The sequence below is a fragment of the Lissotriton helveticus genome, chromosome 1_1 (assembly GCF_964261635.1).
Source record: "Lissotriton helveticus chromosome 1_1, aLisHel1.1, whole genome shotgun sequence".
NCBI classification, from domain to species: domain Eukaryota; kingdom Metazoa; phylum Chordata; class Amphibia; order Caudata; family Salamandridae; genus Lissotriton; species Lissotriton helveticus.
In genome coordinates this window covers 1693955313-1694027401 of record NC_136057.1, presented here as the reverse complement: position 1 = coordinate 1694027401, position 72089 = coordinate 1693955313, and the positions used below count along the sequence as shown (strand labels likewise).

The 72089-nt window shown below is 43.4% G+C and overlaps 2 long non-coding RNA genes across 2 annotated transcripts; one reads left to right on the top strand and one right to left on the bottom strand.

The window, feature by feature from the left end:
* Positions 1 to 28569: 28569 nt before the first annotated feature.
* On the bottom strand, positions 28570 to 30607 carry LOC144773977 (uncharacterized). Its single transcript, XR_013600084.1, has 6 exons — positions 30487 to 30607; positions 30280 to 30392; positions 29979 to 30060; positions 29727 to 29815; positions 29150 to 29250; positions 28570 to 28756 (listed from the first exon to the last, which is right to left on the bottom strand). It is a non-coding gene; the product is annotated as an uncharacterized LOC144773977 (long non-coding RNA).
* An 8177-nt stretch (positions 30608 to 38784) lies between these two features.
* On the top strand, positions 38785 to 40952 carry LOC144773970 (uncharacterized). The gene is made up of 6 exons (XR_013600083.1): positions 38785 to 38905; positions 39000 to 39112; positions 39332 to 39413; positions 39577 to 39665; positions 40143 to 40243; positions 40637 to 40952. It is a non-coding gene; the product is annotated as an uncharacterized LOC144773970 (long non-coding RNA).
* The last annotated feature ends 31137 nt before the right edge of the window (positions 40953 to 72089 follow it).

Below are 72089 nucleotides of genomic sequence, written 5' to 3'. Positions count from 1 at the left end.
ATTTCATTCGGGAAGGGTCCCCCACCCTTTGTGCAATAATTCCTCACTATAAACCAAGATTCTACACAATGTTAAATTTACAAGGTTACTGAATTACAAAAAGTTTTCGTCAATTCAAATATCGGATACAATACCTATCTAAATTTCCAAATTATTTACAAAATCAAAACTTCTCAGAGCCAATGATTTCATCATTACCACGTTACTATTAAACAATGTTGTAATACAGTCTTATATTCCAGTTTTCTTGTGTCTCAGTTATTTGTCGCTAGAAGGTTTCTATTAGTCTTTAGGCATAGTTGGGAATCATCTTAAAATCCAATATGAGATGCCAATTCCTCTCCCGCATTAAGTCCCCTAGCATGTTTGGTCATTAAATCTATTATGTAACGGAACTCAAGTCTTCTTAGCCTGTGAAGCCTATCACCCCCTCTGGGGTTATCGGGTATGTGGTCCAGACCAAAATATTGCAATTGATGTCTATTGCTGGAGTGTTTTTCTTGGAAATGTCGGGCGACAGGGTATGATTGATCATTTTTATCAATCGCCCTTAAATGTTCCAAGATTCTGAGCTTTAAAGGCTTGATAGTACTCCCGATATACGATAGTCCACAAGGGCATTTGAGACAATATACTGCATACGGGGTACTGCAGGTAAGATATTTATTAATTGTTTTTTTTATTCCTGTGTCCGGTATCCCATAACTCTTAACCCTTTTGCTATGCGCACAAGCTTTGCAATGATGACATGGATGAAATCCCTTCAGATCTGCAAGCATGTTAGGTTTCTTTTCAACTTTCCTAAGGTGACTCTGCATCAACATGTCTTTTAAAGATCTGGATTTCTTAAAGGTCACCAACGGAAAAGCAGGAATATCATCTTTTATGCAACTGTCGGTCTTCAGAATATGCCAGTTTTTTCTGAGCATGTGTTTCAAATAATTGGCCTCCGCCGAGTATGGGGTTACCAACCGGAATTTTCCCATTTCGGTTCCATTATCGGCATTCGATCGCTTATTGTCTGTTAGTAGGCTGTGTCTTGGCACCAGGTTGACTTTATGCAATGCATTTTCTAAGGTGGCCATGGCATAACCTCTCAGCTTGAATCTGCCGATACATTCTGATGCTGCAATTTTGAAATCTGAGTCTCTGGTGCTGTTACGTTTGAGTCTGAGCAGCTCCCCATAGGGGATACTCTGTATCAATGCGGTAGGATGATGGATCGGCGTGGTCCCCCGTCTATGCACATCCGGGGTTGGTGTTTGGTACTCAAAATAAGTCCCAAAATAAAGTTTCCAGAGTCCATCCTACCATGCATTGGTAAATCTCATGTTCAATTAAATCTCCGGTGCCCAATATATACAGTGTCCCCAACAAAATGCCAAACCAAAACCCAGAACCCCCGATGTGCATAGACGGGGGACCACGCCGATCCACGGCGAGATATAAGTTGTTTCCATGAAAGGGCAAATAGCACCTAATGTTGAACTGTATCTAACATGTTCCAAGATGGCGCGCCCGTTACTTTGAGTGAGTCCATCTTCTATGTCAATGTCAATGATTGTTTTTTGCTATATCCATGGCGCGTCCTCACAGAGTAGTTGACACTGAGGAAGGCGTAAGCTGAAACGCGTCTGTTAACAACAATTTGTGATTAAAATTTGGCGTGAGCACTGCTAAGCTGTTTGGTTCCACGAGTGCAGTTCTTTGGAGTTGGATTACTTTTGAGGCTGAGCTTGATGTGAATGCGGGTACCCATTACCGCATACTGCACCCGCCCGCGAGTGCCCCGACTTTTCCAGTGGGACAGGGAGCGCCATATATATATATATATACATGTCTTGAGCTTATCCACAGTGAGAGGGCACACTACTAGGTTTTTCCTTGCCCTAGTATTGGGGGTCTTTACCCCAAATATTTCTCTCTCTTTATCTTTCTCTCTTATGGGAGAAAACTTTCTGTGTCTCCCCGGTTTTTCCTTTGCCGTGGGTACCTCTGGGTATGGTTGGCAACTTGACAACCTGGTGCTGCGCCCATTTTTCATTGCCGCAGCATAGGTGTGGCTGATGCTTCAATTCTTGGGCTTTTGCATAGGTGTGGTGTAGTTCTGGTAGTCATGGTTCTGTATATCTCGGCATGGTGATGTTGTTTCCTCACCTTTCTTTCTTGGCATCCACTGTGATGTATGCTTAGTTTGTATGCTCTGGCGCTGTCATACTGTCTTGTCCCTTCTCTGGGAGTGTGTCTTTTGCGGATCCATGGGATCTGGTGCTCAGTTGAACCTCTTTTTGCAGAAGTTTGTACACTTTCTTCCATTATGCACTGACCTTTTTGGCTCCGTGTCTTCCTTTCATTCCGGCCTGGAAGAGGGGGGTCTCGTTAGTACTCTGAAGGGTTGAGGTGCCTTTGCCTCCCCTTTTTATAGCTCCCTGGTAGAGCTTCATAGGTCTGGTGTCAGTCACGCTGGCATTTCCTGTTCTCACCATGTTTTAGTCACTGTTATTGACAGCTTAGTTCTCTTTAGAACTTGGTGGGTTTTCAGTCGCAGACCCTCCTCCAATGGGGTATGGCTTTGGTATCTATTCTAAGTTAAGAAGTCTGCGGCTAGATGTCTCTATCAGATGAACAAGTTACTTACCTTCTGTAACAACGTATCTGGTAGAGACGCAGTGTCCTTAACGCCCGCCCATTCTCCCTGTTCTGCGAGGGCCTTCCAGGTAGGGATCTGCCCACTTGCCTCCTTAGAGGTGGCCTTGGTCTGCTTGAGGGGTACTGTAGTTCACCTGCGTCTGGGGCAGGGCGTGTCATTCTGTTCTGGCACATTGGCTTTCAACCCATTCTCATTTTGGGTAGCTAGATTACGTGCTTTCCAATGCTCCTCCACCCTGGTCTTCCGGCGTGGAGATTCTTATGTTCTTTCACCCTCCCTCCTCATGTTGTCTGTTTCTCCCATTACCTTGGGGTCTCCTTGTCTTTGCTGCAGTTGATTGGGTTGAGGTTCTATTTGACTATGCTACAGTTCATTGGTCATTGTGGGGGGTGTGGTGAACATTCTCTGTTGTTGCTCACTTTTGGTCACTCGCCATGAGAAGTTCCAAAAGGTTTAACAATTGTTATTGTGATTAGGAAAACAAATCTGAGATTTAAGAAAAATGGTTTTACATTTTTTAAAATATGCACAATTAACTGTGTTTTGTGACTCGTCCTGCCAAGGAGAAAAGTATTTATTTCTTAAAAACAGTTTTTGGAAATGTCCGCCAGCCGCCAGCACAACTGCACTTTACTCATTGCTGCGAAATAATAAAAAATAATAAAAAGCCCTGCACAATTGTACTTTAAAATATTGATTGGCACAGGCACTTTTAATCATTGCTGCTAACTTCTTAGTATAAAGCTCTACATATGTTTTGTCGGTAAAATGTATTGTTCTTAACCTTTTGTGTTTTATTCTTGGTTGTAATGATTTTTATTAATCAACAAATAAAGTATAACTACTATCACTTGTGCAACCCATCAATTGCGGATTTTCAAGTCATCTTTTGGACATTATGAAACAAAACTTTCCATCCTTCAACCTATCCAGACATAACTTAGGATATACTCCTGTATCCTTCAACTGTTATCCTTCCTTTTCCCGATCCATAACCTCACCTTTTGATGAGGCCTTTGCAATCTGTTCCTTTCTTGTCTCTAATTCTTACATAACATCCTTGTTTTCTCTGCTTATCTTACAAGTAAGATTTCCCTTCTTATAGGTCAGTAAATTATCACCAGCTATAAAGTATCCCCATGCGTTTACCCATGCAATGGCATCATATGGGATCAATGCTCTAAACATAGACACCTTATACATCGGTTTGTCAACATTTGAAAAATTATATCCGAAAACACCTTGTCTATTTTACAAACTTGCGTTTGTGCTACAAGTTATAGGTAGGTTAGTGAAATCTGATGGTAACTCATACCATCAGCAAAAGACAATAGCATATAACTGCATCTTTAGCATCCTTTAGCATCCAACATCTGCAAATAACCACGTGACAACTTAAAGAACACATTTTTGGAATAATTTCCTTCAGGTACTGTACATAGCAAAGGCTCTAAATTAAACTCTTGTTGCTCTTCTATATCATGTAAATTACGTTGCTCTTCTACAGTGGCAGGGCTAGGTGTACTTTCGATGATAGTTGGTTCTGCGGGGGAGCTCAAACCAATTAATAAGCCTATCTTTAAAATAAGGGAAAGAACTGATACTATGACCACTATTGCTCTACATTGATTGAGTAACGACCAACACCAGCTCCAGGGGAGAGGACTCCAACTCCCAGCTGCCAGCCAGCCAGGAAGGAAATGCGCCACACGCGCTCTTAAGCGCGACTTGGTCCCGCGGTCTGTGCAACCGCCAATGCCATCTCCATGAGAGAGGACTCTAACTCCCAGCAGCCAGCCAGCCAGTAAGTATATGTCCCCTGTGGTAAATAAATAATTAATTATCGGTACTATTTTTGAATACATTGAATAAAACAGATAGCTCAATAAATAAGAGACAGGATTCGAGGTATCTGAGTCTAACAGGCTTTAATCAGGCATAAGGGAAGGGACAGGAACGGGATAGCCTGCACGGAAATGGAATGGATGGCAGCTGCAATGCCTCATCGACAGTGCAGCATATATATAGTATATTACATTACATTACATTGCATACAATAGGCGTAGCAGTAGGCGTAACTCGTAGCAGTCGCGAAAGATAAGGACAAAATGGGTGTAACAAGAAGGCGTGTACAGGGCGTATACATAGACATGTAGTATGAAACGTCACAGAAATGTCATAAATGGGGCGGAAACATGGAGGGGGCTACCTGAGCAGCTGGGACCCTTAACCTAGTGGTGCGCGCAAACGGGCAATGACGTGTGACTAGGGAGAACTGGGGGCTATGACTTCTGCACTAGAAGAGGAGACTAAAGTCTGCAGGGTCAAGACGACATGTACCTATGGCATATCTGGTATCTTGTGTTTGGAGTACATGTTGATAGAAACTAAAAGCTATCAGGGCAGAGGCTACTTGACTCTAAGGCTGGTGCATGCATATATTCTTCGTGTAATGCATGTGCTATGAATCTTCTATGAATATTAATACAGTAATTCTCTTGCATGGAGACATAAAGACTAGATCATAGCTGAAACTGTTGATGCGATTCAGTAGCTTAGGAATGCAGAGAAGGAGGGCTGGACTGATAACTAAAAGCATAACATACTCTTGGCAGACAGGCAGGCAGAGCCAGGCCGGGCCGGGCACCGTGCGGCAGGAAGTAAGTGAAGGGTAGGGGATGCAGGTGGGGGCTGTATCGCTCCTCGGAGCGGGTTCAGGAGACTGGAGCTTGAATCTGGCGTCCAGGCCCTTTTGAGGCCTAGAAACAGGGACAATTCAATGAATTAACGTATACACTGTAAAACATGGCAACATAGGCCTAATACTCGTTGCTTTCACGAGAACTGGATACTGGCATACTAGAGTTGGACACAACTGTAATTGCGTCTTTAATCGATCATAGGGGGATACATGCATATCGATCATGTACATATAACATAGGATGGGGAACACGTAGGGACATAGAACAAGGCAAAATTTACTTTTCCTCATTCCCTCCTTGACCCTACGTTTCCATCAGGAAACATCAATATTCATGATACCATCTATCTGTTCATATAGCATCATTTGCTCGTCTCGAATTGTCCTGGAACGGGACTTAGGACTAGGAATACAAGAGGTAGCACACAAGCCGCAAATCGCAGGGCCACATTGTAAACAGAGGCAGCAACTGAATATGATCATTACTGCTATACCTAGGAATGACAATACTTTCCATCCCCAGGCAGATATGATACTCCAGAGCCAACCGGACCATGTCCAGGTGCCTGGATCTTGGTGTAACTGATGGGCAATTTTATGAAGTCTGGTTATAGCTGAATATACAGACGGTGCGTTATTAGGAATGAAAATGCAGCAACTAGATCCGATGACTCTACAAGCTCCTCCTCTATCGGCCAGTATGACGTCAAGGACGAGACGATTTTGGAGCACGACAAATCTAATGGCAGATTGCTCTTCGGTTAAATTACCTAGAGCGGAAGTAGTCTCATTCACTACTGCTTCAAGGGTTCTGGTTAACCTACGTATTAACTTACTATTCTGGACAGGACCTATGAAGAAAAAGAATCCTTTATTGAAGTCTTGATATTGTTCTAAAGTAGTTTCAGTTTGATCGACAATTGGGGACTCAGTCTCCCTTCTATGTCTAACGTGTACTAGATGTGTGTTTCTGTGATAATCGGATGGGGCTAGAAAAACTGGTGGCAGTAGGAAGGCAATGTAACATGTTCCATCCCAATCGAGGGGCAGACGTATATATGCGGTCTGACCACAAACAAAATAAGAATGACGTGAGGCTTTGAAAATAGATTTCCCACTGTCACTATACTCGACAATAGTAGTACAATCACTATGTCCTACATGTACGGAACCATTCTTTCTGACACATAATTCGCCTTTAACTGGTAGTACTGAAATAGCAGGCAAATCTGGAGTAGTATCGGACTGGACATTCAAAACCATGAAATTCGAGGAATAATTACCTAAATCATATACTTCGTTTTCTAGATCTAATCCTGTTCTGTGGGGAAAACCTTCCTTGTCTGGGAAACATGTTCGATTCAGAAGGGACATATCAGTTGAGGATGACGTTAACGTGGACCATGCTCCACACGAACCATTGTGTGAAAACGGATAAGGAAAAAGTGGTAGAACTCCCTTCGGTGTCTGGAAAGGGGGAAGTCGACCACACACCCAACAATTAGTGGCATTGCTGGTCTGGTGTGAATAGTGTAACATTCTGATAAATGTGTTATTACGCATAGCAAGACGATAGGATAACTCGTGAGGAGGCAGGTCACTAAATGTGTGCTCTACGGTAACATTAGGAAACATATGTACATGTGAAATAGGAAAACATAAATGAAAAGCATAACTTATGCAGGTAACCATAAGACTCAAGAATAATAAAAAGAATAGGACGATAATACATCTCTTAGAGTTTTGACTAACTCTCTCACTGTGTGGGTCTATCTCATACATGTCAGGAACCTGTCTAACCGCTTCACCCGAGAGGGACTTAAACAATTAAACTGGCTGACTTATTTTACTAGACCGGAGTTTGGCTTTATACTCCTGCTGCGGAGTTTTCTCTAACAGGGGAAGTTTAGAGTCTGTGTCTGGACAGTCCTTAAGAACGGGGCAGTCTTTGATAAATGTCTTTGGCCGTAATCCATGGAATTTCTTGATGTGGCTGGTATGCACCCAGCCTTTGCGTCCTTCTAGCTTGACTGCGGTCCTTGTTGTTAATAACACCAGCTGGGGCTCCTTCCAACGGGGCTCCAGCGGGCTTGAACGATCGAAGTTTCTCACGAGGACGAAGTCGCCTGGTATGACTTCGTGCGGTTTCACTTCGGTGTTGTCTGGAAAAGCAGCGGCGACCTGTGAACGACAAGAGTGTAGGGCAGACATCAAGGAAGCTAGGTAATCTGTCAGCATATTACTGGAAACGTCTGTAATCTTTCGGGGCATAGGTGTACCCCACATATTTGGAGGCAGTATTTGAAGTAACTGACGGTAACAGTGTAGCTGGATTTAAAACGTTGCAGCGTCTGATTTCTATGTGTGGCTGAAACAGTGTCAGTTCATAACCTGTTAAACGTGCAATTGTCAAGTGCTGAGTCTGTGTTCGGTTTAAAAGAACTTCCACGGAGTGTGGGACTTGTACTGTCAGGGAATGTCCTAACACTATGGAATCACTCTGTCTGATAGCTAGAGCTGTGGCTGCAACTGACTTGAGGCACGCAGGCAGAGCCTGGGCTACTGGATCTAATGTGCTAGAAAAATAAGCACAGGGCTTGTATTGTCCTGCTTGATCTTGTGTGAGAACAGATAATGCAGTACCATCACGTTCAGTAACAAAAAGTGTAAAAGGCTTACTGTAGTTTGGTGATGCTAGAACAGGTGCTTTACATAAAGCTTTCTTTAACTTATTAAAAACAAGTGTATGTTCCTGGGTCCAAGGGAGGACAGTCGATACGGCTGCCTCCTGTGTCGTTAACTGTATCAGTGGTTTGGCTAGAAATGCATACTGAGGAATCCATTGTCTGCAGTAAGAAGTGAGGCCGATAAAAGCTCGTACCTCCTTCTGAGTCTTGGGCTGTGGAAGATGCGCTATTAACTGGATACGGTCAGGTGTCAACTGCCTACCCCTCTTGGACAGTAAGTGTCCCAAGTATACCACTTGCTGGACACAGAATTGTAATTTGGAAGGGGACACCTTGTGCCCCATCTCGGCCAGAAAATACAGAACTGTAAGTGACGCACGTTCGCAGTCACGTTCAGAACGGGCTGTGATCAGTAGGTCATCGACATACTGGAGCAGGGCAGTGTTAGTTGGCATGTGAATATTGTCTAGTTGTCTTTTAAGTGCTTGACTGTAAATACTAGGACTTTCTGTGAAACCTTGAGGAGCTCGTGTGAATTTATAGCTTCTTCCATTTAAACAGAATCCGAAAAGGTACTGGCTGTCTGGATGAATGGGGACACTAAAAAATGCGTTCTTGAGATCAATAACTGTAAAGAACGTGGCTTCAGAATCAATGGCAGTCAAGAGTGAGGAAATATCTGGGACTACTGGGTACTGTGGTATGATACATTTATTGAGTTCTCGAAGGTCAATCACTAATCGATAAACTGGAGGTGCATTTGGATCAGTACGTTTCAGAATCGGAATGATAGGAGAATTACATACATTGGAGTCAGTTTCTACAACTACTCCTTGAACAATAAGTTCGTCAATAATTTTGGATAAGGCTGCTACAGCCTCAGGTGGCAATTTGTACTGTCTGATTCGTGGTAATACAACACCTTGCTTCAGAGTGACACGATAGGGTGTAATGTGCATACAACCAACATCAGTTGGACCTTGCGCCCATAAATGCTGTGGTACATTCAATAATCTTGGATCAAAATCACGTAATACATAATGACCTTTAAAATCTCGCAAGAACAGGCGGACCCCTTCTGGGGAGCAACAAATGACTGCTCCTAATTCTTTTAATGTCTTAATGCCTAACAAATTTTCTGGACATGACTTCGTGAGTAACAAATCTGTAGTTCGGGACAATGGACCAACTTCTAGAGTAACTGGTTTCGATATTTCATTAACAATAGGCTTTCCTGAAAATCCAAGGGAAACATTTCTTGAGCCTGAGAGCGGAGCCCCTGGAACCTCGTTATGACTGATGGTAGTCCTACTTGCCCCTGTATCGATCAGAAACTTTCTGTCTTTTCCTAATACTTGACTATGTACATAGGGACCCTCTTGATCTACAGGAATCTCGATGAGAGGCAAGCCAACCTCCCTCTCTAGGCTGTTTCATGAATACGGCTGATAATCTGGATACTCTGTCTGTGCATACTGGTACATCTGCTGTGTAACATGCTGTGTTGCAGCTATAGGCTGCGGTACTGTAACTGTCTGTTGTGCGTTCTGCGGTGGCTGGGAAGTCTGTAAAACTTGTTCTTGTCTAGACGGACGCGGTCTCTCTTTAGTCTTACCAGTAGCTATGTTATGTTTCAGAACTGCACATTCGTTTATAAAATGACCTGGCTGTTTACAGTAATTGCAGGTCCCTTTAACGGGAGTTGCAGGATGACTGGCTTGATTCGGACCCCTCTTCTGACTGTCTTGTGGAACAGACTGTGCAACTAATACTTTCATTTTCGTGTCTTTCATACGTCTTCTTTCATGTTCCTGTTCTTCCCTGATTCTGTTCTGGTGATACTGGAGCATTTGGAGCATCTGTGACGGAGTATTAGCTTGCCAAGAACTCTTGACTTTCAGTACTCGATTTTTAACTTGTGGACTTGAATTCTCGACTAGTTTGGTAACAAAAAGATGTGGATACGATTCACTACTTGTTTTCAGACCACTATTAATAATGAAACATTTCTCGAATCTAGAATAAAAGTCACTAGTATCTTCATCTTGTTTCTGTTTACAGGCTGAGATGGCATCCCAGTCTTCCTTTTTCGTGGCTAGTAATCTTGGCAAGACTTGTATTAACAGTTCGGGCAAAGCTTTAGCTTTATCCCCAAGACCGGTACCTGGTACTCGTGTGTTATCTTCGGCTTCTAATGCGGACCAATCTATCTTATTCTTTCCCACCTCCCATTCTTTTTCTTTGAGTTTTTCATATATGCCCGCAGGCAACAAGACCTTTAACATTTTAATGATATCAGGATACGTGTATTCTCCCATACGGAGCATGTCTTTTAGTTCACGGTGGAACCCTGCTGGATCTTTATCATGACAGGGGATTAACTTCTTCATTTCTAAGAGTTCTATTTTCGTGATGGGGGTGTAAACAAATACTCGTTCTAGAGCACCCCCCGTTGTCCTAACTGGATGTACTTCTCGTAACGGATTCTGTCTGTCTATGTAGAATGACTTCCTTACTGGGGGTGGAACGGGAACAAAATGCGGAGTCAGGAACGTACTGTATTTGTGGCGCTGTTCTAGAATGACATTAATTAAATCGGTACCTAGACCTTTCCATCTGTACTGGAGTAACTCGTTCAATACATCATGTAAAGGACCTGGATCAGAATGCTGAACCTCATACAGTGTGATAAGGTGCTGGATCATATACATACCCACCAGACGCTGCTCGGCTGGGGGCAGTTTCAGGAACATTTGTGCCACGATTTCATCTGGAAACGTGGTAGAATCACTAGTCCATCGGACTGCTGATCGGGCTAGTTCTTGTTCATGCATGGTATTAAGTTCACTATAACCTATTCGTGATTTCAGAATTTTATCGGTAGCTTGGAATACTTGCTCAAGAGAACATTGTTCTGGCACTGGAGGAGGAAAACTTTTCTTGTAATCTGGACGTGAATGTCTGTCGGAAAGTCTAGTTCTACCTACATACGCTATTCTGTCGGGATTCTCGCTGTCTACCTCTTCACTTGAAGAGTCATTCTCTTTCTCGGCTATTTTCCTTGCTTTCTCTTTTTCGTGTATGTCTAGAATTTCCTTACGGATTTTCCTGTACATAGCGTCTATACAATTCTGTGTCTTGTGTTTTCCCTCGGCTATATTATCACTCCACTTTGTCAGGACTTTCATCTTATCTTTATCTTTCTCAGGATAGTCTTGTTCTCTTATTAAACAGTTAATCAAAAACTGTAAAATTAGATGTTGAGTCTCGACTTTTCTGTGTGCCATAGCTTCGTGAATACTTTCTGGATCCTCCCCTATACGGATAAAACGATATATTCTATCTAGATGGTCCTTCATGTCTGGCAGAGTAACCAAAAAGGTGGTAACTCGTCGTAAACGTACTGAATACAGTATCATGTAATCTTCACCTGGTACTGAATCATATACGCAATCAGTAAGGTATTTCTTGAGGGCTGCGTAAGTAGAGACTTTCGGTGTACGTTGTAACGCTGCTTCTCTCAGCGTCATTCGTTTCGTTTGAGGCGGGGTGGTAGGAGCGCCTCCCGCCGCCCCTCCTGGGCTAGAGTCATCAGGTAATACCGGACGTGCGGGTGCTGGTAACGTGACTGGTAAAACGGGTGCATTTACTGTAGGCTGGGCCGGGGGTACATTAACTTGGTCCCCGGGACCAGTGGCTGGAGGAACAGGGATTACATTATTAACAGGGTGCTGAGGTTGAACAGGCGGAATATGATTTGCATATTCTGGAACTGTATCGTCCAAATAGGATGAAGGAAAAATTTCAGCTGCGGTCGGTTTATGACGTAGCTTAGTCGGGACTAATGGTGGCGGAAAATTACTGGATGCTTCCGGGGTTGCCTTCGGCAAGCCCTCGGCAAGAAGAGGATACATGCCCCTTATAAGAGCATTTCTCTGTCTGTTTGATTGTTCTGCTCTAACTCGTTCACCTTCTTCTAGAAGTTCCCTTTCTTGGGCTTTTTCTGCGGATTCCCTACTTAACTCTGTTTTTCTGATTTCTTTTTCGGTTCTTCTATGAGATTCTTTGCGCCATAACTCGATGGCATCTTTCTGGGACTGTCGGGCTTTCTTTTTCCATAATGCCTCTTCTACTCACATGATGCACTCGGCATCCCATGTACCTGATACAGGCCATCTATATTTCTCTTCTAGATCCTTGGTATAGTCGACCCATAAATCTAAATACAATATGGCACTTAAACCATGCTTATGATACATAAAATGTCCTGGACTGTCCCTAGGCGGGACAGGAACTGATTTTTCGAGTAACCCTTTCCGGGTTCCTATCTGACGTAACTTGGAAAACAGAGGCATTCTAGACTTGAATCCAAACACAATACAATACACGATAAACACAGTAATGAATAGCAAAACAAATCACTCATACCATGACATTGAAAACACATTAAATAACATTAATAACAGTTCGAACAGAATATTACCTGGTACATTTAAAACATAATACTCGGACTTCTCGAGAACAGACTTACTAGAATTACTGGATGCACTGCTAAAACAGTACAGAACATACCGGTCCCATAAAGAGACACGTCAGGACCCGTATCCACCTAAGTGAATACTTCGGACTGGATCTGTGTACCCAAACCCATCGGACCAGAGACAAATTAATTGACCCTGTCTAGATACTACCCCAGCAACGGTACTCACCGGGCAGCAAGAACGGAAGGCCTCGGACTGGACTGGACTGCTACGACGTCGGACTACGAACTTCGGACTTCAGTTACAGGTGGGCCTCCGGATACCTCGGACCTTGTACTCTCGGCTTGGGCTCTGGTCGGGACTCGCCGCATTCCTCACCGCCTCGTCTGGATGCTGGACCGCAACCTCCGTCTCCTCCGTGGGCCTGAGGGACACTGAAGCAGAAATATCTGCACGTGCACGGTATGGTTCCGTCACGGCTGCAGAGGGTCAGGGGGCCTGCGTGGCTTCACCGGCGCGTGGGGAGAGGGCAAGTCCCTGTTCGGGCGCCATTATGTGGTAAATAAATAATTAATTACCTGTACTATTTTTTAATACATTGAATAAAACAGATAGCTCAATAAATAAGAGACAGGATTCGAGGTATCTGAGTCTAACAGGCTTTAATCAGGCATAAGGGAAGGGACAGGAACGGGATAGCCTGCACGGAAATGGAATGGATGGCAGCTGCAATGCCTCATCGACAGTGCAGCATATATATAGTATAATACATTACATTACATTGCATACAATAGGCGTAGCAGTAGGCGTAACTCGTAGCAGTCGCGAAAGATAAGGACAAAATGGGTGTAACAAGAAGGCGTGTACAGGGCGTATACATAGACATGTGGTATGAAACGTCACAGAAATGTCATAAATGGGGCGGAAACATGGAGGGGGCTACCTGAGCAGCTGGGACCCTTAACCTAGTGGTGCGCGCAAACGGGCAATGACGTGTGACTAGGGAGAACTGGGGGCTATGACTTCTGCACTAGAAGAGGAGACTAAAGTCTGCAGGGTCAAGACGACATGTACCTATGGCATATCTGGTATCTTGTGTTTGGAGTACATGTTGATAGAAACTAAAAGCTATCAGGGCAGAGGCTACTTGACTCTAAGGCTGGTGCATGCATATATTCTTCGTGTAATGCGTGTGCTATGAATCTTCTATGAATATTAATACAGTAATTCTCTTGCATGGAGACATAAAGACTAGATCATAGCTGAAACTGTTGATGCGATTCAGTAGCTTAGGAATGCAGAGAAGGAGGGCTGGACTGATAACTAAAAGCATAACATACTCTTGGCAGACAGGCAGGCAGAGCCAGGCCGGGCCGGGCACCGTGCGGCAGGAAGTAAGTGAAGGGTCGGGGATGCAGGTGGGGGCTGTATCGCTCCTCGGAGCGGGTTCAGGAGACTGGAGCTTGAATCTGGCGTCCGGGCCCTTTTGAGGCCTAGAAACGGGGACAATTCAATGAATTAACGTATACACTGTAAAACATGGCAACATAGGCCTAATACTCGTTGCTTTCACGAGAACTGGATACTGGCATACTAGAGTTGGACACAACTGTAATTGCGTCTTTAATCGATCATAGGGGGATACATGCATATCGATCATGTACATATAACATAGGATGGGGAACACGTAGGGACATAGAACAAGGCAAAATTTACTTTTCCTCACCCCCACACGCTCTTAAGCATGACATGGACCCGCAGTCTGTGCGCCAAGATGCTCCTTGGAGTGGTAGTAGCGCTATAAAAATGATTTTTACATTACATTTTACATTACATTACATCCACCAATGCCATCTCCAGGGGAGAGCACTCGAACACCCAGCAGCCAGCGAGCCAGGAAGCACACGCCTCCACGTGCTCTTAAGCGCAGCATGGTCCCATGGTCTGTGTAACCACCAAATCCAGCTCTAGGGGAGAGGACTCCAACTCCCAGCAGCCAGCCAGCCAGGAAAAACACACCCCCAATGCGCTCTTAAGCGCGGCCTGATCCCGCGGTCTCTGTAACCGCCAACACCAGCTACAGGGGACAGGACTTTAACTCCCAGCACCCAGCTAGTCTGGAAGGACATACCCCCACGTGCTCTTAACCACGGCATTGTCCCATGGTCTGTGTAACTGGCAACGCCAGCACCACTGGAGAGGACTCTAACTCCCAGCAGCCAGCCAGCCAGTAAGGACACGCCCCTGCACGCTCTTAAGCGCGGCATGGTCCCGCAGTCTGTGTAACAGCCAATGCCAGCTCTAGGGTAGAGGACTGTAATTCCCTGCAGCCAGTCAGCCAGGAACAGCATGCCCCCCATGCGCCCTTAAGCTGGGTGTGGTCTGCAAGGGATGCACCTGGGATGTGCCCGGGTAAAGACCGGGCCAAGGGTGGGCCCATCCACGCTCGTTGCGCCTAAAGGAGGCTGGGGTGGGTCCTGCCTCTAACACCTACTTATCGGGAATTAAAAAGCAATATGGGGAAGAAGAAGGTGAGTTATGTGGCATCTGAAGAGGTAACCTTAACATCCCTTGACTCTTTCCTAGCAAAAGCAACCACAGTCATATCTAAGGAGATCGCCCTTACGGAAAGGAGACTCTCTTTGGGTCCCATGGGAGCCAAAAAGGGGCATTATTGTCTTCTGGGTCGGAGTTACATGTATCACCAACTGAAGAGGCTGCCTGGCAAGTTTCCACCCCTGAGGTGCCTGCTCCCTCTCAGCCAACCTTGGGTCCCACCAGGGCCGGACTGGCCGTAGCAATCCCAGGGTGCGCCGCACAAGTGGGGGCCGGTTTTGGGCCCCTGGGGGCCGTTTTTGTTACAGGGCCGTTTTTGCAGCATAGCTGCAAAATCGGCCGAAAACCGGCCCTGCAAAAAACTCGGCGGCACCCCCAACCCCCCGTAAAGGGGGGAGGGGCGGCCGAGCACTTTGCCAGGACCGGTTTTTGTTCCCAGTCCGACCATGGGTCCCACTAGTGACTCTTCTGGCAAAAGGAAAAGAGGACCTTCAAAAGATCTTCCACCTAATAACAGTAAACAGCCCAGAAAGTGTAAGACTAACCTGATCACAGAAGTACACCTGCAGGGTAACACGACAATGACTTTGAATTGGGCTGATCTACATGACAAATGAATGCTGCTTTTTCAACCAATTTTAGCACATCCAGATGCCATTGACTTTGCAATTAAAGGACTGAAAGCTAATAATTCACTGCTAGGGGGAGCAAGGGGACCTGACAATAATACTAACTCACAACCCACAAATATTGTAACACACATTGAAAATGTTGGTGTACAAGTAACTGATCCCAAATTAGTTTTTATCTACTCCCTCCTATACAAGGGTTACAAAATGGGTATCCGTCATGCGTTTTAGTCTCAGGGCCCCCAGACAATAGCACAAATCTTAGAATGTAGGGGGAGGAGTCTTCAGAAAAGAATCCCCCTGTGAGCTGTTCAACTAAGCTCAGTATATACCCCCCAAATATTTATTCCCGAGAAGGAAAAAAAAGCCATGTTATCTGAATCTACGACCAGCAGCATGCCCGCTTGTTCTAACATTGATAAATGTTCCAGTGTTAAGAACAGATGAACAAGAATCTTCGCACCAGTTGATGGATAAAGCTCGGCACTGGTAAACGACACATGCCAGAGCAGGTGGCTTTATACAGAACCATTTGATCCTAGAAGATTCCCCTGGGTCGGACCAGATTGATAATGACTGTATTGTCCTGAATTTTGATCATTCAAGATTGGTTGGGGATTTGCTATTGTAATTACCATCAGCATCTTTGCCAACTTTCTATATATACGCCGTCCCATTGGGTTTCTTCTACATACCTTCCTTCCCGCGTATAATAATAAGCAAGGGACTTCATACAGGAAAAATAGAGACCTAAATTGTGTGTCCAGGAGGGAAAGTTTAGGCATACTCACCTCAAACAGGTTCTCTTTATTGGAGAACATGGGTAGCTGTGACTGACTCTCTTTCCCTAGCAACACATTGTACCCTTTACATAACACAGATGGTAGTTGTTACCATTCGGGAAATAACCTAGCGGGGACAAATGTAGTAGACCCCATAACTTGCAGTGCTGACAATTCGCAGGATGAATTGGCTGTTATTCAGTCAAGGGAAAACTTACCAATAATAGGCGATGATGAGCATACACTAATTTCATGGAAAATAGCAGGCTATAAGAATAAAAAGAATAGTCCTGACTGGCATAGGGAGTTGTGAAATTAAGAAATTATTTGCATACAAGAAACCTGGGAGGTGGGCTTCATTCACTTAAATGGCTAGAGAATTTTTTTGATCCCAGCACTTCATTCTAAAATGGGCAGAGCGCGAGGAGGAATTTTAATATTGTTAGATAATACTGTTGTATATGATAAGGTATCTTTTTAAAATCATTCACAATACTTCCATATTTTAGTGGTAAAGGGACATAACAGGGAAGATCTACTGATAATAAATTATTACAATATTAATTTTGATAATCCAGCCTCGGTGGTGGTGGTACAAGACAAATGGCAAAACCATGGAATACTTGATACATCCCACCACAAACCCTTATATTTTGTTTGGTTAGGTGATTTTAATACACATAGATGCGCAAGAACTGACGCACGAGTATGCAGTGTAACACATTGCAATGGCGACCAAATCATTCATTTAAACCATTTATCTTATGGTAACGCTCTAAACACCTTATTGATGACCCGGGGTTTAGAAATTATTAATACAGTAAATTTCTCAATGGGTCACATGGAAGATGGAGCCCCCTGAGAAAATTTGCGATAACTTTACACCTAAACCGATTTTATCCAGGGAAAATGGTTATGTTTTAAAATGGGAAAAGTTGACTTAAACACACTACTTACAAAGATTGTGTCTTCCAATTATGTACAGTTTTGCCTATGCTTAGACCAGCAAACTGATGATAATAATGTAAGCGAGGCATTTGGTAAAATCCTATCTGATACAAGATCCTAACTAACTCGCCCATTGACAAAACTCAATCTCCATCTAGCTCGTCGGTTTGAGAGGAATTGCAACAAAGCATCAGGGATCCTCTGAAAAGCATTAAAATGCAACATAGAGACACAGACCTAATTAGAAACCTTAGAGCATAGAATCAACCAGGGAATTTAGGAAAAGGCAGCTTTGAGCAGAGGCCTGGGAGAACCTCAGGCTAGCCTCAAATAGTAATGAAAGTAAGGCCTTCTGGAAAGAAGTAAACTCTCCTTTCCGGCAGGAGGAGGAAGGCCCATCTATGGACCTTCATATAGATGAAGATACATGGCTAACACATTTTCAGGACAAATTTGAAACATAGGAAAACACTTCTTTGGTGGCTCTGGAAGTGACAACTAACAACATCCCTGTATTGGTGTTTAATATCGATGAAATCGAGTGTACCCTATCACAATCTTCTATTCTGAAAGCGGCAGGCCAAGGTGGTGTCCCACTGGACATTTCCCAAGCAAAGAAGCCATTGTGGGTTCCCCTTCTGACTATAGTCTTTAATGCAATAGCTAAAGTGGCCATCTGTCATCATGGAAGAATTCTCTAATAATCCCTATTTATGAAAAGTGTGACGGTTCAAACTCTGCAAACTACCACCCAATTGCCCTAATAGATAGCACAGCCAAACTAATGGGCAGACTTTTACTTAATAGGATGGAGGAATGGGCGATAGAAAATAATATTCTTGTTGATGCACAATATGGCTTGAGAAAGGGGAGGGGAACACTGTTCAATGTCTTAATTTAGCCCAAATATCATCTAAATATGCCATCGCCAAGAAAGACCAATTTTACATGGCCTTTATCCATCTTTCAGCGGCCTTCGATTGTGTCTACCACACTAAACTGTGGTTGATCATGGAGACAATGGGCGCGGAGCTAGCTATAATTATATTCATAAGACAGCTTTACTCAGAGGCAGGGGCAGTAATCTGTTATGGTAAATAAGGGGAATGCTCCAAACCATTCAAAATTGAAAAGGGCATAAGACACGGCTGTGTCCATGCTCCTTTCTTATTCTCGCTATATACTAACAAGCTCATTGAGGTTTTAACTGGGAAAAGTAAAGATATACCATCTTCCGCTTCATTACCTTTGCTTATTATGCTTCATGCAGACGACACAGTCTTATTGGCCAGAACCCCTTTGGCCCTTCAATCTTCTATAGGGACTTTCTCGGCCTATATGGCAGACTTAGCCTTTATGTCAATAAGTCAAAGTCCTTTGTTATGGCTGTGGGTAGTGAGAAGAAAATATTACTTAGGTTCCAATTAGATTGAAAAAAGCTGGAAAGAGTAGATACTTTATGTACCTAGGCATACTTTTTGACACCAAGTTAAATTGAATGAGATGGTAAGAAACAGAGCAAATCTTATGTCTAAAAGCATAGCTGCTATTTTAAAGTTTGCCAAAAACCTGAGAAATAAACCAAATCAAGAAATGCTAAAAATCTATCTAGTAAAAACAATCTCTGTGGCTACTTATGGGGCAGCAATTTGGGGCATAGCACAAGTTGAGTTACTGCAAATCATAGAAGATACATTTACAAAAAGATTACTATCTATTCCTGGGTCATGCTCCAATTTTATTATTCATAAAGAACTGGCTTTGTCTCCCGAAAGCAGCCTCCCCTCCCTGTGATGAGCCAGTCGAGGCAGGAGATTCGGTGACTGAGGCGACGTAGTAGGCCTAAGGGTGAGACATCAGCCGTGGACTCGAGCGGCATCGAGGCCTTGCATCTGAGGTACAGGCATTGGAAGAACGACGGCCGGCAATCCCGGCTGCAAGGGGGCCAGGTGAGGCTAAGAGAAGGCTGCTGATGGGGATGGGGCTCCCCTGTTGAATAATGCCTGCTCTGTATCGGACTGCAGGGGAAGCAATCGCCTACTCCCCCCACAACGCCTTCCTCTCTGAATGGAGACCTAAAGTGGGCCCAGTGCAGGACAAGTTGCTGAAGGCCGGAGCAGGTGAATTCGGCTGGAAGTTCGTGTGGCACACAGCCTCAGACATCGAGGTGATACACGTGACCTAGAGACTGAGGCGACTGGCGGCGGGGCTGGGCCAGCTGGTAGTGGCTGGATGGTGTCAGCTCCCTCAGAGAGCAAAATAGAGAGTGACCTGGGTGGAGGCGGGTCACCCCCGGGGGGTGTGGAGGCCATATCGGGGTGCAGACACCACAACCAGTGGTATGGGCACAGGGGTACGGAGCGAGTTGCGCCAGGCCCCACAGAGCTTTAGGGAGAAGCCCTGAGCGTGAGCAGCCCATTGCAAGTATCTGCACTGGGATAGGCCTTAAATAGCATGGAAAAAAAAGAATAAAAAAATACAGTGATACTACCACACTGGGGACCCAAACTGCAGCGCTTATCTCAGAGAGACCAGTGAGGCACTAGGTGGGGGGCACTGCTGGTGGGGTGTCCGAAGAGACTATTTTGCCACCCCCTCCTACTCACTGAAGTAGAGGTGCTGAACGCACCACAAAAACCCAGAGCTGCAAAAGGTACTGGGGAGTGGTACGAAGATGAGATCATGGATGTAAAGAGGGCCCAGGCCAGGAGAGTCATTGGGCCACACAGAAAGTCATTGCAGTAAGTGAGCAGTGAGACCCAGCGACGAACTGCATGCCACAAGAACAAGTGGCTATTATTTGCACAACGGTTCCCGGAGATTGGGACTCTATGCTACAAATGGGGAAGGATAGGTTGCAGCCGACGAAAATGGACCAATATACGGCCGAAAGAGGTGCATCAAAAACAGATGCCACACATGAGAAGTAGTCCGAACAAGATAGTGCCCAGCAGGCCCCCACGGGAGCTCAGATCCTGGCAGCGATTGAAGCGTCTAGTATAGTGGTGCAGGCCAAGATTGATGATGTCATTATATGTCGGACTTATTCGATTGGACCTTCATGCCGTGGTGAAACAGTTCCTGGCCACAGAAAAGACTGTTACAAAACTTCAGAGTGAGGTCTCCAAATTGAAGACAACTCTCACTGAACTGTCTGACAAGACAGCCCAGCTGGAACACCACGCTGAAGATGCGGATGGGCGCTCGAGGAGGAGTAATCTCAGATTTGTGGGATTCCCGGAGGGGGCAGAGGGAACTCTTCCAGAGAACTTTCTAGACTAGAGTTTGAAATTGTCGACGTGAGAATACACAACAAGAACCCTCAGGCATTATCGAGATGGTACCCACATATTTGCTATTATCGATCGACGACCGTGAAGGGCACCTGAAAAAAACGGGGATGATAAGCCCCCCATTCTTCTTATTCTTCTTCCCCCTTCACTCTCTTATCTCTAAATATCTCTGTGATTTCTTTCTGGCTTTGCTACTCACTTACATATTCTGTTCCCTTTGGATCTCTTCTGTTTCCTATTCTTTCTGATTCCCCCTCATTGATTCTCGAATTATCTCCTTTTGTTGTTAGTATATAATTTTGGGAATATGTGGAATGTGTGTATATGACGAGTGACTGTTTTTACAGACTTAGGTGTGCGTTAGCACCGGAACAGGAAGTGTAGCACAGCAGTGCATGCCTGCCGGAACTGGTGTAGGCTACACATTGGATGCCTGATCAAATAGCAATCATAGTTGAAGATTGATTGATTGACTGTATGATTATTTGAATATATTGGTAGCTATATGAAAATGACTTTAATTTTGTTTGGGGAATGGGCGAATGGGTGGGATAGAGGAGAGTTGAACCGGACATGGGAATGCATGTGTTATGTTATGCAGTGTATACCTTAGGGGAGGGATATATATACAATGTTGCAGTTTTTGTTTGTCCTGATTGATTCCCTTGAAATGTTGACGGGACATGGCGGTGGCCGGGATGGGCATGGAGGATGCACTGGGTATGGAGGATTTTGCAATTTTAGGGTAGAATGGGACGATTTTGATTCGTAACATAGAATGTGAGAGGGCTTAATTCATTTGTGAAATGATACATACTTATGGAGTCAGGGGATGCAGGTGGCAATGCTCCAAGAAACTCACTTAATAGAATCTGAGGCACAAAAACTACATAGGAAATGGAGGACAGTTCTTCTTGTTCACTTACTCCTCTTACTCAAGAGGGGTAGCAATATGGGTTGCTCCGCAGGTACCCTTTCAGTTTCAAGATTACACGGCATAAGTTAAGGGGAGGTATGTAATAGTGCATGGTGTACTGGATGGTAAGGGGTGTGTCTGTTGAATGTGTACCCCCCAATATTGATGACAGGGAGTTCTATATAGCTCTAGGGAATTTATTGCTACCATACGTGGGGATACCACTAATTTAGGCTGGGGATTTCAACTGTGTGATCAATCGTAACCTAGACAGAGACACCCCCCAACATCACACTAAGCCAAACATGACCACAGCCTTGCAGGAAGTAATGAATCGTATGCACTGTGTCGATATCTGGCGGGAATTGCACCCACACAAACAGGGATATACCTGTTACGTGGCAACACACAAAGTTTCCAGCAGACTAGATCATCTTTTGTTATTAGAAGACTCTGTCGAAGCTTTGACACAGGTGCTACTATTGGGGCGGTTCCTGACAGATCATGCTCCGGTCTTGCTTGATTTGGGCCCAGTGCCAGTACGGCCACGTGTCCCGCTATGGTGCCTTCGCCCAGAGGCAATCCGAGATGTACCCATCTGAGAGGAGCTTCGCGCAGATGAGGCGGGGTATTTTGATACAAATTGGGCAACCACAAATAGCAGAGGTACAGAATTGGATGCACTTAAAGTGGTAATCTGGAAACAATGTCTCTCTAAAATTGGTGGGACAAGGAGGAAACTAGAGAGGGAGTTGATTGAGGCAGAAAACAAATTAATGTTAGTACAGCATGGAGGACAGTGGCTGGAGGGACTCTATTCTACAGGTGCAGAGTCAGGTCAGCGAGATATGGGACAGGCTAGACTGCCTCACTAGACGAGAGTACCACCAGTTGCTCCATAGGGAAGGAGATAAATCGGGGAGCTTATTGGCATGGCTGACTAAACGGAAATGGCCACCCGAATAAATACTTTCACCGGGACACCCGGATGGCACATCAGCCAACACACAGACAAAAAACAACGCTCTGTTGTGTGGTCACCTATCGGAGATCTACCGAGAGAGTTAGGGACTGGAACAACCTGTAGATGGGAGATTTCTCCCAGAAGTGCCCGTACTCCGCCTCACTGAAGAATAGGCGGCAAGCCTGGAGGTAGACATTAGTCTAGTGGACCTACAAGAAGAGGTGAAAGCTATGACGTGCTGTATATCACCAGGCCCGGTTAGGAAGCCAGTAGAATTTTACCAGACATATGCTGATCACTTACTCCCACGCTTGCTGGATAGTTTGCAGGAGGCTAAACGGAAGGGCGAGCTCCCCCAATCCATGAGAGAGGCAGAGATCGCAGTGCTTCCAAAACCTGGTAAGGACGCGAAGGATCCAGGCTCCTATGGAGTGCTATCTATGATGAACGTTGACGTTAAACTCCTCGCCAAGGTCCTGGCTACATGCCTCAGCCAGGTAGTAACCTCACTGGTATATGAAGATCAATGTGGATTCATGCCAGGAAGAGGCATGCATATGAATATAAGGCATCTCTCACATGTATTACATTCCGTAGCAAATAGTGTTTGCGAGCAGCTTTAATCACCTTGGATATACAAAAGGCATTCAATACATTATGGTGTGAGAATCTATGGGAAACCTTGAGGAGAATGGGACCGAGCAGGGAGAATATGTCATGGATTAAGCTGCTCTGCCATCAACCGAGAGATAGGGTCCGCAGTGGGGCCCTGATTTCGAATGCCTTTACTATTGAAGGGCCACAAGACAGGGGTGTCCATTCTCGCTGCTCCTGTTTGCCCTGGCGATGGAACCACTCGTGATCACGCTAAGACAGAGCATGGAGCAGTGTGGTAGACCTCTAGATGGCCATACGCAAGTCATCTCACTGTACGCAGATCACGTGCTTTTGTATGTTCTGCAGCCAGAGGAGGCAATCCCAGTGCTTTAGGGTATCCTAACCTCTTTCGGAGTGTCGTTGGGCCTATACGTGAATTGCCAAAAGACTGTTATATTCCCGCTAGCAGCGCTAGTGACGTAAGAGGTATCAAACCTCCTGGATGTAGGATTTCAATGGGAGAGCAGCCACTTCCGGTACCTTGGGATACAGGTGGCACAAAAACAAGAAGCGCAATATGACCTAAATGTAGGGGAAGTCATTGATGGCCATAAAGAGTTGGTGACATTCTGGAACAGACTCCCCCTCTCAGGCATTGGCAGGGTGGCAATGGCAAGAATTTTGATGCTCCTGAGATGCCTACACGGGCTCCAAAGTTCATTCTTTACATTACCAAAAGCCACATTCGACACACTGAACAGCCTCTTGATCTCCTTGGTATGGGTGGGAGGGAGCAGCAGAGTTAAACTAGATGTCCTGAAGCTCGACACAGACGTGGGTGGTCTGGGTCTCCCAGATTTTAGGCTATATTAACTGGCAGGACTTTTGCAAAACGCAGCTCAATGGTGCGCAGAGGACCGGAACACGGAGAAAGAATTGCTGGCAGATCAAAATCCCGGTAAGGCACTCCCAGTCTACCTCATGATTGGCTCACATGCCCCAAAGGTTTGCCCCCACATAGTCCGATAAGTGGCGACAGCATGGGAACATGTGGTCACCTGAGGCCATATGCCACAGCACTGCCCCTGCAATGGCTGCAGGGTTTTTCCAAAATCCAAGCGGTAATGGATATTACATGGTGGTACAAGGGATGCCTGATGACTGGCGATCTTTATGCAAATGGAACGTTTTTGACCTTCCAAGAGGCGAAAGAGTGGTACCAGGTCACAAATCGCCAATTCTTGCAATATGCAAAAATTACATGTACAGCCCAGGAGATCTGGACCTCGTTCCTGGACGAACCGATAGAATCCCACACATTGTCATTGATTCTCGACCCAGGTTCCACCAGTGGATTGATCTTGCGCCTCTATAAATCGCTAAAAGCGGATCTCACCATCGAGCTTACTCAAACTAAGGATAAATGGGGAGCAGATTTGCCCGTTCCACTTACGGAGGGTGAATGGATGAGAGCTTTTGCACAGGTTTGCGTAGTGCCCAGTAATGCCACAGTTAAAGGAGCTCAATTTTATTATCTACATTGCGCATAACTGACACCTCAGCTACTGGCTCTTTTAAAAAAAAAAAAGATATTAACAGCTAGATTCATGAAAGAAAAATCGTCTCGCAAAGGGCCAGATTCTCAGAATCTGGCCCTTTGCGAGGGCAATTTTTGCATTTGGGATTCATCATCCCAAATGCAAAAATCGCTAATTGCGAAATCGCATATTTGCGAGGAATTGTATTTAAGGAATCTCAATTTGAAATTCCTTAAATGCAATTAATTAACCATTTTCTATTAGCGAATTCGCTATTCCTGGCCGCTATATACCACGAAGTCAGATTTCGTGGTAAATAGCGAAAACTCAGAAAAATGCACTTTAGTGCATTTTTCTGAGTGGTATGTTACACACACACATGTCCTTTGGACATGTGTGTGCGCAATATGTGGCTACATTTGCTTTTCAGGGGTGCTACAGGGTGTCCTTTGGATACCCCTGGCACCCTTGAAATCGCATCCTTATTTGCGATTAGCAAATTGCTAATCGCAAATAAGGAATAACTCCCCATTCATTTCTATGGGCCTTTAGGGGAGTTATTTCTTATTTGCGATTAGCAATTTGCTAATCGTAAATAAGGAAGATGTAGGAATCGCAATATTTTTTGCAATTCCTACATGAATCCCGTTTGTCAAGTCCTTAATAGCGATTCCTTATGAATCGCTATTACAGACTCGCAAAACGGGACTTTGATGAATCTAGCTGTATGTGCCTTGACCGTGTCACATCCATTACCTGGCTCACTTCTGTAAGACAGTCTTTTTGTGCCTTGGATTTGGCGGACCTTTATGAAGCGGCCACACAGTGTGCAACTTTTTCTAAATCTAAACTAAAAGATCTTTTTATAATTAAAGCCAAGCTAGACCGATGGAATAAAAACGAAGCAAAAGGTTCAGTGATAATGTATCAGGCGATGCCCCCCTACCTGCCCGGACACTCTTATCATTGTTCCAATAGTGCAAAAACTGACCTTAAGCTCTCATAGATTAGCTCTCAGTACTTTCTACTTTTCTAACTGCTGCTTTAAGATCCAGAAGGACTGCTACTGTCTCGCTAATTTAGTCAGACATAGTTGTTTTATAGTTTGGGACACAAGTGCAGGTAACTTTGATTCCAACAGGTTTTTATCATGATGAAATTAGATTGCTGCTAACGCTCCTATAGCTATACCTTTCAGATAGTTTACCCTTTTTTATACTGTCAAGGCGTATATTGTCCATTAAATCAAGTGCAATTGTATCATGGCTATCTTATAATAACACGTAGGCCGTGCTGTTTAAGATTTTAGAGTTTTAGAGGATTGTTTCAGAATTCCTGTAAATAATATTTATTTATATGTAACGGAATGTACACACTTTTATGCAATTTAAAGGCACTTCCTGACCCACCTCACACTTTGTTAGTCCCACTCTGGGGGCCGTCGGGAAGATTAAGCAATTGCCCAGAGTCACATGGTGCTGGGCTAACCTGCTGCCAGCGCCGGGGATCGAAGCGTGATCCCCAGACTCCAGCGTCAGTCGCCCTGGCGCCACACCACCACTACCATCACTACCACCACTACCACCACTACCACTACCACTACTACTACTACTATCCTCTTCCTCCTCCTCCTCCTCCTCCTCCTCCTCATAATAATAATAATAATAATAATACCAGGTCTTTGTTTTTAAAATTTATGAGTGGAGGGCATTCTGGTTCTTTTTCCCTCTCCTGTTCCTTTCTGTGAGATCCTATTAAGAGACGTTTGGGGGCATGCATGGGATAGGCTGGACAAGCTCACATCACAAGAGTATAGACAGCGATTGCACCGGGAGGGGAACAAGCCCGGCAGATAACTAACCTGGCTACTGAAAAGGGAGACGGATAGACGCCACCCCCCATTATGACGGTCTGCCGCCGCGAAGGGACTATGGTCAACGCACAACGTTTTAATGAGGTGCTGGGGGACACCTATGGAACCTCGAATGGGGTGTGTAGCGGCAGGTGGCGTAGATGTGGCTGACTGCCTGGTGGGTGTGGCTATCCCTGTATTATACCCCAGCTAAGATAAGGACTGGAGGCAGATATCTCCCTGTAGGAAGTGAGGCAGGCGGTTGCTAATATGAACAGTGGGTAGTCCCCCGGGAGTGACGGATTTCCAAATGGAATTTTACCAAGCATATGCAGCACAGTTGGCGGGTCCGCAGTTGGAAGTATTCCATGAGTCAAGGGAGGGTGGTTTGCTGCCCCCCACCCTGAGAGAGGGCTGGTATGTATGGTGCCCAAACCAGGGGGTGATGCGATGGTCTTCATATTGGCCCTTCACCATGTTGAGTGTGGACACGAAAATGTTATGTAAAATACTGGCAGAATGACCGACGAGCGCAATGAGATCACTGGTCCATGAGGACCAATGTGGTTTTATACCAGGGTGCAGTACGGCCCTTAACTTGCGCAGATTTGCTCACGTCCTGCATGAGGTCCGTGGTAGCAACAATGACATGACAATAATATCTGTGGATATAACTGAGGCATTTAACTCGGTGGAGTGGAGTTATCTACAGCACACACTAGAGAAGATAGGCTTTGACCACCCGCTTTCGTCAATGGGTGACAATATTATACACAGAACCAGTGCTAGGGTACACAGTGGACGTCTGACATCAGAAGTATGGGGTGTGCGAAGGGGCACGCGGCAAGGATGCCCATCTCACCGCTGCTCTACGCTTTGTTGCAATGGAGCTGTTGTCAGCCCTGCTCTGCAATGATATGAGTGATGTAGATACTAAAGTGGGGGAAGTGACGCGTCTAATATCATTATATGCAGATGATGGTGTGTTCAACTTACAACTCTCTAGGGAGGCAGAACAAAGGCTCCTGACACATTTGGAGAGGTTTGGAGCTGTAGTGGGCCTCCATATTAATATTAGTTGGGGTTTCGGAAACAGATTTGGCACCGTTAGGATTACACTGGGAGGTGACTGCCTTCACATACCTCAGCGTCATGGCAGACCAGCATCAGCATTTCATTGAACCATTGGTACAAGGGCTGACTAAATCAGTCCTATTCTGGAACACTTTTCTGCTCTCCATTGTGGGGAGAGTAGCGGAAGTGAAAATGGTGTTCCTCCCTAGTTGTTTGTATGTCATAGAGAATGTCTGGGGGGGATGAGTTAGGTGGTACTCCCCCAACTAAAGTGTGACATGTTAGGGGGTGGACTGGGCTTACTGGACTTGGAGCTTTATTATTATGCACCCACTCTGCAACATGCAGCACAGTGGGCGTCTGAGGATGATAACCGGGAGAAGAGACTGCTCCACTGGACTTATGGTGGGCACTCCCTGATGAAACGTCTTATGCAGGGGTCTGGGGTGCCCCTGGCGTCCCGTACCTGGTCAGACAGGTGGCAGAGATTTGGGAACGTGTGGTCACAAGAGTGTTTAAATGACCAACCTTTGTCAGGGAACAAGGTATATGGAAATTGTCCCAGTTTAGAAGCATCGAAGACAATATGTCTGTAATGAGATGGATGGAGGGGGGGTTGTGAAACGATGGCAAATCTATACCCAGGGGAGAATTTTCTTACATTTGCAGAGGCACAGGAGGCTTCCCGATGTGGGTAAAAAATCCTAGGCCATCCGAGAAATAAGTGACCAGAAAGTCTAGTACCAGTGGAGAAAAAGAATAATCGAAAAATAGTGGGTGTATTAAAAAATATATATATTTAATTAGACATAGATAAAAATCATATAGAGACTCAAACACATAAGTCAAACTATATGATACAGTAAAATTATGACATATAAAAAATTCTTATATATGGACAGAATTCAAAAACAATAAATAAAAAACAAATACATCATAGTAACATTATAAATCACAACGAATAGCAAATGATTATACATTCAGAATTAAAAAAAGACAATTGCAAATATTGCGGAATTAATTATAAGGACTCGACGCGCGTTTCGGCAGAGAAAAAAACGCCTTCCTCAGGAGTCATAGGTGAAACTCTGAAAGAACATTATGAGAGGAGTATTATACATCAAAATATAAATATTGTTTCACATAATTAATACATATTCCTAACAGCATTACTATTTATCTATCACATATATCAGAATTCGAAAACACTTATTCTACCTGACAGGTCTAGACATGAAATTTGGTCACTTAAAGTCATATGATAGACAGGTAAGTATACAATGTCAATGTAGTACTTAGCCAAACACAGAGTAAACGATCGACCAGTCATATAGGGTTTGTTACTTATATAGGTCACGATTGGATATCATTAGTACACTTGAGAGTAATTCTCAGTAGATTTCTCAGTGTAGGAACTAATAAAGAATGACGTATTGGGATCTTACTTTTTGAAACATCATAACATAAATCAATAAACTTACATTTACAATGTTGTCTTTCATTCCATTAGTTTAAGGGAATCGATGATAACTTCCTTTATTTAAAAAATATATACACAGGACCACTTGATAAAGGTTAATACCTAATCAAAACAAAATATGTAGTAATCAACAACATGGTTGGAAATGAATGAAGACACTTTGAACACAATGGACCATCCAATGCATAACTAGATATAGTCAAGGTTGTCTATAATAGAGAGGATAAAAGGATTTATAAGACTGGGAAGCGTAACGCTGAAGACGATATAGTTATAAGATCATTGAACTGCTTGTTACCGCTATTTTTTGGCCTATATCAGCTAATTCTTCACATGCATGTCTTAATATGTTATATGGAGAACCACAGATTACTCAGAGTAGATTCCGTATTAATTGTATTAATATCAGCTGCCTCTCACTATGGCTAGGAAATGCATAAAAATGGGGGGGGGGAAAGAATAAGAAGAAACTCGTCGAGGAAAAATAGTCGGTATATATATTGTGTAGAATCTAAACATCAAAAGGTCTTCATTTTACAGTAAGTAAACTAATAATATTAAATTCAAAAGAAGGTTACCTAATATCTTCTCAGCACAGATTTAGGGGCCCACTGTATCGAAATATTTCACTTAGTATGAGTGTCCAAATATTTGCATATAATCATAACTGCAAAGGAAAATACAGAGAATGCAAACAAATCTAAGGTCACTCATGGTGTTTAATAAATCGCGTTACAGAGATTTCCACTAAAATGCAGCTTCATGAAGGATTTGTGCAAGTATTATTAAATCTTAAAGGATTATTAAATCTTAAAGGACATATGGTGTACCTTAGAGTATAAAGCTGATAGTTCTTCAAATGCAATTCATTTTAGTTCATTGATGTAAAAACGAGTCAGAATGCCGGGGGCACTGGAGAGGGTGAAAGAATCAACAGATATCGAGTGTTTAGAAACCAGCTCACCATAGCTCTGTGTATACTAACGTACAGGGAATAAATAACACGGCAGGGGATGTTACAGACAAGAAATGTCACATAATTCAGGTAGACTACGAGTGGATTTACGGGCGTCACTACATAAGTGGATGATATGACGACTGGAACTACAATGCATATTAAGGTGTTATTACCTTCAAAGGAGCTAGTAGATGCCGGCAGCGAGATGGTGCTGTTCCACTAATTAAAATGGTTTAAAAATAATAGCCGGACATAGAATGGCGCTGTTGTAAGTACTTGATAGTAGCTGAAAATAATGGGAAAGTAAACAGAGAATCAGCTGCTGCCCACACATAACATTTATGTGTGATAGGTAACAAATACGAGGGATATTCTCTTACCTGTATACGAAAGACGTCTCGTGGACTGCAAGATGGTGCAGTTCCAAGGGCTACAGAGTAGCAATTCAGCCTCGCCGGTCAGAAAGGAGTGAACGCCATAATGATGACAGCTCTTTTAAATTTAATCGATGGCGCGAAAAAGTTACTTCCGATGGAATCGTTGGGGAAAGTGAAAACGGACTACAGTGCAATGATCTTACAATGAGAAACACCATTACAAGATGGCGCTAAAAACGATGGTTAACAGCGCACAATATCTATTAAAATAAAAAGCTCCACAAAGTTGGGGTAAATGTTTTACATGAAAGGAAGACATTCTGAATAATGCACATAGCTTACTAATACACTGATCTAAGAAAAGGAATGAATACTAAAAGAAATAGGAATTGTATGGCTACCGAGTGCAAAGAATATTGCTAATAAGATTAAACGTAGGTATATATATTATAATAATAAAAAGTCATAATATTCTTGGGTGGAGTAGAGCCAGGTACAAAGGTACTTGACAACCAGACATAGTACAATGGCCGCTCGCAGCCGTTCCTGTTTGCCGTGACTTTGCATGTTCTGCCATAGCCTGCTGCTCCGTGAAGCCAAGGGGAAAGGCTGCATTGTTCTTGACCGCGTCATAGGCTGTTTGACAGGGGCCGGGACTGCGAGACCCAGGGTTCAGCGCGTGAAGACCGGAACACACCTGGAGTCTCTTCCCGCCCCCTGCTCCTCCTATTTATGACACACCCTCCACGCTAAGCGGGACGCTTTCGGGACGCCGGGCTAAGCCAGACATGCCAACCCTCCCGATTCAGGCGTGAGACTACCGATTTGAAGGCTAGTCTCCCGCCTCCCGATTCCTAAAAGCAAAAACCCGATTCCTCGGGGGTTTCAGCTGACAGGGCTTGGTATTGTGTAAAGTGCTAATTCTTCCAGCAAAGAGTGGCGATGCAGGGGCTCTTGAAGGTGCGAAAAATCAACAAAGCGTCATTAACAAAGGAATCGTCTTTTAATGACCTGCGAAGTACGAGGGGACTGTTTCAGCCCCGGCTGCCACAGGGGGGGTGGGGGGTGCATGCACTGCCAACAACCTGCCAGGCCAATGCCCAACACTTGTATCACCCTCTCTGCCTGCCATTATGCTCCATGCTTCTGAAAGGTAAGAAAAAAAACGTGCATTTGCGTTTCAAATGTCTGATCCTACAGCAGCACACAAGCCCATACATGCCAGTAACCCGATTCAAAGCCCCATTCTCCCGATTTTTTTTATTTTTTTTTATAAATCTCCCACTTTGCTCTCCTGAAATGTTGGCATGTATGGGCTAAGCCCGGGCAAAGGGCGGGCCCTCTGTGGCCCTCAGTGGCCGAGGTAGGCTGGGCTGGGCCCGGTTATTTTCATCGACAGTGTTTTTAAATTTTGTCTCCCTCTGCCTATGGGAAATACGCCTGACTGTTTGAGGAAGTAACCATCCATTGACACTGCTTTGTAGCTTCCTTGGTTTCTATTGTCGGGGAGTCATCGTTGCACCTCCAGGACTATATTTTTTTATTTTAGGAGTATCGTATCATTGTTTGTTTTCACTCATCCGGAGGAATTTCACCTTTATAATATAATTTTGTGAATACATTCTGTTGGAAGATGTTTAAGAAACTGCGCTCAGGAAGGTAAGTGGGTGGTATACCTGGTGCAAACAAAGATATTACTCGCACAAGAAATAAATCTGTAAATAACCCCCCGTTGAAGGGTCAATGCCAACTTTTCGAGCTTTGGGATTTGCCCTCCCCTAAGAACGCTAATTTATCTATTAAAAAAGGCTCCTGTGCCATGGACTTAGGGGTCCATACTCAAGCTACTACATCTCTGCCGCCCCCTCTTGTACAGTCTGTATTACAACATTCTGTGCCAGTGGTGTCTCCTCCCCATGTCCTTTCGGAAGGGAAGGATGAGAGTAAGTTCTCCTTTTCAGTACCTGAGAGGGAACTCACTAATCATCCATCTGTGTCGCAAACCCCTCCGAAGGAAAGGTTGGGCGGTGATCTGTCACCACTATCCATTGATCTTGAACTTTGTGGCCGTTATGTAAATACAGCGAAAGTGGAGTCTCTGACCCCTATCAAACCTCCGGGGGGTGCTACCCCATCTGGATTACTGTTGTATAGTAGTACCCCCTCGTTGAATGGTCAGGACATGTCCGATTTGTTAGACGTTTCTGGCCCCCCTGGTCTTAACCTATCTGGTATTTGCCGGCCTGTGGAAGCATGTGAAAAACCAATCTCTGAATCGATGATTGCTTTGGAACAATTACTAGCCTCTATTTTATCTCTCTTAGGGAAATTCGTTGGTAACTCGGATTGTATTTTGGATTCTGTCACCCAAATACTGAAGGCCTTGTTACAAAAGTCACCTGATATGAGAAGTGTTCCCTCATCCATGATCATACATAGCTTGCCACTGAGGGAAATAAATGTGGCTCCAGTGGAATTTGACAAGAAAGCTGGGACATCGGTTTTGTTATCACATACTGTAGCTATCCCCCTAACTGCAGTACCCAACTGTATTAATAACTCAGTTCTTGAGATTGTGGAGGAAGATAAATCCATATCTGGCCTTAAAGTGGCTCAAGACCTTTTTCCCACCTTCACGTCTGAAAATAACAAAGAACCTATTGATGATAAACAGGAGGTAAAGATAAAAAAAGGTAAACTTAGAAACAATAAGGGGAATAAAAAGAAACCTATTAGAAAATACAAGAAGAAAAGGCAGCGTCGGATAATTTTTCAAAATTCTTTGACCACACTGGAGAATGAAGTGATCGTCTTGGATACTTCTTCTATATCCGCAAAGGCGGATATTGATATTGAAATGAACCCACCAATTTCTACTTTTTTTAAGGTGGAAAGTGAACTGTGTCCGCCAAAATCCCGGGAAGCTATTCCACAAATGGGGGGTCTCCTTCCAAGTCTCTCTCTACCGACAGTGACTGGAGGTTCAATTCAATATCAAGCGGGGTCCCTTAATCCTTTGGCGTCTCCTTTCTTTGTAGTTTCAGAGAGTGGAGATCGCCATTCCTCGGATCGCCCTTCAACATCCTTAAAAGCTCCAGTGGAAATTCTTGTGTTAGACTTTTTACCCCTATTTGATGTTGACTTGCCCTTAAACAGAGCCTGGCTCCTTAAGCGTTTCAGTGAGATAGAAAGTCTCCGTCATATTCAAACTAGGGACATTGAGTTAGTTTCCCTGTTTGGTGAAGTCAAGGTAACGAGTATAAGGGTTAAATTTTATTCACCTATTATTGTAAATTTGATATTGCAGCAAGCTGAGAATTTCCAACGTACAGGTATTGATATTCTCCCGATTTTCAACCTTGGTAACATAAACCTGTCTTCTGGGGAGGTATTCAGAGGGGAGGAGCAAAATGGGGTAGCCTCTCCTCTTAGAGACCTGAGGATTTGGGTATCTAAGGGAAAACGTTCGGTCTCCCAAGTGAAGCCACTTCCGCTGACTCAGAATTCCTCTTTTTCAGAGGATAATAATCGGTGGAACTGGCTGCATAGTGCCTTATCCACAAAAACAAAAGATAATCCCAGATTGTTTCAGCATCTTTAACACCTCATTAAATATTATTAACCCTGGGCGAAGAACTACGCTCCGTTCGCGGAGCTTGCGGAGTTTTGGCAACTCCGCGTTCTACGGAGAACGCGAAGCTGTCGATTACTCCGCGATCCGGTGCGTAGCGTAGTTCTCGCGCGCTGAATAACATTATCGCGTGCGCCGGGGTAAGTTCGCGTGATATTTGACGCGATCACGCACTTTGGCAGTGCGAACGAGAAGATGAGTTCCCGAACATGTCTAACACACAGCTATCTCGAGCATGCAGGCAGCGCCCCGAACACGCGCACCGCGCTCCCGAAGACGAAAAACGGCGCGCGAACGGGTCTAGCAAGCTACTACGCATGTCCGCGGAGCTACGCGAAGGTCGCGGAGTGCAACTGCGTCTTCGCGTAGCTCCGCGGAGTGCGGCTCCGCGAACTACGCCCAGGGTTAAATATTATTTCCTGGAACGCGGCAGGGATTCACAGTAGCCCAGAGAAATTTGATTTTTTGTTTTCTCTTGGAGCTAACGTGATCTGTTTACAGGAAACGTGGTGTATCAATACGTTGAAGGTCTCTAAGGATTATTATGCCCTGGAAGTGCCTGTTGTTCCTTCTAAGAAAGGTCACGCCAGGGGGGGTCTCGCTTGTTTACTATCAAATAAATTGCAATGGAGATTCTCCCATTATATTGATCCAAGCAAACTTTTCCATGCTATAACCATTGATAACTTGTTTAATAACGGCATAAAGTCCCCTATTGTAATTTTGAATGTTTATATTCCTCCGGAGGAGTGTTTTAATGTGATATTAAAGCAGGTATTTCAATATATTGAACTAATCAAAAATGTCCCTTCTCCTCCTGAAATTATGCTTGTGGGAGATCTGAATTGCAAAATCTCCAATGTTAGTTTGGAACTTTTTAGGAATAAACCTAAGGAAGAGGCATATTTTATTCCTCAATCACTCTTCCCTGATAAATTAGTGACAAATAAACGAGGGAAGATTTTGCTAAAAGAACTAGCGGCCGTCGACGGACTTATATTAAATGGGAGATTTCCGTCTGACGTGCCTGCAAAATTTACTCACAAGTCTCCCTTTGGGTCTTCTATCTTAGATTATGCAATTGCAGACTATGGCCTGTTTCCGTCTATTCAGGACCTTAAGGTCATATCTACTCCGCTGAGTGACCATAGCATATTGTTTGTAACTATTTCTTTAAATCCTTTGACAATCGCACCTTGGTCTTTACATGGCAGTGACGCTGCCTTCCACGCTTCTTCTGGAAGGTGCTTTTGGAATCCTTCAGCCATTAATGGGGTGCAGGATTTTCTATCCGACACCCTATTAGTTTTAAATGAGTGGCGTGGGAATGAAATAGTTTACTTTGCAGAATTTGTGCGAAAGATCACTTCTTATGCTAAAAAAACGTCCAGACCCAGAAATGGAGTAGCGGTCCCTAGCATATTGCGTAGCCTGAATAAGGAAATAAACAAATTAGTCCGTGAACAATATATAGATAGAGTCATGGAACGCGGAAAAGAAATTTTCAGGCTAAAAAGAAAGAGAAGTAGACTCCAGCTAAAAATAAAAAGGAACAGGAGGATAAGGTATGGATTAACTTGAGGGAATCTGTTGTTCATGGCAGGATCAGAGAATTTTGGGCAATAATTGGCAAGGGGTGTGGTTCTAGACTAAGCCCATCTCCTATCCCTATAGCGGAAGAGGTATGGACTACCTATATTCGGGATCTTTATGCAGGGAACGGGAGTTTAAATGATGACATTGCCATCGGTGCTATTATTAGTAATGATACTGACATCGGCGCCACTCCTGTGGGTCTTATTAATTATCCCGCAGAAAAAGAAATTGAGATGGCTATAAAAAACATGCGTGTCTCAGGGGCAATGGGGCCTGATGAACTCCCCATGACGGTCCTGAAATCGGACCCTGCAAGGTGGAGTAAAATCCTGTATCCTCTGTATAAAGCCTGTTTTTTGTCTAAAACGGTACCTGCCTCTTGGAGGGGAAGTATCTTGGTCCCTATTTTTAAGAAGGGAACTAGGGATAGTCCTAGTAACTATCGTCTGATTGCTCTCCTCGACTCAATCGGAAAGGTTTTTGCGAAATGTCTTCTAAACTCCCTCTCCGTTTGGGTAGAGGAGAATAATATCTTGCCATTAGAACAGACTGGTTTCCGTAGGAACCACTGTACGTTAGATAACCTCACCGCTCTTCATGTGGTTACAGATAAGTATGTTCAGGTGAGAGGAGGGGTTGTGTATGCCGCCTTTATTGATTTCTCCACGGCGTTCGACAAAGTTGATCGTGGAACGCTGTGGAGAAAATTGGCGGCGCTTGGGCTCCCACTCTATTTGTTGGAGCTGGTGAGGGCTTTACATACAGAGACCTGGTGTAGGGTCCTGTTGGGGGGCGAAAGGGGGCTATCTGATACAATTCCAACCTTGAATGGCCTCAAACAAGGCTGCTTATTGGCTCCCCTTTTGTTCTCCCTATACACGGCAGACCTACCCGCCGCCTTGGCTGCCAGAGAGGGCATTGCCCCGGTGGTGGGGGGGACCCAGATTTCCTGCCTGATGTATGCAGATGATGTCCTCATCTTTGACTTAACTCCTAAAGGACTAGCAAATCGGCTACATGCTCTTCACACTTTTGCGGTAGTTCATTGCATGAAGATCAATATCACCAAAAGTAAAGTCATGTGTATAGCTGGCAAGAAGAGGTGCCGATCCGTAGATTACGGTTGTTTCATTGGGGATCAAAAACTAGAGGTGGTAAAGTCCTATACTTTTTTAGGGAAAATCATCACGGCTAACCTGAGTGAGAAGCTCCATATAGAGCATTGCTCACGCAAAGCTATTGCCCATGGCAAAGGTTTACATTCCCTATACCATGCAACGGGGAAGCGGCACTTTCCGAGTTTATTGGAAGTGTATAGATCTAAAATCCCCGCAACAATACTGTATGGTATTGAACTTATCGAGGTGAAAAATTGGGACTTCTGCCATAAGATCGAGGGGAAACTCTTAAGATCTCTCACCTCTCTAAATACTGCGTGCTCTCTGGCAGCCTGTAGGCTCGACTTTGGTCTCAGGAGTAGTTGGGTCCAGGGACTATGTGCCCTTGTAAGATGGGTGGCTTGCCTCGCAAGAGCTGAAGTAGGGACAATGAGAGCTCTCCTCAGAAGTGAAATGTTGGGTAGTTTTAATGAGTTTTCTCAACTTGTTCGTAATTTTAGAAAAGCTGTAACCCTATTAAAATTAGATGAAACTGCTCTTTTTCTGTACTCTCCTTTACAGTTAAAATTGGTTTTGAGAGCAGCTTCATGGGACCTATGTTTTCAATCTGATAAAAAATTCATTTGTGAAAAAAGGAATGTAGATCTTCTCCTTGATTCTTATCAGATGAAACTACCACAACCCTATGTTTTATGGAACCTACCGCATGGTATACGTAGATTTTGGTTTCTCCTACGCTACGATTTAATACCTCTTAATCGATTGTTATCTAAATGGTATGGCTCCTCTCCTCTGTGCAATTTATGTAAAGTAAACATCCAGGACTGTATGCATGTGTTACTGATTTGCCCTGCGCTTCGTAAATTGCGCTCTAGATGGTTAAAATCTATCTGTCTTCGCCTTGGCATTGTCACTTTGAATGGCTTTCTTTCTGCACTTTATTTCCCTCCCAATGGAATGTTCTGCTCTCATATTTTTAACTTTTTTAAAGGTTTCCTAGCTATTTATTAATATGTTCCTGGAGATGTTTTGACGTTCCGACTTTCTGTAGTTTTGTTTCACATGTCAGTATTGTATTTAACCTAGGTCTTTTATATGGTATATGTTGTGTTTTCTTTTTTGTAAAGTATTTGCTTTGTGTTGAATTCTGTATATCTTTATGTGGCCCTCTTCTGAGAGCCAAAACATAATAAATAAATAAATAATAAATACAATGTCTCTGAAAACGAATCCATTAGTAAATTAATATCGATTCAGAAAATTAATGAAGAACGCATAAACAGAAGCTGTACATCAATAGCTAACCAGGATTAAATAATGGCATTTTCCCATGGGATCTCGGCATTTAATCCTTTTCTAAAAGTTCCCAGAGAAAAAATCCAAAAGACTTCTCTTTTCTTTCTCACCTTTTCGCCACCTTTACTATCTGGGAGTCTGATGTTTTCTAAAATGCACCATTTGAAATCCTCCGGGCCATGTTGGTTCTCCATAAAATGTTTGACCAAAGGTGCCAAAATCTTGTTGGTGCGAATGGCTGAACGATGTTCTGTGAGTCTGGTCTGTATCGGTCTAGAGGTCTCGCCGACATATGGATTAAATGCCGAGATCCCATGGGAAAATGCCATTATTATAATATATATACCTACGTTTAATCTTATTAGCAATATTCTTTGCACTCGGTAGCCATACAATTCCTATTTCTTTTAGTATTCATTCCTTTTCTTAGATCAGTGTATTAGTAAGCTATGTGCATTATTCAGAATGTCTTCCTTTCATGTAAAACATTTACCCCAACTTTGTGGAGCTTTTTATTTTAATAGATATTGTGCGCTGTTAACCATCGTTTTTAGCGCCATCTTGTAATGGTGTTTCTCATTGTAAGATCATTGCACTGTAGTCCGTTTTCACTTTCCCCAACGATTCCATCGGAAGTAACTTTTTCGCGCCATCGATTAAATTTAAAAGAGCTGTCATCATTATGGCGTTCACTCCTTTCTGACCGGCGAGGCTGAATTGCTACTCTGTAGCCCTTGGAACTGCACCATCTTGCAGTCCACGAGACGTCTTTCGTATACAGGTAAGAGAATATCCCTCGTATTTGTTACCTATCACACATAAATGTTATGTGTGGGCAGCAGCTGATTCTCTGTTCACTTTCCCATTATTTTCAGCTACTATCAAGTACTTACAACAGCGCCATTCTATGTCCGGCTATTATTTTTAAACCATTTTAATTAGTGGAACAGCACCATCTCGCTGCCGGCATCTACTAGCTCCTTTGAAGGTAATAACACCTTAATATGCATTGTAGTTCCAGTCGTCATATCATCCACTTATGTAGTGACGCCCGTAAATCCACTCGTAGTCTACCTGAATTATGTGACATTTCTTGTCTGTAACATCCCCTGCCGTGTTATTTATTCCCTGTACGTTAGTATACACAGAGCTATGGTGAGCTGGTTTCTAAACACTCGATATCTGTTGATTCTTTCACCCTCTCCAGTGCCCCCGGCATTCTGACTCGTTTTTACATCAATGAACTAAAATGAATTGCATTTGAAGAACTATCAGCTTTATACTCTAAGGTACACCATATGTCCTTTAAGATTTAATAATCCTTTAAGATTTAATAATACTTGCACAAATCCTTCATGAAGCTGCATTTTAGTGGAAATCTCTGTAACGCGATTTATTAAACACCATGAGTGACCTTAGATTTGTTTGCATTCTCTGTAATTTCCTTTGCAGTTATGATTATATGCAAATATTTGGACACTCATACTAAGTGAAATATTTCGATACAGTGGGCCCCTAAATCTGTGCTGAGAAGATATTAGGTAACCTTCTTTTGAATTTAATATTATTAGTTTACTTACTGTAAAATGAAGACCTTTTGATGTTTAGATTCTACACAATATATATACCGACTATTTTTCCTCGACGAGTTTCTTCTTATTCTTTCCCCCCCCCCCATTTTTATGCATTTCCTAGCCATAGTGAGAGGCAGCTGATATTAATACAATTAATACGGAATCTACTCTGAGTAATCTGTGGTTCTCCATATAACATATTAAGACATGCATGTGAAGAATTAGCTGATATAGGCCAAAAAATAGCGGTAACAAGCAGTTCAATGATCTTATAACTATATCGTCTTCAGCGTTACGCTTCCCAGTCTTATAAATCCTTTTATCCTCTCTATTATAGATAACCTTGACTATATCTAGTTATGCATTGGATGGTCCATTGTGTTCAAAGTGTCTTCATTCATTTCCAACCATGTTGTTGATTACTACATATTTTGTTTTGATTAGGTATTAACCTTTATCAAGTGGTCCTGTGTATATATTTTTTAAATAAAGGAAGTTATCATCGATTCCCTTAAACTAATGGAATGAAAGACAACATTGTAAATGTAAGTTTATTGATTTATGTTATGATGTTTCAAAAAGTAAGATCCCAATACGTCATTCTTTATTAGTTCCTACACTGAGAAATCTACTGAGAATTACTCTCAAGTGTACTAATGATATCCAATCGTGACCTATATAAGTAACAAACCCTATATGACTGGTCGATCTTTTACTCTGTGTTTGGCTAAGTACTACATTGACATTGTATACTTACCTGTCTATCATATGACTTTAAGTGACCAAATTTCATGTCTAGACCTGTCAGGTAGAATAAGTGTTTTCGAATTCTGATATATGTGATAGATAAATAGTAATGCTGTTAGGAATATGTATTAATTATGTGAAACAATATTTATATTTTGATGTATAATACTCCTCTCATAATGTTCTTTCAGAGTTTCACCTATGACTCCTGAGGAAGGCATTTTTTTCTCTGCCGAAACGCGCGTCGAGTCCTTATAATTAATTCCGCAATATTTGCAATTGTCTTTTTTTAATTCTGAATGTATAATCATTTGCTATTCGTTGTGATTTATAATGTTACTATGATGTATTTGTTTTTTATTTATTGTTTTTGAATTCTGTCCATATATAAGAAAAATTTGTATATGTCATAATTTTACTGTATCATATAGTTTGACTTATGTGTTTGAGTCTCTATATGATTTTTATCTATGTCTAATTAAATATATATATTTTTTAATACACCCACTATTTTTTTTCGATTATTCTTTTTCTCCACTGGTACTAGACTTTCTGGTCACTTATTTCTCGGATGGCCTAGGATTTTTTACCCACATTGGTTATTACCCTGCCCTAGGAGTCTGTGTATTACTGATACCCAGGGGTCCTTGTTTTCTCTCAACAGGAGGCTTCCCGAACACCCGTCAGGTCACGGACACACTGCACTTATTACTGGCGGGAGGGTCAGCTACACATTTAGTATCACATCTATACAAAACACTAAACGCATATAGAGCCAGGACAGAACCAGTGGAATGGCAGGCATGGGGGGGGGGAGGATCTACCCAGCCACCCACTGGCTCGGACTGGAACGCGACCTGTGAATTGGTAAAGACTGTTTCTTCTAACCCCAGGTTTAAACTGATCCATTTGAATTTTCTGCACTGTACATATCTCACCCTGATTAACTTAGTAAGATGTACATGGGTAGAGGGTGAACTGTCCCAGGTGTGGGAGAGAGGGTGCTTCTTTTTGACATATGTTATAAAGATCAGTGGTCCCTAAGCGCTATACAAAACAATCATACTCTGGGTGTACAATTAATGCCCATGAAGAGTAAGACTCAATCTGTAATTTATTCAAACAGAAGCTAAAAACAAGTTTGAGGGGTAACAACCCACCTTTATCCCTCAAACTTGTTTTTATTTTCACTTTGAATAAATTACTCTTCCTGGGCATTAATTGTACTTCCAGATGTAGCAAAGCTAAGGGGAGTGACTACACTCATGATAGGGGAGACATCCCAGATGTGCCTTCTTTTTTACCATATCACAAAGTCCAAACGAGGCAAACTGCACTGGAAATTGCTACAACTGGCCCTGGTGCTGGCCAAGAGGAGGATAGCCATTAGTTGGATGGGTACTAGAGCCCCCTCCGTTACATTGTGGCATACAGATGTAGAGGAATGGGCTGTTGCTGAGGAGGTCCATATGAAACACAGTGTTGACAAATTACAAGAGGACTTGGACACCTGGGCCACGTTTCTGGAGGGTTTGCCTGATGATTGGGATGGGATTGAGGCGCAGACCACATAGTCACAGGGAGCTGGGTCCCCTGATGCACAGGAATGCGGCGCAGGCGTGCGGGATTGGTACCGGCTACTACTGAATCGCCGTGAGCGGGACAGTCATAGAGAGAGGTTTGTGGTCAACTATTTGGAATGCGGGGGGGAGATGGAATTGGGCCTGGTCTCCCAGTGAACAATAGTTCTGAGTCGAGATAAAGTACTGCAGAAAACTCTTGATGGAATAATGACGATGGGGGGGGGTGAGTTTGGATCGATCTTGTTTTTGTATAATTAATAACACTACATTAGCATATACAATGTACCGAGTTATTATGTTTTATGTTATTTATTTTATTGTTGCAATTGTTTAATCAGTGGTGGACAACACATGTCTGTATATGTCATTGATGTGCTATTTTTTTTGCCCTTGTTTTGGACAAATTGCTGGCCATTGACTAATAAACAGACCGTACGAAAATAACAGGGCTTAGCAAATCAAAGGTTTGTGGGTGACTGTTGTTTGGTGTCAGAGGCTTACCACACAGTTCAAACAAAAAGTCTCCAAAAAGAATTACCCAAAAATGTACAATTAAAAAAAAAACATAATTTGGCAAAACTTTTTTGGATGATAACACCTTTCTGTACTAATGTGATGGGTGTGCCTGTTTTTCTCCAGTGAGATGGTTTTGGACAAATTGCTGGCCATTGACTAATAAACAGACCTTACGAAAATAACAGAGCTTAGCAAATCAAAGGTTTGTGGGTGACTGTTGTTTGGTGTCAGAGGCTTACCACACAAATCAAACAAAAAGTCTCCATTAAGATTTACCCCAAAATGTACAATTAAAAAAAATAAAAAAAATTGGCAAAACTTATTTGGATGATAACACCTTTCTGTACTAATGTGATGGGTGTGCCTGTTTTTCTACAGTGAGGTGGTCAATCTGTTGTTGCTCCTCACTAGTACCAGTTTAACACACAAATATAGCAATAAGCAACAAAAAGTGAACAGACCAGCTTTGCAAAGGACCTTTTACTGCACTGCAACACATGTTGCTGCTTTTTAGTTACTTTTGAATGGTTTGAGCTATAAACCATTTTTTTGTTAAAATCAGCAGATTATACAGCAGTTGATGGATTGTGTGGCAAATGCAGCAGATCTATAATTATTTAAAAATCACAGCGGCCTCTCAATTGCAAAATTCCAAAGACCCTGGGTACAATGGTAAGGGGTTTTATTTTTAACATCATGAAAACAGATGCTTCTATTTTAGCAAAAACTGATTCCTGATTATATTAGTTTGCTGTTGTTGTTGAACTCCAGTCATGTTTGGTGGGGCTGGAGGTCCTTGAAAGTCTAAGTGTTAGAGCGGGGTTAAAGATATGGCTAAAACAAAATATTCTGTACGTCTTTTGGATCTTTCACCCTCAGGTAGCTACAGATAAAAATAAGGGGCAGCTTAACTTAAATTAAATTAAATGAAAAATAAATTAAAAAGTTGTTACTCAGTGGGAAACTATAGTACAATATGATACCTTTATTAGTTAATGCACTGCAAATGTCTGTGTGTAACCAGAGAGCTACAAATTTAAATCTTGGTTGGTGCAGTGGAGAATTGTGATTTGTGTATGTTTAGTGCTACGAAGTCACAGCCTGTGACAGAAAGCACTGTGAATATGTAAGTCATCATTTTATACTTGCATTCCACACAGTATAAGAAAGACTGCTACAAAATGAGCAAAATGTTTTATGTTAAAATGGTGCTTCGAAATATAGATTTAAGTAATAACTAGACCATATGTAATGCAATTTTTTTGATAACTGTCCCTTCAACATTTCCTCAGATATAGTAAACGCAATGTAAATACAATTAATTAAAAGTATACATTTCCCAGCTCAGTTGTTAACTCTTTGCACTACCACTCAAAAAGAATAAATCTTTGTCATCACAGAGCTTCCAGTGATTTGATCATTTAAAACCAGAACCGGCTCCTAACCATCCTATGCACCCTGTGAGGAAAGCTTGTTTAGCTGTCTGCCCGGCTTCAGTTTTACAACACAGGACACCCCATGAATGACACTCCTGCGAAAGCATTTTTACTATTGGAATTACCAGTCCGTGAACGGTTGACTTTTTCTAAAATGAAGAATAAACATTTTGGATTCCTGGCAGAAGTGAGGCTGGGGACAGCACCCTCCCCCTCCCATGACTTTACTTCCCCCCTCGGGGGTCGCACCCTACAGATTGAAGACCTCTGCTCTAGAAGATTGGTCACTAACGAAAAATTGGGGATCCACTGAGAGCAGCAGTCCACCATTCCCAGACACATCCCTTTTTCTTTTTGCAATTTCGAAGAATTTTGGTAGGATTTATCAGTAATATGGCAGAAATTCTCGTTTGAGACACTTTCCGTGCCCCTTTCTCAACGTGATGTCCTAAATACAGGGCTTACTTTTTGCAGGTCTGCAGTTTGGCTTGGGATTCTTTATGTCAAATTGCAGCTAAATGATTCAGCAGGGCTGTTGTATCTTGCCTGCATGCTTCTTTTACTGTGGACACCCCTAATAGGTTGTCGATATACTGAATCAAGTCTAAATTACATGGCAACTTGGGGTCTCCAGATTCTTTTTCAAGAGCTGGTTGAAGATTGGGGGGCTCTCTGGATAACCTTGTGGTGCTCTGCACCGGCCAGAACCCTGTTTCTGAACTGGAATGCAAAAAGCAACTGGCTGTCTTTATGCAAAGGTATGGAAACACATGCTTGGCACAGGTCAATGACCGTGAACCACTCAGTAATCCAGGGGATCTGAAACAATATTATAGCTGGATTTGGTACCACATGACAATTTGGGACAGTAATAATATTAATCTTTCGCAGGTCCTACATGACCCACATTAGAAAAGTGCCCTTTTTGACATGGCCTCCCCCACATTCTGCCCTAGTACTGATGCTTTTTGACTAAAATTTCACTGGGTCCCTGCTAACCAGGCTCCCGGTGGCAGTGCTCTTTCGCTAAAAGGAGGTAATTGTCTAATTGTAACCAGGTTGGCAAGGACGTTAGCACCCCTGTAAGTTCCTAGAAAATGGTACCCCTGGTACTCAGGGCAAGGGTACTAAAGAGGGTCCCTAAGGGCCGCAGCATGTATTATGCCACCCAAAGGGACCCACACAAAGCTGCATGCAGACTGCCATTGCAGGATGCTTTACCTGGTACAAACCATTTTGAAAACATGACATGTCACACTCCCATGGTACACAGCATTTACTATATGTAAGTCACCCCTATAGCAGGCCTCAGAGCCATAAGGCAAGGTGCATTATATTACATGTGAGGGCACATCTACGTGAGCAGATAGGCCCCTGTAATGTCTAATTCCATTACTAGATATTGCAAGTGATGAGGCTACCATCTTAAGGACATGTACTGGACACTGGTCATTACGAGTTATCCGGATACATGATGGCTGCACTGAAATTAATGGTGTTTGGTATGAAACACCTTGTCTTAATAAATCGGTACGGATGCCAGTACTAGATTTATTATTACATACACCCAGATGGCACCTCAGAGGTGACCCTTGAATACCTACTAGTCCTTTAGTGTGCTGGCTGACCAATATCATCCAGCCTGCCACCATAGGCAAGTTTCTGATCATCCGTAGGTGGGAGCTCACACTCTCAGAGGCCAGAAACAATACCTGCTCCGGAGGAAGGTGTTCACACCTCCTCAAGCAGGATGGCTAGTAAATTATCATGCCAAGGCCAGAGACATCAACGCCTCTGATGCCCTTGATTTGCAAAACCGGTTTCCCCCAGACCTGGGCTATGCTACGCCCTGCCCTGGGGCCTATTTGACACCAGAGCAGGTGGGAAATTAGTTAGCCAGAAGGATTGTTGCCCTCTCAGGCTAGGCACACCCCTCAGGAGGGCTACCTGAAGTGGACAGCCAAAAAAGTGTTTCACCAGTTTGAATATGGTGAAACTAGGAACTCTGGGTCAGGCTTATGCCCCAGGGGTAAGTATTCCATTGACTGCTATACTACACTCCCCTTAACACCATAAAATTCAGTATTATGGGGTCCCCCTGACACCAGAAACTCAGACTCTCCTACTGGGAGCCAAAGAAAGGAGAAAGAAGAGCCGAAGTCGTGAGAACAGAGGTCCTGCACCGAGATTGGTGCCAACCCTGCCTGACTGCTTGCACCGCGTCAGTCAGAAGGACCAACTCGCCCAGAAACTGAACAGCCTTCCCACAAACCTTGGAGGACTGTTACCACCTTCAACAACCAAACAATATCTCCCTCGGGGTGGAGGTGCCACCATCCTGCATCTGAAGGGCACCAACAGCATTGACCCAGTAATTTGTCTTGCTGATCATCGGGTCCACTGAGGGAGCAACTCGACAGGAAGAGGTTGTCGTGAGGCCAGGAGCTTTGACCCGTTTCTTTCACCACGTCCCGGGGGTTTGACCCCTCCAGCGGTATTTAGAAATAATATCGATTTAGAAATATGAGATACAGAAAATTCGAGTTTTAAGTATCATGACACTTAAATATTGTGATGCAGATATAACGTTAACAAGAATATTTTTTATTTAGTAATATGTTTTTCAAAAATATCTGTATTTTTAATATCGTTTTCAATAGTATAGTTGTAAAAAAAGATTGTTTTTTAATTATCTTTGTGTTTTAGTTCCTGGGTGAGAAGTTGCGCTTTACCAACCCTGATTGATTGATACCAATTTTATATGTGAAATACTGTTTGTACAATTGCTTACAATATTTTTAAATACAGCTTGTAAATTTAAATGATTTATAATTTTGTATCTAATTGTTAACAGTAATTTATAGTGTTGTAGCTGGTTATGAGATTTTTAGGGGTGCAGGGTGGGAAGTAAACTAAGTATAATTGATGAATAATTCATTTTTTAATTATTTAATCGTTAATTAATTATGTCAATTGTGTAATTATTATACTTTGTAAGTTATATTTTAGGTGCAGATTATTGGATTTGTAGGGGTATAAGTAATAATTGATTAATAATTAATGTATTACTTAATTGATTGTTAATTTTGTAAATTGTGTAATCAATACATTTTTCAATTATATTTTAGGTGTATGTTGTTGGGTTCGTAGGGGTATAGGGTGGGGAGTTAAGTAATAATACATTAACACATAATTATTAATTTATTATTAATAGTTTAATTGAGGATACATTATGTAAATTGATTAATAATTATATATTTTAAATTATATATTAGGTGTGGGCTGTTATGTTTGTAGGGGTATAGGGTGACAAGTTATTTAAGTAATTGTGGGAGGTATATTTTAATGAAGACACCTCGCCGTGAGTTGGGTTAACTTCTTTATTGACCCGGAGCGCCGGGAAACACCGCTACACTAAGCTGCGGTCGGCGCCTAATGACATGGCTGCCTTCCCCTTCCGCTGGCGCACATCCGGCTCCGGTCCGTGCAAGACTAGACCGTCACCACAGTAATAATTAAAATTAATAATGAATAATTACTTGATTACTTATTAAATACGAATCTTTGAAGAGAATACGAAAATAAGAACTGACAGGACGTAAAAGACTTTGTATCATTGGACCCTCAACCTCATCCTCTCCCGCTCCCAAGTCCTACCCCTCCAATCCTAGTGCCCCAGGGTCCCCCTTGACCCGAATTTGCCCCCCCCGCCCCCATAACAATGGAACTACCAAGTAACTTTTTGAAATATGATCATCGGTATAATTGGATATGACGAGAAATGTAAAAAATCTATTGAAATCACTGGGGCAATAATTATACTGACGATTGCAACACCCCGCAGATCATTGATGGCACTCAGCCTTAATTAACTATGACACTCAGTCTATAAATGAGTTTCCGTATAGACCGGAAGGCCCGAGAACTGGTATCGGTACAATTCTATTCGTGTCACTCTGACACATAATGAGAGTGCGCTTGATCAAAATATGTAACGTGCACACTCAACACTCATTCTTAATAACAACAATGATCTGTGAGACAATGTGATCATGAAACAGGGCAATAATAATTAAACAATAAAGTTTGTTGAAAAAAACATACACAACAAACATGGAATTAAAAACTACCTGACCCAGAATGCACTATGTTCAACTTTCAAAATGCACTTGTATATAAATGAGAAATGGAGAAAGGACTGATGATTAACACTGCTGCGAACAGGAACCTAGAGTTCGAAACGCGTAGGAGAATCACGATTTTGATTAAACATCTTTAAAGCCAAGAGGAGTGCTGCGTCATCTATCTTTGTGGAAGATATATATATATATATACAGCAGCGGTGCGTCCATTAGGGCGTAGGGGCGTAGCCCCCCTAAGCTGCTCTGGACGCACCTAAAATTTTTGTGTGAATTCTGCCTGCAAACAAACAATATTATAAAGCGCCGCAGCGCAGCGCTTCAATCCGGGATACACCCGATTGAATCCGGAGACAGTGGAGAGTGCGCATGGGCAGGGGGTGGGGCTGTGAGAGTCTGCAGGCCAGCAGCAGCACTGCACTGCGCATGAGGATTCCAGGCTTGCATCTGGCCTGAGCATGCGCGCTGCTAACCTGACAGTAGAGGGTCCAAGGGGGTGCTGCTTTTACAGCCCCGGGGTTTCAAAGGCGGCCCAGGGCGAGCAGCAGCGTGCCCCCCTAGCCGCCAGGATTGGCTGGTCCCACCGTGGCAATCCATTATTGGCTGCCGCAGGTAGGTGGTGGCACACTGCCTCACTGCACTGCATATGGCCAATCACTGTGACTTCAGCATGTGAAGTCATGCAGTGATTGGCCATTCGATTCGGGACGGGCGCCATGACGTTTGTTTCTGTACTGTGGGCAATTTTGAAGAGTTCTTCGGCGCGCTGCTGTCCGAGGCTGCAACCGGGTGCCAGTATATAATCGGAGGCTTAGGGGGGCTACTGAGTAAAATTAGTGACAATCTGCACAAATCAGCGTAAGTGACATTCACTGCTACAATTAAATCTTATTTTCAAGGAAATAATTTTTGGGAATCAAAAACAAATGATTTGTTTGTAAAACATGCCCTGATAACTATAATAATGATCGAATGTTCTTATCTCTGTTGCATTTTCAGTAAATGTCACATGGATTATATTTAAAGCTCACGGGTTTCCATCTTTACTGATTTGTGCATGTAAATATAGATGACATTCAGTTTCTCCATCTGAATTTAAATATAAAAAAATGAAATTGAAAAATACAGAAATGTGACGGTATTTGGTGTACTTTCCCATTCCATCAGTCATGACTGCCATTCCAATAGCGGTGCATACTGACAGCAAGGCGAGATAAGAACAACCTTTCAAGATGAAGATAAATTTGCTGACGCTGGGCTTTTACTATTTTCAAGTGAATATATCGATTAATGTATACCTTTACTTAGCACACTAATACACAACAACTCATATTTACATAATCGAGGAACAATGCTAGTTGCAACTTTATTTTTTCTTAGGCAAAAAGTAAATATGTATAAATATCAATACAATGAGAAAGGATATATAGATAAATGCAGAACTGTCAAATATTCCATAAAACTGGTGGCCCTGCCTATATAGTTTTAGTGCAGAAAGTCTTATCTTGAAAATAGCTTTCCCATTGAAACTCCACATACATAATCAAGTTGAGTCATCTGATGGTGCTACTGAGACCATGTGCATACACATTAGTGCTGGCGTAGGATAGTCACTTTTGCAATTTCTCAGAGGGTTCTGAAGAGAGCTCGGCTTAAAACTTAAACAGGAGAAACCTACTCCAAGAAGCCATCCAACCTCTGCGTGACTCAAACATGGCTGCCCTGGTCACACGTGGAGGATGATGCACCCTTTTAATTGGCATTGACATCACCCCGCATAAACAAGTCAGGCTGATGTATGGAGGGGTATCATGTAGGTATTTGGAGCAGCAATGGTGGACCTTGGGCCTCAAGCCTGGGCAAATGGTGAAAGTTGCTCAGTACTGCTCTTATTTCTAATTCCCTCGCCAGACCTAAGAGGTTGCAACGTATGGGGATAGCAACTCTAGATCAGTCTTTGTTTGGCTGCTCATTGGCAAGGTGGTGCTTTGGGTCAGAGCACCCAGGGCAACCACACAAAGTCCTGCCACACTCTCCCTGTCAAGGATTTGGCCTGGGCTTTGGCTTCTCAATGGCTCCAGGAGATATGGTGTTTCAGCATCGCACAGAACACCGCCATTCTTTTACCCCGCTATGGGATGAGCAAGCGACGAGAGGTGGAGGTGCTTCTTGGCACTGCTCCAGGTCCTAATTCCATAACTTTAGAACTCTGCATTTCGGAAGGGTAATTGCAGAATTTGTCATTGCAGTTCTTACCTTTGTACTCTCTACCATTTCTATGTGACGCTTAGAGTATATCCATCCGTAGCCCTTCCCTATGTATATAGAGATAACTCTAATCATCAGTCTCTTCTTTGTGTGAGTTTACATCTTGTACATTTGCAATTTTTTCTGTTTGTATCTTTTATATAACGCATATAATCCTTAGTCCTTATGTTTTGCAACTGGTTCTTATGTAAAGCGCTCTGACACCTTTGGGTAAAGTTCCCGCTATATAATATTGCTTTAAATAAAAAAATTAAAAAAATTTAAAAAAAAATACGACAAACAACAAACACCTAAAATAAACCAGACATATTGGCTTTGCTAATGCTTGCTATAATTAAGTTTACCTCTGGCAGAGTAGTACCTTTTAAATAATGCATACATTATTCGTACCTGTCAACTCATTGAAAATATAATTGGAGCATGTCGTGTGGTGTGTGTCCTAGAGAAAATAGAAAAACCTATCCACAAGAGCTACCACAAAGACAAAAAGAATGACGACCTACGGTTTGTAAATTTCCTCTAGTATTTAATTATAGAAATATGGGACAGTTTACATAAGTAAGTGATCCGAATAAATTTTGAGCATGTTTTTTTTCACATATTTCCGTTCGAAGATAACATTTTGTGCATTTCAACTCTATACCACGTTTATTTTAGGAAGTTGTGAGTAAATACGTTTTTTAAAACTTTTCTTACAGAATATACTGCAAAATTGTGATGGTTGGAAATGCTTGAATTAATATAGGCCACTGATATGCACAATGCCATTTTCATCCTGATGCACTGCGTAAAACTGCTGACCCGCTGTGTTGAGTGACTGGCGCTGGTACTTTTAGTCATTGATTCATTTACTACTTCTTATTCTATGGCTTGCCTACCTCTCCTTGTTTGTACCTCCCCTGGATCATAGTCTTTTTATCATCTTTTCGATTGGCTGACTCATATCCTTCCCCATACCACATTTATGGAACTACTTTTTCTTTAACTACTCCATGAGAAAGCATAAGTTTTCAGGATCTCTCCATCAGGTGCTACTTCTCCCCTCCACACCAAATCTCCTCAGTCCACTTCCTGAACACTTTGTGCTGCTCCCTCCTCCCCCTTTTTTTCTCTACCTTGTAGGTTGTTTTTTGTTCCATTCTCCCATAACCTCGTGTGCTCAGTCTTCCTCCCTCGTCCCTTCACACTGTCCATTGTTTCGTCCTCCTTACTTTTTTTTTTAACAATTGTTATAATTATTTTTCCCCCCATTTAATGATCCGCATGCACACTGTATGGGGCTTCTCCCCACCCACTCATTCATTGCTCCCCTACGCCTCATGGTCATTAAATAATAAATGTTTTTGGAGGGCCCGGTGATTGCCATTTGCTACTGGGCTGCCCTGCTTTTTGAAAAATGCTTTCGTGCAGATATTTTTTTATTTACCACTCCACCTTGGATCTGTAAATAAAATTTAAAAAAACATAATAGTACCCACACCAATTCCAAGGCATGTACAACCGTGGTGATGCATGTGTGTGCTTATGGAATGACGCTGCTGCCATTAGTCATGATGAATATGCGATCTGCACGCATTGCGTCATTAAGTACTCAATATAGCAAACAGCAACTGACACATGACCAGTAAACCTTTCCAAAGAGTATGGCTCATTGTTGCATCATTTTGTTAAAACATTTAATGTGTTTGAGCACCCACCCTCTTTTCTAATACCAGCCAGGCAGTGCTCAACTTGCGTGCTGAGGCCTGCGGTGGAGTAGCGGCCCAGACGCGTGGTGTGATTCGATCCGGAGCTCCAGGATTGTGAAGTGCTGTGGGTTCGTCGGTCTGGCTGAGGCTCTCCGCTGGCAAATGATCTAAATACAAGTGGATAAGTGGGGCCTTTTCCCTGATCTCGCGGAGGACATCCTGCGAGGGGCCCGTAAACCAACTGGGCAGATGGGTGACCCCTATTAAGGGGGGCGCAGACTGCTTAATGTAGCCATCTCTGACGTGCCCATTGCCAGGGCAACTGACTATGATGTGAATGGGTCGAAGGACAGATGGTTGTCTTCATTCAAGTGCATGAACAACAAGAAAAGTCCCATTTCTCCCTCCCACGCCTTGTCGTTATACTGTTTACTAAATTCGTGGTTTTCGGTAGCCTGCCCACGTAAAGAATCCTTGTCCCGTCTTAATAAATAAAAGACAAGAAACACAAAAATGTAAAATATCACTCGCCTCTCCACGTAAAAAATGTCCATTGTGAGCTCATCTTTTTAGATTGACTCGGAAAATAAAACCCACGGAAACTTTCTCAGCAGTCCAACATTTCAAAAGAGTGTAAGAAAAAAAGCATTGTCAAAACTGGATGTATCGCAGCAATGGGCAGAGTAGTAAAGTAAGGCACTGGGCGGCTTCTCCTCTTGCCTTTCATGCGGGGCCCCAGGGAGGGTGATGCTCGTTCTCAAGTAAATGAGTCGGGGCGAGGTGGGGCCCACGTGCGCCACTTTCTCTCCTTTGTTACCTGTGTTTACTATGCGCTTTTTTTGTGTCACTCACACACACAACCCTCTGATGTGAAACTACGCAGCGCACGTGAACTCACGAGTCGTTATTTAATCACCGCCAAAATAAGATTTTCTTTCCCTCAGTTGCTTTCACCATGACACAGGGATTTGTGCGCTCGCTGTTGATATCTGCGGTGATTGCAAGGTCACGAGTTTTCCGGGAAGGGCAGCAGAACCTTCCATTCGCCCAGGGGCTTTAAATTCGGTACCGTTAGAAAGAATAACAGCAGCATCTATTCTGTATGGCGCACAGACAATTCAGAAGTGAGGCACGAAGCCCTCTAGAAAACAGATTGTTATATCAGGCCTGATAATTTGGGAGTACTGCATAGACCGGCTCCAGATTTCTAAATCCGGATGTATAGTGGTAGTGGGGGGTATGTAGTGACTGCACTATAGAGTGCACTTGCATTTTCAAAATAATGTGATAACTTCACATCATTATTCACCAACTCAAGCATTATCCTTCAATCAACCATAAAAGGATAACATGCTCTGTTGGCCCTGCTGGGATGGAACGCTGTCATAAAGATACAATAAGCAATCTATTTCACGTAAGTAGATGGGTGTAACTGTATATACGTTTGCATATTATGTACATCAGCCAGCATAATGTATAGCGCAGTCCTTATTTCAAAAGATGAAAGGATGCATCAGACATTAACTCGAATCTTCAGCTCTTAATTTTTATATATCGGTAAGAAAATAAAACTAACCACAATCAAGATATAAAAGGTCTAGTATAGTGCGCATTAATATTAATTTTTTTCACGAGAACTCTTTTGTCTTTTCAGCTTGTTTCATCGATTTGACTTTAAATTCTCTTTTGGTGGGGGTGGTAGTTTGTGTCTCTTATTAGTAATGATTCCTGCTTGTTCCCTGCTGTGTCTGAATGGATGGGGCAGCCTGTAGTTCCTCCCTGCTGACTTTACACCTGTTGCCAGCTGGCCTCTTGCCAAGTGTCCAAGCTAAGCTTTCACAACCAATGCAGAACGTCAGGCTGTGAATGGGTCTTGGAGCTCTGGGTTGGTGCCAGCCCGAGAACCAGACAGGAATTGTATTCTTGAGATGAAGTTGCTAACCTGGTAGAATAAACAGCTTAGTGCATGCTTTTGCCAGCCATGTCAATCGGCAGGGCTGGCGAAGAGAGAGTTCAGACTGGACCCAGCAGCAATATTTGAACTTGCATTTATATAGCACTTATTACCCCTGACTAGGAGTAAAAGCGCTTTCCGGCGAGTAGTCACTACCCTGGAGCCCAAAATTAATGGTCATCCCAGTGGTTATTGGATTTAGGCGCACATGCATCAAAATAGACAATAGCGATTTTTTAATTGCGATTTTTAAAGAATCGCAATTAAAGAATCGCTATTGCCTATAGGAATCGCATAAAAATGTGTGATTCCTACACATTCCTTAATTGCGACTCGGTAATTGCGAGTCGCAATTAAGGAATTAATTCCCATTCATTCCTATGGGCCTAGAGTCCTATAGGAATGAATGGGAATTGGTTGCGCAATTTGCGAGTTCCCAATAGGAATGATGAGGGTCATTAGTTCATAATTAGTGATACACCGATATTGTTGTACATTACATGTGTGTCACACTTTGCCTGAGCACCGAGCACACTTGTTCACCTCACTGCACCTTGTTATTTAATGATGGTTCATATTTATGGATTTTTTTAATCCTTGAGTAAATTCAAACAAACAAATGTTTAATCAGTTTTTAATAGGGACGATTGTTTTTGACTACAGCGTGGCAAAAGGCCTTGTGTAGCTGTTGACTGTGGGGACAAATGTTTCCTTGATATTTAATATATCTAGTATTTATATATTGGGTCCCCATGCCTGTGGACTTAAAACAGTTAGGAGTGACGTTGCTGGTATATGGAAGTAGATTTCCTACATGTCAAATCACATTTCCCTGCCACTTGTCATTGCAGTAATTTTAAAACTGTGAGCCCAGCCAGGGCACAATAACTCAAATTTGAACTCCACAATGGATCTTCAATTGTTTTACAATTGTTCCTAGTCTGCACTCATGGATCATGGACATATATGTTTGTGAATATTTAATAGGCCTCTGGACACACTTGGGTTGGTGCCGAGCTTGGTGCAGCCCTAGAGGAACCCAGGGAAGATCCCAAATAGAGTCCATCTCTAACTCACAAAAGTGAAGTGAGGCATGGGCCCAAGAGGATTGAACATCCTGTTGATGCTTATGAGCAATCCCATCTCCCATAGGTAAGATGCCGACTGTCTAGCACGGTGTGGTAAATAAATAATTAATTACCTGATCTATTTTTGACTATAATCAATAAACGGTTAGCTCAATAAATAAGAGTCAAGATACGAGGTAGCTAGAGTATACAGGCTTTAATTAAGCATAAAAGGACAGGAACAGGACAGCCTGCATGGGAATGGGATGGCAGGGCCCGGCAGCTGCCGGGGCAGGATCTGGGAATGGCTAGCAAACTTTTAATAACAGTGCATAATATTTATAGTTAAACAAATACATTGTATTCAATACAGTAGGCGTAGCAGTAGGCGGAGTTTGTAGCAGTCGCGAAAGATAAGGCATAAAGTGGGTGTAACAAGAGGTGTGTACAGGGCGTATACATAGACATGTGATGCAAACGTAACATAATATGTCATAAACGGGGCGGAAACATGGAGGGGGCTACCTGAGCAGCTGGGACCTCTAACCTAGTGGTGCGCGCAAACTGGCAATGACGTGTTACTAGGGAGGACTGGGGGCTATGACTTCTGTGCTAGAAGAGGAGACGTAAGTCTGGAGTGTCAGAGCGACTTGTACCTAAAGCCTATCTAGTATCTCGTGTTTAGAGAACATGTTGATAGAATCCAAAAGTTATCAGGGCAAAGGCTAACAGACATTAAGACTGGTGCATGCATAATTCTACATGTAGTGTGTGTGCGAGGAATATTCTATGAATATTAATACAGTATTTCTCTTACATGGAGACATAAAGGCTAGACCATGACGGAAACTATTGATGCGATTCAGTAGCTTAGGAATGCAGAGAAGGAGGGCTGGACTGATAACTAGAAACATAACATACTCTTGGCAGACTGGGAGGCAGAGCCAGGCCGAGCCGGGCACTGCGAGGCATGAAAGTAAGTGAAGGGTCAGGGATACAGGTGGGGGCTGTATCGCTCCTCGAGGAGGGTTCAGGAAACAGGAGCTGAATCTGAGTCCGGGCCCTTTTGAGGCCTAGAAACGGGGATAATTCAATGAATTAACGTGCACACTGTAAAACGTGGCAACGTAGGATTACATAGGCCTGATATTCGTTGCTTTCACGAAGACTGGAAACTGGCATACTAGAGATGGACACAACTGTAATTGCATCTTTAATCGATCAGAAGGGAATACATGCATATCGATCATGCACATATAGCATAAGATGGGGAACACGTAGGCACATATGACATGGCAAAATTTACTTTTCCACATTCCCTCCTTGTGCCCTACGTTTCCATCAGGAAACATCTATATTCATGATACCATCTATTATTTCATATAGCATCATTTGCTCGTCTCGAATTGTCTTGGAACAGGATTTAGAACTAGGAATACAAGAGGTAGCACACATGCCGCAAATCGCAGGGCCACATTGTATACAAAGGCAGCAACTGAAAATAATCATTACTGCAATACCTAGAAATGACAATACTTTCCATCCCCAGGCAGATATAATACTCCAGAGCCAACCGGACCATGTCCAGGTGCCTGGATTCTGGTGTAACTGATGGGCAATTTTATGAAGTCTGGTTATAGCTGAATAAACAGACGGCGCGTTATTAGGAATGAAAATGCAGCAACTAGATCCGATGACTCTACATGCTCCTCCTCTATCGGCCAGTATGACGTCAAGAACGAGACGATTTTGGAGCACGACAAATCTCATAGCAGATTGCTCTTCGGTTAAGTTACCTAGAGCAGAAGTAGTCTCATTCACTACTGCTTCAAGGGTTCTGGTTAACCTACGGATTAACTTACTATTCTGGACAGGGCCTATAAAGAAGAAGAAACCTTTATTGAAGTCTTGATACTGTTCTAGAGCAGTTTCAGTTTGATCGACAATTGGGGACTCGATCTCCCTTCTAGGTCTGACGTGTACTAGATGTGTGTTTCTGTGATAATCAGATGGGGCTAGAAAAACTGGTGGCAGTAGGAAGGCAATGTAACATGTTCCATCCCAATCGAGGGGCAGACGAACATATGCGGTCTGACCACAAACAAAATAAGAATGACGTGAGGTTTTGAAAATAGATTTCCCACTGTCACTATACTCGACAGTAGTAGTACAATCACTATGTCCTACATGTGCGGAACCATTCTTTCTGACACATAATTCGCCTTTGACTGGTAGTACTGAAATAGCAGGTAAGTCTGGAGTAGTATCAGACTGAACATTCAGGACCATAAAATTCGAAGAATAATTACCTAAATCATATACTTCATTTTCTAGATCTAACCCTGTTCTGTGGGAGAGACCTTGCTTGTCTGGAAAACATGTTCTATTCAGAAGGGACATATTATTTGAAGATGACGTTAACATGGACCATGCTCCACACGAACCATTATGTGAAAACGGATATGGAAAGAGTGGCAGAACTCCCTTCGGTGTCTGAAAAGGGGGGAGTCGACCACACACCCAACAATTAGTAGCATTGCTGGTCTGGTGTGAATAGTGTAACATTCTTAAAAATGTATTATTTCTCATAGCAAGACGATAGGATAGCTCGTGAGGAGGCAGATCACTAAATGTGTGCTCTACTGTGGCATTAGAAAACTTATTTACATGAGAAATTGGAAAACATAAATGTAATGCATAACTTGTGCAGGTAACCATCAAACTTAGAAACAATAGAAAACTTAGAAAAATGATACATCGTATAGAGTTTTGACTAACTCTCTCACTATGGGGGTCTATCTCATACATGTCAGATACCTGTCTAACCGTTTCACCCGAGAGGGACTTAGACAATTAAACTGGCTGACTTATTTTACTAGACCGGAGTTTTAACTTATACTCCTGCTGCGGAGTTTTCTCTAACAGAGGAACTTTCAGTTCGGGATTGAGATTAATGTCTGGTTTAGAGTCTTTCGAAATGGAACAGTCTTTGGAATTGTCATTAAAGGTCTTTTTCCGGACTCCATGAAATTTCTTGATATGCGACAGATGGACCCAACCCTTGCGGCCTTCCAACTTCACGGCCGTACGGGTGGTCAGAAGGACTAGTCTTGGCTCCTTCCAGCAAGGCTCCAGCGGACTTGAACGATCAAAGTTCCTGACCAGTACTAGGTCACCTGGAATGACCTCATGCGGTTTCACTTCGGTATTATCTGGAAATGCAGCGGCAACCTGTGAACGACAAGAGTGTAGGGCAGACATCAAGGAAGCTAGGTAATCTGTCAACATATTACTGGAAACATCTGTAATACTACGGGGTCTAGGTGTACCCCACATGTTTGGGGGACGGCCGAATATGACCTCATAAGGGGACAGACCTGATCTGGAATGTGCGACCATGCGCATAAAGAATAAAGCGACTGGCAGGGCAACTAGCCAGTCTACACCTTTCTCTTTACATGTCTTAGCAATACGGATTTTCAGGGTTTGATTATGTCTCTCTACGAGACCGGCTGCTTCAGGATGGCGCACACAATGGAACTTCCACTGGTACCCTAACAAGAGGGAAACATGCTTCATTAGCTCAGATGAGAATGGCTGGCCGTTATCAGAATACACGACCCTAGGGAGTCCATAACGGGGGAAGAATTCACGAACCAACTGCTTGGCAGTGGTCGCGGCTGTGTAATCTGGAACTGGATATGCTTCTGTCCACCTGGACAAAGCGCATACAACTACGAGGACATACTTGAAACCTCGACATCGCTCCATCTGAATATAATCCATCTGGAGGACTTCAAAAGGGTGGTCAGGAGGTTGGAATCCACCTTGTTCCACCGGGACACTTTTACCTGGATTGAATTGGCAACATATCATACAAGTACGGACTTTCTGCTTGGCTGCAGCTCGTAAGTGCTTGTTGAACCAAAGGTTCTGTATACTATCTAACATGGCTTTTTCTCCTAGATGTGCTGGACTATGTGCGGTATTAATAATGACTTGAACCATAGAGTCGGGGAGAAACCATGTGGCTTTTCCCTTCGTCACCCATCCCTGATCTGTCTGGACCCCTCCTTGTTCGGACCATTTCTTGATTTCTTCGGGAGTAGCATGTAACTGTATGTCTATGACATCTTGTGTAGGGTCCTTAACTGTCATACAAGTAGTCGGATCTGGAGTAAATGTCTGTGTCGTGTTAACTGGAATGTCTGGAGTCTGAGCTGTAAGCTTGGCTGTTCGGTCTGCTAGATCATTACCTTGGGAAATAATATCAGTGACTTTCGTATGTGCTTTGCACTTCATGATAGCGATAGCTGTCGGTAAATGTATTGCATCTAACAGAGCTTGAATGAGGAGACCATGCTGAATCTTGGTTCCATGAGAAGTCATGAAACCTCTCTCCTTCCAGAGTACTCCGAAGTCGTGTACAACTCCGAATGCGTAACGTGAATCTGTATATATGTTTACTTTCAGGTTCTTGGCACGTATGCATGCTTGGGTCAGAGCAACTAGCTCTGCTGCTTGAGCAGACAGGGTGTCAATACGATGTGTTTCAATAACTTCGGTTTTCAGTAGTCACTGCATACGCGGCTACTAGTTCTCCTGTACTAGTTCTCATACATGACCCATCCACATAAAGTGTCAGGTCGGGATTAGGTAATGCAATGTCTGTCAGGTCTTGTCTTGGCTTTGTCATAGTGTTAATAACTTCCACGCAGTCATGTGTGGCAGGATTTGAAGTAACTGACGGTAACAGAGTAGCAGGATTTAGAACGTTGCAGCGTCTGATTTCTATGTGTGGCTGGAACAGTGTCAGTTCATAACCTGTTAAACGTGCAATTGTCAAGTGCTGAGTCTGTGTTCGGTTTAAAAGAACTTCCACGGAATGTGGAACTTGTACTGTCAGGGAGTGTCCTAATACTATGGAATCACTTTGTCTGATGGCTAGAGCTGTGGCTGCAACTGACTTGAGGCACGCAGGCAGAGCCTGGGCCACTGGATCTAGTGTGCTCGAAAAATAAGCACAGGGCTTGTACTGTCCGGCTTGATCTTGTGTGAGAACAGATAATGCAGTACCATTACGTTCTGTGACAAAAAGTGTAAAAGGCTTACTGTAGTTCGGTGTAGCTACAACAGATGCTTGGCATAAGGCTTTCTTTAATTCATTAAAACTAAGTGTATGTTCCTGGGTCCAAGGGAGGACAGTCGATACGGCTGCCTCCTGTGTCGTTAACTGTATCAGTGGCTTGGCTAGAAATGCGTACTGAGGAATCCATTGTCTGCAATAAGAAGTGAGGCTGATAAAAGCACGTACCTCCTTTTGTGTCTTGGGCTGTGGAAGACTCGCTATTAACTGGATACGGTCTGGTGTCAACTGCCTACCCCACTTGGACAGTAAGTGGCCTAAGTAGATCACTTGCTGGACACAGAACTGGAGCTTCGAAGGGGACACCTTGTGCCCCATCTCGGCTAGGAAATACAGAACTGTAAGTGACGCTCGCTCGCAATCACGTTCAGAACGGGCTGTGATCAGTAGATCATCTACATACTGGAGCAGGGCAGTGTCAGTTGGCATGTGAATATTGTCTAGTTGTCTTTTAAGTGCTTGACTGTAAATACTAGGACTTTCTGTGAAACCTTGAGGAGCTCGTGTGAATTTATAGCTCCTTCCATTTAAACAAAAACCGAAAAGGTACTGGCTGTCTGGATGAATGGGAACACTGAAAAATGCATTCTTGAGGTCTATTACAGTAAAAAATACAGCTTCAGAATCAATAGCTGTCAATAGAGATGAAATATCTGGGGGGGCAAGGCAAGCCCGACAGCAGAGGCCACAGACCGCGCCGTGAGGGGAACGGCTAAGACACCGACACCAGCTCTCCCAGCAGCGCCGTGAGGGCAACGGCCAGGGACTTCATTTCCCAGGTGCCCCGGAGTTTCACCGGCGCACCGGTGACACCACAGCCTGCGCCCGGGGGCGCTACTAAACAGCGGAGCGCCGAGCGCTCAGTGGGGGGCAAGGCAAGCCCGACAGCAGAGGCCACAGACCGCGCCGTGAGGGGAACGGCTAAGACACCGACACCAGCTCTCCCAGCAGCGCCGTGAGGGCAACGGCCAGGGACTTCATTTCCCAGGTGCCCCGGAGTTTCACCGGCGCACCGGTGACACCACAGCCTGCGCCCGGGGGCGCTACTAAACAGCGGAGCGCCGAGCGCTCAGTGGGGGGCAAGGCAAGCCCGACAGCAGAGGCCACAGACCGCGCCGTGAGGGGAACGGCTAAGACACCGACACCAGCTCTCCCAGCAGCGCCGTGAGGGCAACGGCCAGGGACTTCATTTCCCAGGTGCCCCGGAGTTTCACCGGCGCACCGGTGACACCACAGCCTGCGCCCGGGGGCGCTACTAAACAGCGGAATGCCTCTCGTCCCGCGAGGACGCGCGCGGGACGCGCCGGGCGAAGCCCGGGCAAAGGGCGGGCCCTCTGTGGCCCTCAGAGGCACAAAGAGGACGGGACGGGCCACCACTCTTGGTTCCATCATAGGATAAGGTATAGTCAGGTTCTATCCTTTTAACCTCTAGCGCTTTGAACTAATTACTGTTGTCGTCCGGATCCAGACTACAAACTATAATGTCCATCTGGGAAGAGCTGAACGATCTGTGTGGCACAAACTATATCCCAGATGCATTAACACCCCCTATAGTGGCGAGAGACACTGATTTAGTATATTTCTCTCCCCAGGCATCTTCCGATATAACCCTCTCTCTATCCAATAAATGCAGCTCCTCTCTACTTGCTCCCACCCCAGCCACATCTACGTTGGATAAAGCAGAGACTCGTCCAAATGACTCTTCATCCCCCCTACAAGTGACCCTCCTGGCCCAAATAGAGCGACTGCTCATCACTGCTCTATCTCCACTGGTAGCAAAAGTAAATGACTTGGGGGACAGGCTGGCCAGAATCGAAAAAACTGTAATTGGGTCATAAACAGTAACTGGTAATACTGTTATACCCACACGTTCTACCGCTTCTAATATCCACCATAACACCCGAGAAAGGTCCAACAATGCTCCCAGGATAATTCAAACTTGCAACTCCCCTCTGATACCACCCACTCACACTGTTCAAAAAGCGACTTGTAATTCTGAACATGCCCCACATAGAGCTCATATGATCCCCCTAGAAAGAAGACATCGTATTGATCTACCCCCCGAAGCCGCCCCATACGTCACTGTTCTCTCTGGGGTCCCTCCTCTCAGTCCGGGCAAACGCGAGCTACACCAGGACCTACTGAACAAAGCCATCTTTTGGCTCAAAAACAATAGATCATTACCACCTACGTTAGACGGCGGGATAATGAGCGTCAGAAGAGTGGGGTGGCTTGGTCATCTACCCAAAAATGTTTCGGGGGACTTGATCTTAATTAAATTTAAATACAGGAATATTGCCCCCTATTTGAGATCTACCAAACCCAAACTTGGAGATGGTCCCATCTGTATCTGGGACCTGCAAGATTTCTATCCTGGTCCCCGACCACCGATTCACCATAACATCGGGTGAAATAGGGGGGATTCTGTGTATCTTGGGTTATTACTTTGAATAGTAGTTTTTGTTAAACTATTTTAGTTGGGTTCAAATTATTTCCTATTTTAATTATGAAATGTATTGTTGAGATATTTTTGTATGAAATGCACTTCATTTGCTGCTTTTATGGTTTTTAAAACTCAAAAGCCGAATAAAGCTTATTTTGATCCTTTGATCCTATCTGGGACTACTGGATACTGGGGTATGATACATTTATTAAGTTCTCGAAGGTCAATCACTAATCGATATACTGGAGGTGCATTTGGATCAGTACGTTTCATGACTGGAATGATAGGAGAATTACATACATTGGAGTCAGTTTCTACAACCACTCCTTGAGCAATGAGCTCGTCAATAATTTTGGATAAGGCTGCTACAGCCTCAGGTGGCAATCTGTACTGTCTGATTCGTGGCAGGACTATACCTTGCTTGAGAATCACACGATGGGGTGTGATTTGCATAAAACCTACATCTGTTGGACCTTGCGCCCATAAATGCTGCGGTACATTGGACAATCTTGGATCAAAATCTCGTAATACATAGTGACCTTTAAAATCCCTTAAAAACAAACGTATTCCTTCTGGGGAGCAGCAAATAACTGCACCTAATTCCTTCAATGTTTTGATGCCTAACAAATTTTCTGGACATGATTTCGTAAGTAACAAATCAGTAGTTCGGGACAATGGACCAACTTCTAGAGAAACTGGTTGTGATATCTCGTTTACAATAGGCTTTCCTGAAAATCCAAGGGAAACATTTCTAGAGCCTGAGAGCGGAGCCCCTGGAACCTCGTCATGACTGATAGTAGTCCTACTTGCCCCTGTATCAATCAGAAACTTTCTGTCTTTCCCTAATACTTGACTGTGAACATAGGGACCCTCTTGATCTACAGGTATCACGATGAGAGGCAAGCCTACCTCCCTCTCTAGGCTGTTTCATGAATACTGTTGATACTCTGGATACTCTGTCTGGGCATACTGGTACATCTGTTGTGTAACATGTTGTGTTGCAGCGATAGGCTGCGGTGCTGGAGCTGTCTGTTGTGCATTCTGTGGTGACTGAGAAGTCTGCGAAACTTGTTCTTGTCTAGGCGGACGTGGCCTTTCTTTAGTCTTACCAGTTGCTATGTTGTGTTTCAGAACTGCACACTCGTTTATAAAATGACCTGGCTGTTTACAATAATTGCATGTCCCTCTAACGGGAGCTGCAGGATGACTGGCTTGATTCGGACCCCTCTTCTGACTGTCTTGTGGAACAGATTGTGCAACTAGTACTTTCATTTTTGTATCTTTCATACGTCTTCTTTCGTGTTCTTGCTCTTCCCTGATTCTATTCTGGTGATACTGGAGCATCTGAAGCATTTGTGACGGGGTACTAGCTTGCCAAGTACTTTCGACTTTCAAAACTCGATTTTTAACTTGTGGACTTGAATTCTCGACTAGTTTAGTAACAAAAAGATGAGGGTATGACTCGCTACCTGTCTTTAAACCACTGTTGATAATGAAACATTTTTCGAATCTAGAATAAAAATCACTAGTATCTTCATCCTGTTTCTGTTTGCATGCTGAGATTGCATCCCAATCTTCCTTTTTCGTGGCTAATAATCTTGGCAAAACCTGAATCAATAACTCGGGCAATTCTTTACATTTGTCCCCAAGACCGGTACCTGGTACTCGTATTTTATCTTCAGCTTCTAGAGCTGTCCAATCAATCTTTTTCTCTCCCACCTCCCATTCTTTTTCCTTGAGTTTCTCATATACCCCTGCGGGCAACAGGACCTTTAACATTTTAATAATATCTGGATACGTGTATTCTCCCATACGGAGCATGTCTTTTAATTCTCGATGGAACCCTGCTGGATAATTTGTCGTGACAAGGAATTAACTTCTTCATCTCTAAGAGTTCCATCTTTGTGATAGGAGTGTAAACAAATACTCGTTGCATTTCACCATCCGGTGTCCTAACTGGATGTACTTCTCGTAACGGATTCTGTCTATCCATGTAAAATGGTTTACTTTCTGGAGGTGAGACGTGAACAAAATGCGGATTCAGAAACGTTCTATATTTGTGGCGCTGTTCTAGAATGACACTAATTAAATCGGTACCTAAACCTTTCCATTTATACTGGAGTAACTCGTTCAGAACATCATGTAACGGACCTGGATCAGAATGTTGACCCTCATACAGTGTAATGAGGTGCTGGATCATATACATACCCACCAGTCGCTGCTCGGCTGGGGGCAGTTTCAGGAACATTTGTGCCACTATTTCGTCTGGAAAAGTGGTAGAATCAGTAGTCCATCGAACTGCTGATCGGGCTAGTTCTTGTTCATGCATGGTACTAAGTTCACTATAACCGATTCGTGATTTCAGAATGTGATCGGTAGCTTGAAATACTTGTTCCAGAGAACCTTGTTCTGGTGCTGGAAGGTTGAAGACATTCTTGTGTTCTAGGCGTAAATGTCGGTCTGGAAATCTAGATCTACCTACATACGCTATTCTGGTAGGATTCTCGTCTTCTACTTCTTCAGTATCAGTGTTGTCTTCTTTCTCGCTTACTTGTGCTGCTTTACGTTTGTCGTGTAACCTTATTATTTCCTTACGAATTTTCTTGTACATACTTTCTATACTACTGAGTGTCTTGTATCTACCCTCGGCTATATTATCACTCCACCTTGTCAGGACTTTCATTTCGGTCGGATCTTTAGTCGGACAATCTTGTTCCCTTACTAAACAATTGATTAAAAACTTCAATAGCATGAGCTGGGTCTCAGCTTTCCTTAGAGACATGATTTCACCAATACTTTCTGAATCTTCTCCTGTACGGATGAAACGATATATTCTGTCTAGATCTTCTTTCATATTCGGTAGGGTGTCCAAATACTCGGTCACCCGTCTTACGCGCAATGAATATATAACCATATTATCATCGCCTGGGACTGGATCATAACGGCATTCGGTAAGAGCTCGTCTGATTTCTGCAACAGACTGATATTTGGGCGTACGCTGTAACGCACGTTCATGTAACTCGACTAATGTTACACGTTTGTGTGGCGGCGGGGTACCAGGAGGACCTCCTCCCGCGGCCCCTAAACTGGAATCGTCGACTGATACTCTACATGCTGGCAGAGTGACTGATGTAGCGGGAACTTGTACTATGGGCTGGACCGGGGGTACCGTAACAGGTGCTGTAACAGGTGCCCCGGTGGCTGGAAGAACAGGAATTACATTATTTACAGGAGCTGGCAGAGCAGGATTTGCATATTCTGGGACTGTGTCGTCCAAGTAGGACGAGAGAAAAATATCAGCTGCGGTCGGTTTGTGACGTAGCTTAATCGGAACTAATGGCGGCGGAAAATTACATGGTGCTTCCGGGGTTGCTTTTGGCAAGCCCTCGGCAAGAAGAGGATACATACCCTTAATGAGGGCATTTCTCTGTCTGTCTGACTGTTCGGCTTTAACTCGTTCACCTATTTCGATTAATTCCCTTTCTTGGGCTCTTTCAGAGGATTCTCTACTTAATTCTGACTTTCTGATTTCTTTCTCTGTTCTTTTATGAGATTCTTTGCGCCATAACTCGATGGCATCTTTCTGCGACTGTCTGGCTTTCTTTTTCCATAATGCTTCTTCTACTCGCATGATGCACTCGGCATCCCACGTACCTGATACGGGCCATCTATACTTTTCCTCTAATTGTTTGGTGTACTCCACCCATAAATCTAGATATAATATGGCACTTATGCCATGCTTTTGATACATAAAATGACCTGGACTGTCCCTAGGCGGGACAGGAACTGCTTCTTCGAGCAGACCTTTTCTAGTTTTTAACTGACGTAACTTAGAGAACAGAGGCATGACTAGACTGGAGTCTAGAAACAATACAATACACAATGAACACAATAATTAAAAACAAATCATTCATACCACGACATTGAAAACACATGGAATAACATTTAAAATAACAGTTCGGACAGAATATTACCTGAAATACTGGGAACAGAACACATGGATTTCTCGAGAAAAAAAACTGACTAGAATTACTAGATGCACTGCTGAAACAGTACGAAACTTACCAGTCTCATAAAGAGACACGTCAGGACCCGCATCCACCTAAGTGGACACTTCGTGTTGGATCTGTGTACCCAAACCCATGGACCAGAGACAAATTAATTGACCCTGTCTAGATACTACCCCAGCAACGGTACTCACCGGGCAGCAAGAACGGAAGGCCTCGGACTGGACTGGACTGCTACGACGACGGACGGACGAACTTCGGACTTCAGTTACAGGTGGGCCTCCGGATACCTCGGACCTTGGACTCTCGGCTTGGGCTCTGGTCGGGACTCGCCGCGTTCCTCCACCGCCTCGTCTGGACGCTGGACCGCAACCTCCGTCTCCTCCGTGGGCCTGAGGGATACTTGAAGCAGAAATATCTGCACGTGCACGGTATGGTTCCGTCATGGCTGCAGAGGATCAGGGGGCCTGCGTGGCTTCTCCGGCGCGTGGGGAAAGGGCAAGTCCCTATTCGGGCGCCATTATGTGGTAAATAAATAATTAATTACCTGATCTATTTTTGACTATAATCAATAAACGGTTAGCTCAATAAATAAGAGTCAAGATACGAGGTAGCTAGAGTATACAGGCTTTAATTAAGCATAAAAGGACAGGAACAGGACAGCCTGCATGGGAATGGGATGGCAGGGCCCGGCAGCTGCCGGGGCAGGATCTGGGAATGGCTAGCAAACTTTTAATAACAGTGCATAATATTTATAGTTAAACAAATACATTGTATTCAATACAGGAGGCGTAGCAGTAGGCGGAGTTTGTAGCAGTCGCGAAAGATAAGGCATAAAGTGGGTGTAACAAGAGGTGTGTACAGGGCGTATACATAGACATGTGATGCAAACGTAACAGAATATGTCATAAACGGGGCGGAAACATGGAGGGGGCTACCTGAGCAGCTGGGACCTCTAACCTAGTGGTGCGCGCAAACTGGCAATGACGTGTTACTAGGGAGGACTGGGGGCTATGACTTCTGTGCTAGAAGAGGAGACGAAAGTCTGGAGTGTCAGAGCGACATGTACCTAAAGCCTATCTAGTATCTCGTGTTTAGAGAACATGTTGATAGAATCCAAAAGTTATCAGGGCAAAGGCTAACAGACATTAAGACTGGTGCATGCATAATTCTACATGTAGTGTGTGTACGAGGAATATTCTATGAATATTAATACAGTATTTCTCTTACATGGAGACATAAAGGCTAGACCATGACGGAAACTATTGATGCGATTCAGTAGCTTAGGAATGCAGAGAAGGAGGGCTGGACTGATAACTAGAAACATAACATACTCTTGGCAGACTGGGAGGCAGAGCCAGGCCGAGCCGGGCACTGCGAGGCATGAAAGTAAGTGAAGGGTCAGGGATACAGGTGGGGGCTGTATCGCTCCTCGAGGAGGGTTCAGGAAACAGGAGCTGAATCTGAGTCCGGGCCCTTTTGAGGCCTAGAAACGGGGATAATTCAATGAATTAACGTGCACACTGTAAAACGTGGCAACGTAGGATTACATAGGCCTGATATTCGTTGCTTTCACGAAGACTGGAAACTGGCATACTAGAGATGGACACAACTGTAATTGCATCTTTAATCGATCAGAAGGGAATACATGCATATCGATCATGCACATATAGCATAAGATGGGGAACACGTAGGCACATATGACATGGCAAAATTTACTTTTCCACATTGGAATGCAGGAACATGAGCATCTGCTGGTGCTTGCAGAGTGGATAGGCGATGGCAGTGCTAAAGAAAGGTGTGGAGCTGTGAAATTGCATCTCGCAAAGCTTCACTGCAGGATGACAGACTGCTAGTCCTTGCGTCAAGGCCTGACACCATTGATGCTGGTCTGTTGTATGAGAGCCAGTAGATAGTTCAGTGCTGATAGGACACTTTTAAAAGATGGGAAATTTGTCTCAAGATGCAATAAAGGTGTTGTCTTTGATCATGTGAAATATTACCTAATATCACTCCTGGATTGCCTTGGTAAATTCTTTGGGTGATGTAATCCAGAACCTTCAGGAAGGGGCTTCTGATCAAGGCTAAGACTAGATTCTTGAAGGGCAATAGGACTTTTGATCAAGCTGTCTGACTTATGACTGCGCATTCCTTTCAGTGTGCACTTGCTTCAGTTTACTTTTTGAGTCACTGTCTAGTTTGCTGGATGTATTGCTTTAATTTTTCTTTGATTAAACTGTTTGACTTGCTTGGTGCTTTTATGTTGGTGCCTGCATGCTGAAGTGTACTCTTCTTCAGTTTAAATGTATGTGACTGGCCTGTTGACTAGCACCCTGCTTTCAAAGTGAAGGTTCACAGGTTCACACTTGCTTTAGTTTACTTTTGTATGGTTGACTGCATGCACTGTTTTGCTGGATGCATTGCTTTAAGTTACTACTTGATGCATTGCTTTCAGTTTGCTTTCAAGTAATTGCCTCTCATTTTCCTAATGCTTTGTGAAGGCTGTTTCCCAACTGCTGTGCAACTTCTTCTACTCTTAGAGCTGAGATTTTCATGAAAGTCTTATAGTCTGAATTCAGAACCTGAGCGAAATGTATGAAGCTCTGTGGTTATACTGAATAAGCAGCTACCCATGTTATACCATCTATTAATGAAATAACTGCACTTTCACAATTGCTTTATTAACCGTCCTGCTTTCTCAAATTTGCTTGAAAATGCATGATTTTTCTTCTTTTTTTCAACATTTTCTTGGGGGGGGTTATCCCCCCAAGCCCCCCTTTTGGGGTTCGGGATCGCTCGCTGCGCTCGCTCGCTACGGTGCTGTATGGAAATCACTTTGCGCCTCACCACTTTGAAATGTCACCCACCGCCCCTGTATATATATATATATATATATATATATATATATATATATATATATATATATATATATATATATATATATATATCCACAATTTAGGCTCCAAACTCGTAGTCCAATGGCGCTCTTGTCACCGGTGCTGACTACAAAGCAGAGCCCCGCTTTCGTCTATTCTCCAAAAAGCTATCAAATGATAGCATAAGTCAGCACTCAAACAAAGGATATATTTCCCAAATTTTCCATTTATTGTTCAAAAAGGCAGCATTCCTCGCATAGTACCAACGCGTTTCGCAACGTACTGTTGCTTGATCAGGCAACAGTACGTTGCGAAACGCGTTGGTACTATGCGAGGAATGCTGCCTTTTTGAACAATAAATGGAAAATTTGGGAAATATATCCTTTGTTTGAGTGCTGACTTATGCTATCATTTGATAGCTTTTTGGAGAATATATATATATATATATATATATATATATATATATATATATATATATATATATATGCAAAAAAAGAAGCAGAGAACTTTGGGTAGTTCTCAAGTTTAAGTGGAAAGCAGCTCCTGCATAGAGCACCCTCAACGCCAGCGACACTGTAGATCTGCTCACCTCAAATGTCTGCTTTTTAGGTCTCGGACCGTCGCACTGCGTAGCAGTGGGCGGAGTCCGAAGATTTTACGTTTTTTAGTTAGGGGGCTTGAACTCGCCCCTCTTCTCCATTGGCTTGCTTCCTAAATGGAGGCCAGCCATTGGAGGAGAGGGGCGTCACTCGGTTAAAGCCCCGTCTTTTTCGGATTTGGGGGTGTGTTTTTTGCGTTCTTTCTATCTGTGACGTCATCCGTCACTCAGCAAAAAACACGCCCCCGATTCCGAAAATTTCAGACGTTTGCGGCCGCCATTTTTATTTTTGTTTTTGGCAGGAACAGCCTCGCAGCCACTCCAGGTAAGTTTTCTTCTGCCCCTGATTGTGCCGTTTTTCTTGCCTTCTGCCCCTTTTCTTCCCTTCTGCCCCCTGATTGTTGCATTTTTTCTTGCCTTCTGCCCCAACCTTGTCTTGGTTCAATGAGCCCTTTGGGTCTCTAGGCCCCGCTGCCACTACACGCGCTCCGCCAATGGTAGCCACGCCCATGGGCCCCACTCGTGAGGTATGCCTGCGCCTTCTTTAAGAGAAGGTGGTATTATATCCAGTGCAAGACTAGTGCATTTTTGACACTTCCGGGTAGGTATTGTTTTCATTCGCTCTACCCTGATTCTTAAGGCAATAGGCCTGGAATACGTCAGAGGTCGCCAACAGCGAACACTGCTTTTGCAACGCATGCGCTTTTTACTCGCTGACACAGAGCCTAATGCGCCGGCGCCCTGGGCCATAGACTGAAACATGTAATGATTGTTCCCAGCACCCCCTGCGCCTCTGTCATCTCCTTTCAGCACTTTGCATGATAGTGTTTACGTTTGCGGCCTTTTGTTATATGCTGGCTCTGCTCTTAACGGCGGCTCTCATCTTTTTCGCAATCTGGCATGTAAGTATGTGGTTGTGGGGTATGAAATTCCGAGTCGGCAGAGGGTGTGGCTCTAACCCACTTCATTCTTGTTGCATGGATGTGCTGCCCGTGGCTGCAGAGAGGGAGCTGCAGCCCTGCACTGCCAGATTCCACATCACCTCCTAGTCTAGTCTTTTGTATTCAGGGAAGGGTATTGGCCATTCCAAAGTTGCCAGAGAAGTAAAAATCAATTGATTGATTATTAAGATGCTGTGAAAAAATGCACCTTGAGTTTGTTTCATATTTGTTTTGCTTTAAGATATTTGTTTTAGACACAAATGCCTGTGCTTTAAAATTAATCCTTCGGATTGGCGTGATAAGTACGAGAATTCAAACCGCCTTTTCTCCGTACCTCTGACAACACGGCTCCAACAGCAAATGCACCAAACCTTATTCAGTATTTGTAGTTATATGTATCAGAAACTTGCTCTGAGACCATTAGAGTGATTTAATGCCATCACCATATTACTTTTCACAAAGTCAGATTTAATATTTTAAGCACGTGTAGATGAAGTGATTTGCCCAGGATCACAGGCCGCTTAGCCAACGTCTCGACTCCATCTGGTTTTCCAATTATAAAGCGGGGGTTAGGCCACATCTCCTCCCTGTTGTTTTATGTCTGCTTGTTAACTCGCCTTCATTTTGTTGCTACCACTTTATTAATGAATGATAGTAACCCTCATAACAATCTAAATCCCTGAATAAACGTACACAGTGTTGCTATGTTTGTAATCCTGCATTACCTTATATTCCATGGTTCAATTTAGTGCAAGTATCTACAACCTTTTATAGATAAAGAGCTACGTATGTTCTATAAAAATCACCCCGATCTATGGACCCAAATTATCAGTGTTATAATAGTGACCTTATCAGACAAAATTATCCCATGATTTAGGGGTATCAGTGAACTGTATTTCCAGCTCCGTTGTTCTGGTTAATGTGTTCTTCTGGCAGGTGTGACTGTTTATTTATAGATATATGGTTTTTGACCGTTGAGATA